The 60,948-nt window shown below is 40.3% G+C and overlaps 1 protein-coding gene across 1 annotated transcript; it reads right to left on the bottom strand.

The window, feature by feature from the left end:
* Positions 1 to 1,038: 1,038 nt before the first annotated feature.
* On the bottom strand, positions 1,039 to 49,228 carry DAPP1 (dual adaptor of phosphotyrosine and 3-phosphoinositides 1). Its single transcript, XM_081131605.1, has 9 exons — positions 49,028 to 49,228; positions 32,247 to 32,369; positions 28,705 to 28,838; positions 17,896 to 18,026; positions 8,971 to 9,018; positions 7,540 to 7,602; positions 6,809 to 6,894; positions 4,493 to 4,580; positions 1,039 to 2,735 (listed from the first exon to the last, which is right to left on the bottom strand). The coding sequence occupies exons 1-9, from the start codon at positions 49,126 to 49,128 to the stop codon at positions 2,667 to 2,669; spliced, it is 843 nt and encodes a 280-aa protein (XP_080987731.1). The 5' UTR covers positions 49,129 to 49,228; the 3' UTR covers positions 1,039 to 2,666.
* Between the last annotated feature and the right edge of the window lie 11,720 nt (positions 49,229 to 60,948).

Genomic DNA, 60,948 nt, shown 5'->3' with positions numbered 1-60,948 from the left:
GGTGAGGATCTAAGAACCCTCTCTCATGCCAGATGGTGGGAACAGAAGGGCTCCAGCCTACTGAGTGTTCTGACGTCCAGTGGCTCTGGAACTGGGGGCAAGGTCCTCTCAGAGGCAGTATTAGCCCCACCATGGGGGTGACTGTCCTGGTCCAGAGGGAACAGTGGGCAAGATGATCCTAGCGGAATTCTGAGAATACAGTAGTCCCCCCCTTATTCAAGGTCTCACTTTCTGCAGTTTCGGTTATCAGTCAACCACGGTCTGAAAATATTAAATGGAAAATTACAGATATTTTGAGAGAGACCACATTCACATGACTTGTTACAGTATATTATTATTATAATTGTTCAATTTTATTACTAGTTATTGTTAATCTGTTACTGTGCCTAATTTATAAATTAAACTTTATCATAGGTTTATATGTATAGGGGGAAAAAAACAATAGTATTTATGAGGTCTGGTACTATGCATTTTTAGGCATGCACTGGGGGTCTTGGATGATATTGCCTGTGGATAAGGGGGGGCTACTGTAAATGCTAATACTCTGGCTGTGTCTTAAGAAGTAATGCCTTTATGATGAGCACATACCTGTTAGCAGACATGGCCTGACACAGCCACACCACCAGCTATCCTCCCAAACAGCCTCACTCAGACCTGCCGTTGGCACAAAACACTCGCCCTCACCTTGGACTCATACAAATAGCAGAGGGCCTCCTCTCAAGAGGTGAAATCATGACCACTTTTTAGGGCTGCTGGCAGCAGCAAGTAAATCATCTAGCATAGTATTAATGACATAGTAGATACATGTTAGCTCACCTTTTTCATGTCAAACCCTCAAAAAAGTGGCTTTATCCCCAGTGCAGCACACTCTCCATCATTTACTTCTATTCGTTACCATCTATTATCTTTTGCATATTGAACTAAGAAATCCTTGAAGACCCAGACTACTTCTTCAGCTCTGAATCCTTCATAGCTCACAGTCTAACTGATATGGATTTTTCATTGCTATTTATGGTATTAAGCAGTTGAATTCCTTTTAAATTACAGATATTAAAAATATTTTTAATGGCAAAATATAAGCACAGAAAATCAGGCTCTTTTAATAAACATAGCCAAAGCATATAAATAAACATGACATATTTTACAAAAAGTAAAAACGATATTGCCTACACAAAGAAACACCCTTGGTTCTAAGAAAACAAAACATAAAACCGTACATCTCAGTAAGGATTCATTTGTAACTCCTTACTTTGCGAACTTAACATAATACGTTTTAACTTGACATTTGCTTTATCTTGTATGGTACAAACATAACAAAATACACCAAACATCTTTTTAAAATATACAAACTTTAATGTAATTTCTGAGACCTAAATGTTTAAATTAACAGAAAAACTAATTTAATAAGCTATTCCTTTGGGCTGCAAGAGCAGTTTTATATCACACCTTTGCACCATAATCTTTGTATTTGGGGGTTCGTCCTCCACTTTCTCTTCCTTCAAACTTCTGTTTATAAAAAGGAGTATTAATAAAGATAATAGAATTTATTTGTGAGCTGTGGATGACAGTGTCTCATCCTGCTATTTCAATCCCCTTATTCTGGTTTGAAAATGCTGGGTAACAAAGACACCATTATACATGGCGTATAGATTTAGTATTGCTCCCTCAACTGGCAACAGAAGTTGCTCTTGAATGAGGTGCTGGGTGCTCAGCGATCTCAGTGCCAGATGATTCTTAATTCTCTTGGGCCAACACCTACAGTTCACTCAGGAAGGGATTGGTGCAACACACCCTCCTTGAGAAGGCTCAGTCTGCTTGGAGAAATGTTGGATGAAGATAACTTAGTGCTTACAAGTGCTCTATTGTTATAATAACAATTATAATAATATTATTAAACTATGTCAACTATTACTTTATTACCCTTACTCAATTTATGTTTTTTCTCTCTTTAAAACATTTTCTCCAAAATGATTAAAATACATATTTTTTAGATTATACCTTCCTTTTTCATCCTGCCTACTCATCCATAAGACAGTTCTCACAGGTTTACTGTTAGAAGGGAAGGAAGAGCCCATCAAATTTCTGAGCCTTTTACAAACAGAAAATAAATACTGCAACCATGTTCCATTATAGTTTTGGAAATCGTTTTGTATAAAGGAGAAAAAAGTAGAATGACCCTGTCCCCTCCCCAACCCAATCTTTGATGTTTGCTGTTCAATTTACTTTCTAAAGAGGCAGCTTGAGCTTCAAAGTAGATGGCTGTTTCCTTCCTGGTTAATAGCATAACCTGGATGTCAGATAAGCTGACCATGACACGGAGTGAGACTCTGGGCAAATGCCCACGAGCTTGGCAACCACCACGAGGGAAAACACAAGCCCTTTCTCTTCTGTTGCATGTTCGGAGGGTGAGCATACTGGGCGTGGCCGCTGCCCCGGTTTCCATCAGAAGGTGAGGACTCGGTATTCTGAAGGAGATGACAGCTTCTTGAAGGGCAGCAGTGTCCCATGAGTCAGCAAATGTGTGTTCAGAAAGATCCAGATCAGCATCTGCTTCTGATTTGTTTTTAAAGAAAATCGGTAGTCAGCTTTAAGCTGAAGCCGGCTGTGGATCACAGCATCGGCCAGCATGCCAGCCACGCGGGCCAGGGCAGCCCTCCGGGAAAGGTCTACTTAAAGATGAACGACCGAGATCGGATTGTGCCTTCCCTTTGGTCCAGCTGTTTTCTTATTTGAGACTGTAATAAAATGCACATACATGTGTGTGTGTTATTGAGCAATTTTAAGATAACAAACTCTGGCTTTGACAAATATTCAATAAGACATGCTGATTAGTAAGGAAATCATGCAACTGTAAGTTAATTATCATGTGCTCCCTCCCCAAGTTTTAATCTGTTTTTATTTTTTGTATTTTTCTCAGAAATATAGTAAAGTGATTGCTCAAATGTGTGCAAATTGGGAATTGGCCTAATACTTCAAGTAATCCATAAATGCAATACTAGTAAATTAATCACAAGAAGACACAGATCTAAATTTATTTACGTGGAAAGATGTTCATAATATATTATTAGGTAGAGTGAGCAGGTAAAGAACACTTAAGAATGATTAAATTTTGTTTAAAAATATTTATTGGCACAGGGAGAAGTCTGAAATAATGTGCATTTGATGCATTTTTAACCTTAATTTTTCTTTTTCTTCCTTTTCGTTTGTCTTTTTTTAAATATATCTTTATTGATTTCAGAGAGAGGAAAGGGGAGGGAGAGAGAGAGATAGAAACATCAATGATGAGAGAGTCATTGATTGAGCCCGCAACCCGGGCATGTGCCCTGACCGGGAATCGAACCCCGATCGCCTGGATCCTAGGCCAATGCTCAACTGCTGAGCCACTCCCGGCCAGGCTTAACCTTAATTTTTCTATAATGATTATATGTTGCTTGCATAATTACAGAATAGGAAGAATAAAAAATTCATATCTCCGCAAAGTTTTCATATGGCAAAAAATTTCCCACTGAATATCAAATACATTGGAACCATCTCAAATGAGTGCTATATTTATGTGGATTTCAAACTGAAAAGATAACCAAAGCCCAAGTCCCAGTATCTAGAAAGGAAGATTCAACAACATTCTATATATTAGCTAATTTCATAAAAACTTAATTAGAAAAGTTCTTTATGTTTAAAAACATAAAGGGTTTCAAGATAATATGTAATTTTAGAAACCTTTAAGGACAATTTCTAGGCTAATAGTCACTAACTTACAAACACATACAAAACTGTATGAGACTGCCTGGCTTGCGTGACTCAGTGGTTGAGCATCCATCTAGGATCCAGGAGATCCCCGTTTGATTCCCAGTCAGGGCACATGCCCAGGTTTCGGGCTCCATCCCCAGTAAGGGGCGTGCAGGAGGCAGCCCATCAATGACTGTCATCATTGATGTTTCTATCTCTCTCTCCCTCTCCTTTCCTCTCTCTGAAATCAAGAAAGAAACATTTTTTTAAAAAATGTATAAGACTGATAAATTTTTATATGCACTCCATATCCTCCCTGGGAAATATATAGGAAGCAGATAAAATAAATTACCTTTTGTCCTTGACCTGTACAAAGTGATGCTTATGTTGGAAATTAAGCTAAGTTCCTGTGGCAAGCTTTGTCTCTGACAATTTAAAAGGATTTTCAACTATAGAAATATGTTCAACTTTCCTCTGCCTTTCTGGTCCCATTTGCCCTCCTCCAGGCAAAAGTGGCCAAGCCTGCGCACTTAACAGAAGACCGACAGACACTCAGGCACAAGGTGTAAACCCCAGTGCGGGTCCATCCTTTCTCTTTTTACCCCTTTCTGCAGCCCTTCCATGTCCCAGAAGAATGAACAGAGTAGTCCACAAGCCTGCAAGTAGACACCCCAGTGATCTTGGGGATAGTCTGACTCTTGTCTCAAATCATCAGGATGTTATTTCTGAGCACTAGGCATCCATCCAGAAAACTTGTATAACTCACCAGTTTCCAGCGTAATATCTTGATCCACTCATCAGCTTCTACTCCTGTCTTTGCACAGAGATAAAACGTCCTGAATGGAAATACTAAGCTGATAAGACAAAAGAAAGAAGGTAAGATACTCCAGGTGGTGAGCTGAATAGATATTCGTTGAACACTAAGAGTATTCCAAGAAAACAAGAATTGAAAAAGGGCCCGGGGAAGCAGTCTGAAGAACTGGTGTAGAGAGAGCTATTCCTGCCAGCACTCTGCAGAAATGTCGAGGACGTTGTAGATTCATGTTATCATTATGGGTCAGATTTATATTTTCTAATGAGAATTTAAAGAAGAGGAAAACATGTCCAGGACACCCTCATATCCTTTTGTCTTAGACTGAATACACTTCCATGTTTATTCAGCTGATCTGTAAAATTACTAATGGTGCTGTGATTCAAACAATACCCAAGACAGAGAGAAAAAGAGTTTGATGAAGGAGCTCACTCGGGTTAGCTTGCTTCGATGAGGATAACACCGCCCCCCTGTGGATGTGGGCAGTGTTAGCTACTCAGGCAGGCAAAAGAGAATGAAACTCCTTAGCTAGTCCTTCTGCCCACCTCTGGCCACGAGTTAGTCTCTGCTGGAGGGAAGGTGAACTTTCCTACTAGGCACAAAAAACTTGTTCTAGGAATATATGGTAGCTCTTCATTTGATTTTCTCCTTGACTATAGAGTCAAAATTATTTGACTAATAAGTTCAGCTGTAGCTTACCTCTTGCCCATACTTCCTGTGCTTACAGTTGCAATGCAAATACCAAAAACCTTTTTTCCCTTTCATGGGGGAAAAAAAAAAAGCCTTGAACTGAAATGCCGAAAGGTTTTTATATCCTAAAGCCCAAACAGCATATTCTGTTTAAATCAGGAATTACTGTTGTATAAGTAAGAGGTCAGTCCCTGTGTACAAAAGGTACACCTTCCTGTGAAGTCCTGCCAAGAGGTGAGTGGGCAGTGGGGGGAAGGAGGGAGTAACACTGTGCACACACTGTACAAAACTGGCTTCTGGCATCGTCAACGTTTGGTAATCCTTGTGGGAGACATTATTACTTGGCTATTAATACAGATAATATTTTCCTTTTTTCCTATTAACGGAACTCCAGATGATAAATTATAATTAGTTGAAGCCAATTATAATCATGCTATTACCTTTTTCCAGCTTCCTCTGCTGCTGGCAATGGCCATGGGACCCAGTCTAGGCCCATGACATGTGAGGGGAAATCTGATAGGACACTTTCTAGGAAAATGGACAGTCATGATTTACATGAACTTTGGAATAGTGAGCATGAGGAAAAGGCCAACAAAACTGTAGAAACACAGGACCTGACCTTGTCAAGACAGCTGCCTGCCTCCCAATATTTTGTTATATGAGAAATATAAACCACTGCTAGCTCATATGGTTCCTTTATGCAAAATTTTCAAAAGATGTCCATTCTTGGTTGATGCTATAGAATTAATTTCAATTTTTGTAGGTGTGATAAAGGTGTAGTTCTATAGGTGATATTTTTATTCTTAGGAGATGCATATTGAAGTAAAGTCCCATGATGTCTGTAACTTACTTTTAATTGGCTCAGGAAAAAAAGTGAATAGATAGAGATAAAGCAAATATGGCAAAATATTAACAACTGATGCATCTAGGGGAGGGATATATGGATATATGTCTTTCAACTTTTGTATGCTTGAAAACTTTAAAATGAAAGTTGGTTGGAAATAAGACACCTCTTTCTCAACATACTTTACTTCTCCCAGTTAGAAAATTGTCATGCTAGCCTGGCCGGGCGTGGCTCAGCAGTTGAGCGTTGACCTAGGATCCAGGCGATCTGGGTTTGATCCCCGGTCAGGGCACATGCCCAGGTTGTGGGCTCAATCAATGACTCTCTCATCATTGATGTTTCTACCTCTCTCCCTCCCTCTCCTTGCCTCTCTCTGAGGTCAATAAAGATATATTTAAAAGAAAATTGTCATGCTAGACTGATTATGTCAGAACAAAACACTTTTGTGTCATCTCCCAGAAATTGCCATAACAATACAAATCACCCATCATTGGAGTCAACGAAGTTGTTTAGGATGTGAGTGGGAGCCTCTTACGTGTCTCACGCTTGGTCAGTGTACAGCACAGTCAGCTGCACCCAGCAGACGTGCACTCCCAACCTAAATGCCCTGGGTGCTGGTTAAATCCACATCACTCAGACCAAAACATCTGTGCACATTAAGACATAGTTTTTTATTCCTTAGGTAAAATAAGTGGCAAGAAGACTTTAAAAAACATTTCTTTTATCAAACAACTTACCAAAAGCAGTTTACCCTTTCCTGTGAGTAATCAAATTGTACAGCTGAACATTCTGTTAAGTCTAGGATCCGAATTGGTTCTGGTGACTTAAAAAAAAAATTAAAACCACTCATGTCATCATAAAAACTCACATATCTGTTCATCACTTATTCCCCTAACAAACCTTCCACTATGTGCAACCGTCAATTTTCCTTTCACCGAGGGCATAAATATTAGAAAACCTACTAAGGGAAGTAACATATTCCTGGTTTGGAAGTAGGCCTACTGGACACTAAGAAGACATTGATTTATCAATTTTAATTTGATGGAGATGGATTTTAACACATGGAAGGGAGTCATTTTTCTCATGTTTTTTAAACTACTTTCTCAGAAATGTTATATAGAGAAAGTGAAAAGAAATGAAATAAATTTAAATCGGCTTAATGAAATGGACTTGGGACATGGACATGCTTTTAATAAAGGGACAAATTGCTGCAAAAGACAGTGAATACACTGTGGCAAGAGAACAATCCCACTGCCCTAGTTAAGCTGGTCCCAGAGAGCAGTTCCTGGAATACACGCCTCATCTTTGCAAAAGAACTTGGCTCATATCAAGAATCAAGAACTCACATCTCCACCAATTTATTAGGTGTTGCAGATGTTCATAAGGAAAATTTGGGGGATTTTAAAGGCAGATATTCTTTTCATCTAGAGAGCTGATTTTTAAAGGGAAAATGTATTATGTTTCTTACCATCTGGTCTTTGAAGTATTTCAGTTCATTCCTGTGCAAAGTGAACCACCTTGTTTTCCAGGTCTGAGGGAAAAAAAATCAGAACACATAAGTTTTGAACACAGAAAATATCCAAAAGATAAGGTACAATAAGATATTCTTGTGGTATCATTTCTGAAAAAAAGGTTTCAAAATATCTACAAAAATTAAAATGATTTTATGCATTCAGCTCATAGTAAAGGCAAGAATATTATTTGCATATTTAAACAAATAAAAAAATAGCCTACCATAAATATTCAAGGTGTTTTATAACAAACACTAAAATTTCCATTTTATTAACTGTAATAAGGATAGATATAATTTTTTGAGCATCTGCTGTGGGCCTATCCTTGGAGGGTATCCCCCCAGAAATGTATACACACTTAATAGCTGATAGCTCAATTGATGTTTCTTTCTTTTCATATTTAACTCATTGGAATGAATAATTATTCAAAGTGTGTATACATTTTTTGGGACACCCCGTATATTATAGCCAATCCTCACACAACGCCAAATATTATTATTATTATTCCTGTTTTACAAATATGCAAATTGAGGTTTGGGAACCACAGACCACACAATATTCTAAACTTCGCCTAAGAATTCCATGGCATTGATGGTAAAAACTGTTGTTCCCCAAACCCTAATCTCATCCTAAGTGCCAATGTGCTTGGTTAAAAAAGTAACAATGAATCTAAAACTAAATCTGCTATGAGTATGAATATGTCCTATCCTTAGGGAACATTCAGTCTAGGAGGGACACAAATAACTAAATGTTTAAATTCAATTCAAGCAGGGAAGTACCCTTGAGAGATAGGAAGTGCCCTGACTCTTGAAATAGGAAGGGTAAAGATATTTCATGAAGGTCTTCTTGGCACAGTAAAATGAGAGAGAGTAACTTTAAAAACATGACCACATAAATAGAGGGGCATTTAAACACCCAGACTAGTAAAGTCCTAAATTGTATTTTCTTTGGGATTTTTTAAAAAACATAGTACATTAATGCCAGTGATTTTTTTTTTTGATTTTTTTTTTTTTTTTTGCCTTCTTACAGGTACCATTTTATATAATTTCAACTTCTTCATTAAAAAATAATATTTTTAAAGCAATATGCTAGAGGTAACTTGCTACTTTCATCCTCCATCATTCCCGTTAAAAAAGGATTGTATTTTTTTCTTGGGTATTAACTGTAAGTTACTCTGATACCTTTGGCTTTGCCAAAGAATAGTCAAGTAATTTCCCAGAATTTTAACTAATATTAGCCATCCAGATGAACTCTGGAAACAGGCAAATATTATAACTGGGTCCAAATGAGCAGGCAGTGAATGCTTTTAAAAAGTGTCAAAGTGAGAACTGAGCCTGCGTGACGCGCTGTCCTCCCTCCGGCCGGCCCCGGGCCGCTCGCCTCCTTACCTTGACCAGGCCGCCCTGCTTGGTGAGGTAGCCCTCCTTGGTGCCCAGCTGGAAGAGAAAGAGGCGCCCAGTGAAGCCCAGAGCTAGCACAACATGATCTTTGTCTTTCTATTTCTGTCCTATCTTTAAATAAAACACTTGTTTGCCTTTGATCTTTAAATAATCACCTTTCATTCTTCACCTAGGCGCTTGAAAACCCTTCCTGTGTTGTTAGAGACTGTCAGACTGGGTTGTCTTGCATAATTCTGTAGCAACAGGCAACAACTGAAGTGCTCTCTTCTAACTGGACTTAGCGATTTGCAAACAATAAACTGCATCTTACCCCTTATAAAAGTTATTTATGGGCAAAGTGTGTCATGTGAAACCCAGCTGCTTGGATGGCTGCAGGGGTGCTAGGAGCATGAACACTCACACACATACACGTTGCCACTGGGTCAACACATGGGGGAAACTGGATTAAGCAAAATAAAAGGAATTTCTTTACTTCCGTGATTCCCAGGGTCTGTATTATGCTGATGTGCTTTGTGGATTTTTAAAAGGGAACATTAGAAATACCATGCCAATATTTATTTTATTGCATAATCCTCCACCAACCCCCTCTTTTGTTTTTCATAGACCATTTCTTGAGACCTATATTCCATGGAACAGACTTTCCAGAATGCAGATTTATTTATACTTGATTCATCCAAAAGGAATTGGAAGTGAGAATGAGTCATTTCTTCTAACACTTACATCATTAATTCAAGGGTAACAACGTCACACACTTCCCTAGGAAATATAAACTGTCACAAACGGTGAGGAACTGTGGTAAGAGAAATTTGCATACAATAAGAGCCCTAAGAAGAAGAAATTTATAATTTTATAGATTTCCGCAGCAATTGAACTCCTGGTAAGATATTTTGTTCTAATATGGTGTTATAATATATCTTATATTAGTAAAAAAAAAAAAAAAGAATAAAAATGGGGAAATAATTTAGTTGACTTCAAGGTTTTTTTTCTGGGAGTTTCCAGAGTATTTTTTCCTGAGGTAAATTCTCCCTCCCAAATAAAGAGGAACAACAACCACCACAGTAAAAAGAGTTAAAGCAAGAAATAATATATGACCACTTTTTAAAAAATTCATATAGCATTAAAGTAAGGATGAACTTCCCAAGTGTTCATTTAACTAATACTAAACAGTATTGGTGAATTTGATTTAGCAGAATCAGTTTGATTTATCTTGACATTAAAAGAAATTGAAGTGACAACTTAGTTTGGTGGTTGCATCATGGAAGTGACAATTGTTGCAGGTTAAAGTTTGCTGAGGCAAAATAATGAAGGGTAAATTGTTACACAGATGACCCTGATAGAATTGTTCATTGAAATCAAGCTAAGGAATTAAGCTACAGACTTCATTGTACCTCCATCCAAGCAATATACTATAAGTCTAGTATTTTTCTAGGGTTTTGGTAGGTAAGTGGAAGGCTGCAGAGGGAAGAGCTGAGAATATTAATGTTATTCATGGTCTCAGGAGATAAGAAAGGAAATAACTATATAGCAGATTTATCATTTAAAATAGTTATGATTTGTAACAGGAAAGATATTTATAAGTAAGTGTCCCAAATTGGAAACCACCGAAATGTTTAAAAATAAAGGATTAGCCTTCCTACCATCCTTTCTATCTGTTTGTGTGCCTGCCTGCCTGCTTGCCTTAAATTTAAGCAAAAGTCATTGGGTGGGGCGGAGCAAGGTAGGTATCAATGTGAGTGCGCCCAGGGTCTCCACCTCAGGGCAGGGTGGGCCCAAGCAGGGTGCAGAGGGCCTCTGTGGATACGGTGGCTGCAGCAGCGTGGAGTGAGGCACCGAATGCCGGCAGGTGAGGAGGGCTTTCTGCCCGAAGGGTCGGACGTGGCGAACAGGGCATCGTTTTAGAGCCACGTCAGGCTAGGCTGGCATCTGAGGTGAGGGTAAGAGGGGCAATGGCCAGGCAGTGGTTCCTGGGCAATAGGAGATAGCTTACATTTGACTGATCACAAATAAGTAAGTGTATTGAAGATCATTGGATCCATACTCCTCACTGTGAGATAAGGGAGTTACAAAAATGAAAAGTGAAAACACTAGAATGAGTCTTGTCATGTTGGATTAGGATTGGAGGTATTGTCATTAACTTATGGATAAATGCTGGATGGATAGCTAGGTATAGATATAGATAGGTACAGGGATAGATGGATAGATGATGATAGAGAGATAGAGAGAAATAGAAGTAGAAATAAATACAGATGTCAATATAGGTATGTGTACATATGTATATACATACATACTTTTGCTAGTGCTGTTCTCAGAATGGGTTGGGAGAGTGACATACCAATAACAATAAGTATGTAGCACCCAGGTTTTGGTTTCTAAAGTACCACTCTCCAGAAGAAAGAACAGAGCTTCTTGGAGAAATAGCTGATTCTAGAGATGGACATGAAGAATGTACAGATAAGCCTGGAACACTTTGCTATACCAGAAAGTAAGAAAATTCTCAAAGAATTATGAGGCTATAATGGCATAGAAGTCACCTTGAATGGGTTCTTGCTGGCCAATCTGGGAAAATTTAAAGGATCAAAATAAATGATAGTCATGATTACAATGATTGATATAAAAATAAATGATTGCAGAAGTTCAGAAAATAAAAAGCTTTTTCTTACAATAGAATAACAACCAATATGTGTAAAAGGAAAAATAGAATCACAGAATCACTATTTGGCAACAATATAATACTAATTAAATAGCCAAGAAATATCAATGGATGCTAAAACTGGTGGATAAAAGTTTAATGGAACAGCATATTAACTGAAATCTCAACCTTCCCCAAAATATTCATTAATAAAAAAGGGAATAAAGTCATTTCAGAGTGAAGAAACCTGGCAGATGCCACCTAATCAAGCAATCAAGCATACCTTAATGAGACAAACTGAAATTACTTTCCACCCCAGAGGATGCACTGAGAAGGGTATTTCTACCAAAAATGCAAAACTTGAATCTAATCTTAAGGTATCATCAGACAAATCAAAGTTGAAGAATAGTTCATAAAATAACTGGCCTTTAATTTTCAGAAGCACCAAAGTCATCAAGTCAAGGAAAAACTGAGGAAGTGTCCCAGAGTGAAGAATACTCAAGAGGGGGGCAAATAAATGCCACTTGTGACTGTGGACTGAGCCTTTTGCACTATAGGACCTTACTGGGAAAACTGGTGAAACCTGAATGAGATCCCTGGATGGGGCGGTGGCACTGTATCTATGTTAATTTTCTAATTTGAATGGCTTTAGGCGGTCATGTAGGCAAATGTTCTTCTGTGTAGGAAATACACACTGAAGTATTGGGGTGATGGGGCATCATGTAGGTAATTTATTCTCAAATGGCTCAGCAACAAATACATTTCTTTGTACTATTATTTTTTCTAATTTTTGTTGAATTTATTGGGGTGACATTGGTTAATAAAATTATGTATATTGTATTGTGTGTTCACCACCCTGAGTCACATCTCCTTCCATCACCATTTATCCCCCCTTTACCATCTCCTACACACCCCACACCCCGCCCTCCTTTCCTTCTGGTAATCACCATACTGTTGTCTGTGAGTTGTGTGTTTTGTTTTGTTTTCTTAATCCCTTCCCTTTTTTCACCCAGCCCTCCAACCCCCCTCCCTTCTGACAGTTGTCAGTCTGTTTTCTGCATCTGAGTCTATTTCTATTTTGTTTGTTAGTTTATTTTGTTCCTTACATTCCACATATAAGTGAGATCATCTGGCCTTTCTCTGACTAGCTTATCTCACTTAGCATAATACTCTCCAGGTCCATCCAAGTTGACACGAAAGGTAAGATTTTCTTCTTTTTTAAAGACAAGTAGTATTCTATTGTGTAAATGTCCCACACCTTTTTATCCACTCATCTACTGATGGACATTTGGGCTGTTTCCAAGTCTTGACCATTGTAAACAACACGGCAATGAACATAGGGGTGCATATATTCTTTTAAATTAGTTTCAGGTTTCCTCAGATATATTCCCAGAAGTGGAATCGCTGGGTCATAAAGTAGTTCTATTTTTAATTTTTTTAGATAACTCCATACTGCTTTCCGCAGTGGCTGTGCCAGTCTGCGTTCCCACCAACAGTGCCCGGGGGCTCCCTTTTCTCCACACCCTGGCCAGCACTTGTTTGTGGACTTATTGATGGAGCCATTCTGACAGGTGCAGGTGATATCTCATTGTGGTTTTAATTTGCATCTCTCTGAAGATTAGTAACATTGAGCATCTTCTCATATGTCTATTGGCCATCTGTATGTCCTATTTGGAGAATTGTCTATTCAGGTCCTTTGCCCATTTTTTATCGAATTTTTTTTTTGGTGTTGAGTTTTATAAGTTCTTTATAAGTTTTGGATATTATCCCCTTATTGGCAACATATTGGCAAATATGTTCTGCCATTCAGTGGGTTGTTTTTTCATTTTGTTGATGGCTTCCTTTGCTGTGCAAAATCTTTTTAGTTTGATGTAGTCCTATTGGTTTATTTTTTCTTTTGTTTCCCTTGCCTGAGGCAATATATCAGGAAAAACACTGCTATGAGAAATGTCTGAGATTTTACTGCCTATATTTTCTCCTGGGATTTTTATGGTTTCGAGTCTAACATTTAAGTCTTTAATCCATTGAATTTATTGTCTTTTTAAAAAATTTATCTTTATTGTGGAAAGTACTGCAGATGTCCCCTTTTATTACCCCATTGACCCCCTCACCCCACATCCACCCCTGGGGTTTATCTTGTGTATGGTATAATCTTTGTACTATTCTTGAAATTTTTTTCTGTAAGTTTGAAATTATTTAAAATAATAAGTAACATGTATATTTTCAACAAATCTCTAATAACCACCAAAAACAGAATGTAAAAACATAATGGAGGATTAACTAAATAAATTATGGTGTATCCAAATATTGGAATATTTAAGAATTTGTTTTAATGATGTTTAGGAAGATTACATAATGACACGGAAGATGCCTATAGATAATTAAACAAGCACATTCTAACCCTACTTACAATGAAGAACCTATCACATATAATATGTATGTTTCATATATATAATATAGAATCTTTATTCAAGAAAAAGGCTGGGATAGGCAGTCAAGTGTTAACTGTGCGAAGAACTTCAAAGACAAAATACTAAAAAAGGCAAACATACAAGGGGAGTGTCCAAGAAAAGGAACTATAAAATGTGTTAAAGAGATAACAGAATAAAGAGAGAAAGTTCTTGCAGAAGCCAAGGGAACGGAAATCTTAGAAGGAAGTTGTTAAAAATGTCAAATACCACAAAAGGAAAGCTAAGGAAGCTAACATTTTAGATAGGACCTATTCTATGTTAGGCACTTGAAATACATTATCTCACTTAATCCCTACCAACATAACTGACTGGTATTTCACATTTCCCAGGTTCAAAACAGAACTCCTCTTTCCCATCCCCCAAACCCACTCCTCCTGCCATCTTAGCCACCTCAGTAAGTGGAGAAGTATTTACCCTGTTGCTCTTTCACCTAGCACATTTGATCCGTGAGTAACCATGCCTCTGCCTTATGACCCAGTGATTCCACTTCTGGGAATATATCTGAAGAAACCCAAAACACTAACTTGGAAGAATACATACATGTTCATTGTATTCACAACAGCCAAGACTCGGAAGCAACCTAGGTGCCCATCAGTAGATGAGTGGATCAAAAAGCTGTGGCACACAATAGAATACTACTTGTCCTTAGAAAAGAAGGAAATCTTACCTTTTGTGCCAGCTCGGATGGACCTGGAGAGTATTACGCTAAGTGAAATAAGCCAGTCAGAGAAAGATCAGGTAATTTCACTTATATGTGGAATGTAATGAACAAAATAAACTAACAAACAAAATAGAAACAGACTCAGAAATGCCGAGAACAGACTCACAGCTGTCAGAGGGGAGGAGGTGGGGGTCTGGGTGAAAAAAGTGAATAGATTAAGCAAAACAAAAAAACCCTCATAGACAGACAACAGTATGGTGATTATCAGAGGGAAAGGAGGGCTGGGGGAGGTAAAAGAGGGTAAAAGGAGGATAAATGGTGATGGAGGGAGATGTCACTCTGGGTGGTGAACACACAATACAATATACAGATGATTTATTACAGAATTGTTCACCTGAAAACTATATAATTTTATTAACCAATGTCACCCCAATAAAGTCAATTTAAAAAGAAAAGGTTTAAATAAGTGAATTAGTTAAATTTCATCCTCAGGAAACCAATCCTATGTTGTTTATAAAATATATAAACAGCAATTTCCCCAAATGCAGTTGCCAAAGGACGTTAAACATTGCTGCACAAGCATTTACATTTCTGGGCAATAGGACATTTGCTTTCATTTTCACTTCAAGCAAGAAGTTCTTTTTTTCTGTAAATAAGACTAAATTTTCTTCCTCTAGTGCAGAGCTTATGCAAGACCTGCATCCCAAAAAGGGAAGAGAGACATCCAGAAGCCCTCAGAGCTCTCAGGTTGGAGATGGAGGTACAGTATCACGTTGGCACTGGTGGTAACAATGAAGGATGAGAACTCATGTTTCATAAGGAACAAGAGCATCTGATCTACCAGAACTATTTCCCCAGGCAGCTGGTCCAGTTATCAATCATTCCTTAGTGAGGGGCAATAAGAAACTCTTCAGTATCCACTAGAAACCTTATAATTTTCTGTCTATTTAGTGCACAGGAAACTTCAGGAATTCTCATTATATAGTGTGAGTGCAGTCATTCTCAACTACTCACTCACCACTGTTTTTAAAACTCTATTATAACCTGGCTGGTGTGACTCAATGGCTGAGCATCAACCTATGATCCAGGAGATTGCGGTTCAGTTCTGGGTCAGGGCACATGCCCAGGTTGCGGGCTTGACCCTCAGTGGGGGACATGCAGGAGGCAGCCGATCAATGACCCTCTCATCATTGATGTTTCTATATCTTTCTCTCCCTCTCCCTTCCTCTCTCTGAAATCAATAATGACATATTTAAAAATAAAAACTAAAAACTCCATTATACAAAACCTCCTATGTTTGACCGTATTTAGACACTTGGGCAGGTAACTCATCTGATATCTGGAATGAGCAAAGAAGATAAGTAATAAGGCTTCCAGGGTTTGGTCTAAAGTGGCCTACTTCTTCCTAAGCATACTGCATCTCATGCTCACACCAACTCTTCAAATTGGGTATTACCTGCATTTTACTGTTGATAAAGGACACACTTAGTAGAGTATGGTACGACTGATCTTGAGTGGAGATCTTTAGAAGAAGGGTGAAAGGGGAGGATGTGAAGTTAAACTGAGAGCACAAATGAATGAGATGTTGAAGCGACTGGTGATGGGGTAAGGATGGGTAAAGAGGGAAGTTAGGAATGACCGAGCCTGCTGGAAAACAAAGAATTAGAAGGTAGGTCTTAATTTGTTTTTTGGTTTGACGGTGATTTGTCCTGTTTTCCTAAATTTCTTTAGTTCTGAGGCCTGATGCTTCCCCCTCCAACTCTAACAAAGCTGAAACATCTTTCTTAACCATTTTCCAGGAATTTAATTTTGAGTAGCTGCAGCTAGTGACAAGAATGTAATGGGTGTTGTGAACCTGGCCAGGCTGTAAAGCTACAAAGACAAGGTCTGATTCTTCTCCTGAGCAGTGTCAGGCTGCTGAGAAGGGCAGGCCCATGTGTAGGTAGTTAGCCTCCAGTATGCCAAGTCCCGAATAAAGCGAACAGAGGGTGCTTGGGAGCACAGAAGAGGGGCATTTTACAGGAACCGAGGAGGGGCTAGGAAGCCTTCCTGGAAGATACTGATCCCTGATGCAAGTCTTGTAAAATGAGGGGACAGTGTGGTGTTGGTAGCATTTCAGATGCAGGCAGGGAAGAGGAGCACAATCAGAAATGCATGTCGTTGAGAGGTAGGCTCACAGCGTGAGTGTGGGCATAGCATGGGGCGAGGCCCGAGGAGTGAGCAGGGTCCAGGCCCGCTGAGAAGACCGTGGGCACCACAGAGGAATGTTAAGCCGGAAGGTCATATGGTGAATCTGTTGTTGGTGCTTTTTATTGATTTCAGAGAGAGGAAGGGAGGTATAGAGAGATAGAAACATCAATGATGAGAGAGAATCATTGATTGGCTGCCTCCTGCATGCCCCTGACTGGGGATCGAGCCTGCAATCCTGGCATGTGCCCTGGCCGGGAGTTGAACCTCAGTTTCCTAGACCATAGGTCCATGCTCAACTGTTGAGCCATGATGGTCGGGTGGCTGTTTTTTAAGAGATGTCTCTGATGGCAGAGTAGAAAAAATACTGCAGACACAGAAAGGTCACACACATTTTAATATAATTGTAGGTGAATATCTCCAAGTGATTATTTTTCAAGAGCAATGATTGCTGTTTAGAATTAGTTCTGTATGTTTCATTTATCATCTGCATACATCCAGATGTCTTACATCAGGAGTATTCAGCAAACAAAGAGAAAAAGAATAGAGGAGCCTCGAGCATAATGTAGGGCAGAGAGTGCTGGAGAGGAATCTTTGCAGGGTCACAGCTCACAGAACAAACAGAAGTGGACTCTTAGAAGAACAATGAGAGCTCTGGGTGCACTCAGACTGTGCAATGGCACGCGTTACAAAGAAGGCAAGTGTTTTCTGTCTGCACCCTTCATTCAGTGAAGGAAAAAAGACTAGGAAAAATAACATCTAATCACATTGCTTTTTTTTTTTTTACAATTTATGTTGAACCAGATGACCTGAGTCATAGATATCAAACCTTATGCTCTTTCCAGGTTTTATGTCCCAAGTTAGAATTTTTATGTGAACGAACATACCTTGAAAAGTATATCATTCTTATTGCACTTTATTGCTATTGGACAGTAAGAGAGCTGCATCAGATAGATGCCACTTACCGAAGGTGCAGTGGGCACCAGGTCATTTTCTGTTCTTCCCGTCTGCATTGCTGTGTGAACCCGGACCGATTCATAAATGGAAGGTTCTTCCACTTTTCTTGGATAGGGATGTTTCAGAACAATCAGAGTGCCTGATGAAGGGAAAAAAACACACACACATATTCAAATAGTTTCCCCAGAAAGAAGGTCCAGATGCTAACAACCGATAACTGTGGCTGGATTGTAGTGTCTTGTTTGTTCATGTAGTCACTTGTTTATTTTCTTAGCATTTTTCGAGTACGTATCACTATGTGCCAGGCACTCAAGCTGAACACTGGAGATATGAAGTGTGATGAGATGACTCTGGCTTCCTAGTGCTCAGAGAGAACTATCAATAGATAACACTTAACAAATAGTCATTCAAATGAGCAGGGTAAGAGACCAATGTCAGCGATATGAACAAAGCAGGCTGGTGACTCCCGGAGGCCCTGAAGAAGCAATCTTTCCATGGAACACTTCAGAAAAGCTTTCCTAGAAGAGGTGATATCAATGTAGCCCATAAGAAATAACTGAAGTTTTCCAGGTAGACTTACAAAAGCCATGAAAACAAACCCCACAAATGCCCTGGGGTGTAGGAGGATTACTCCACTGCCCTATTTCTTACTAGTTTTAGAGCAAACTCATAACAAATCACTGGATCTCAAAAAAGTGGATTCACAGCTTCTCTCTACTGGCACCCACCACCCAATTAATGAAAAACTAACCAAAGCCTTTGTGTATCTTATGTGAGCATACTGTGAATATTCACTCCTGTCTAAAGGAGGGTGGTCCAGGTGGAAAACAGGTCAGCCCATGGGCCAGGCTTTGAGGGCCTGGGCACATCTCTCAGGGGCTGGGAGCAGTTCCGACTCTAAGCTTTGGACCCGAAGTTCAAAGTCAATCAGAAACTAGAAACTCTGACTACAAAAAAGTAAGTGAAGAGTTTTTTCCCCTTTGCTATGGCTTCTTCCTTTTTACTTTACTAGGGTCTCTTGTACAGCAGGCTTGGGATTGTACTAGACCCTGGGGGAGATGAAAGAATGCAGTAATTCATTCAACAAATATTTACTGAGCTCTACTATATGTCAGGCACTTGTCTAGATACAACAGCAAACAAGGGAGATATAGCATCTGCTCTGTGGCAGGGGAGACAGAAAAAAATTGGGAGGAAAAATGTCAGGTAAGAGAAGTGTTTTGAACAAACTAATAGAGCAAGGCAAAGGAACAGAGAGCAAAAAGCATGGAGATGGGCAAGGGTGATATTTATATGGGTGGGCAGAAGGACTCCTTTGAAAAGGTAATTGGAAAAATTATAGAAAGTATGGACCTTGAATTGGAGTGAGAGTAAGGCCATGGGGGAAAAAAAAATACCTCCTCTGTAGTTATAAAACTCTTATTAATAATAATAAACCTACAAACATAACAAAATCTTTCTACGGTGCTTGAGTGCCCACGATGTACTCTCTGCACAAACACAACTGGGGCTTCTGATACCTGGGCCCCGATAACTCACTGCTGTAGAGTGAAAAGGAGCTTTGAGAGTGGCCCAAAGAGGGTTTCTGATCTCGGCCCCAGCAAAGAATGGGAGACTCTGGTCCCCTCCTCTTTCTGCATCTAGCTCACTTCGGTGGCATTGGGATCACAATGAAAACGGCCTTTTGCAGTTATCAGAAAAGCCCCAGTCCCACTCTGACACACTGTCAGTGCTCTCTTTTGTCAATGTGATCCCTTCATGAGAACAGATCTAGTCATATCAGGACAGGGCCAGTTACAGCGTTACAGTCATAATGAAAGCAGCGACACCTAAATCAAGAGCAGCCGCTGTGCAGGCTCGGGGCTGTGTGAACACAGTTGTAACATGGCAGATGCTTGATGAATTTGGGGCTGGCACCTATGTGACCTACCCCCGAGAAACACCTCCAGCGATGTGCCTGGCATCACCCTAGTGCCAGGAAGAGCCAGCACCGCCACTCAGTACCTGTTGACCTTGGACAGTCCCTCTAGCTTTTGTTTCCTCCTCTGACAGGTGAGGGTAACTACCCCTTCTTCATAAGGCTGTTTTAAGCACCAATAAAGAAGTGTTTGCAAAAGGATTATAAAAATGTTAGATGTTATTATTCTTTGCTATAGAGTATTTTTAAATCCTTAAATGAAACTCCAGTGTTCTCATCTTTGGGAGCATAAATTCTAAAATGTTACATTAAAAAGAACAAATGTGTAACATTCTGCTAAGAGTAACAATGGCAATTGTCTAGTGGTCACTGACTACTGTGCTAAGATATATCAGAGCCTCCTGAACACCTCTGTCCGACAGTGGAGGACAGGGGGACTGGAGCCCAGGCATCAAAGCAACTCACAAGTGAGAAAGAATGTGAAATCTCCTGCTTTATCTTCAAAGTTGATGCTAAGTTTTTTATCCTGTTCCTTACAAAAATAGTTTTTTAAATAATGCTCTAGAAAGATGTGCCTACTCAGTGTTCTTTTTGCATATAACCAGGTGTACATACCCCCAGGCATACTCTTATTGGCTCTATTTTCGTATTGCTGCTGTAACAAATCACAAGTGTAGTGATTTAAAATAACTCAGATTTATGATCTTCTAGTTCTGAAGGTCAGAAATCTGACAGTGGTCCCATTAATCTAAAATCAAGGTATTGACAGGGCTGCTTTCCTCCTGGAGGCTCTGGAGGCAAATCCGTTCCTTTGCCTTTTCTCGCTCCTACAGGCTGCCTGCATTCCTCGACTGGTGGCCCCATTCCTCCGTCTTCTAAGCCAGGAACCGCAGGCCGACTCTTCTCACGCTGCTCTCCCTCTTCTGCCTTTGTCTTTCACTTATAAGGACCCTGTGATTACACTGGACCCACCGGATGGTCCAGGATTATCTCCCCCATCTCGCTGCCAGCTGATTGGCAGCCTTAATTAATCTGCAAGTTGAATTCCCTCTCGCCATAGAACACAACCTATTCACAGGTCCAGAGAGTGATGTGGGCATCTTTGAGTGGGCCTGCCCACCACAGTCTCGGTCCCAGGGAGAGAACAGCCACAGGGGCCAGTTTTGCTGCCATGTAAGGATCTCTGGGCTGGTGTTGCTCCCTGAGCCTGCAGTGCTGTAACCACTGATATCATAAAGCCATTGCCTTTACAACAGGCACTTTTCCAAACCCTATGAGCCCCTCAGAGCAGATACGATTCCAGATTTATCTTTGTATTCCTACCTCTTGATAGTTTCTCACATAATGAAGTGGTGAGTGAGTGAATGAACGTTTCAGTAATTCAGGTTTAAGGCAGGAAAGAGCTTGGATGGACTAGCCTCTAAGGTCCACAACCATCCTGGCCTGGGGCAAAGACAAGGCAACAGCTTCAAGCGGGGCTCTCCAAATCTCCACTGGGGAGATCAAAATTCTATTTTGAAAGACTTTTCTTAAGTTTAACCAATAAAAGCTAAACTGAAGGAAATGATATTGAGGCAACCAGGAAAGCAGAATTGACTATAAATTGATTTTAACTAGTAAGACCATGAATGAGGCCAGATTGAATGGTGGAATGAAGAAAATGATAAACTACTTATAAAATGGTAACTTCCTGATAAAAATCTGGCCCAAAAGGCAGGTCTCCTTAGTTGGCCATTCTGCCCAAGGAAGGGCCAATATACAGACTTGTTGGCATGGCTGCTAGGCTTACAATGATTTCCTTATGTGTAGACACAGTTCCATCCCAATACAGAAGTAGAGCCCCATAGACTCGGCAGAGGTAGCTTTTTGAAGTGATCAGAGCAGGACCAAGGCACTTATTTCAATTTGCTGAAAGCGTCAGAGTTGCCATGATCACTGGGCTGATTGCTTATTGCTGTTCAGCTTGTCCTTAAATTCTAGGAGAGAATACTAATACCCTTCCAAAAAATTCCACTTCTCTCCCTGTACCTCTCTTTAAAAAAAAAAAAAAAAAATTCAACTTGTTAGGGTTGGTTTCTGTGATTTTCAATAAAAATAAACTTACATAGTTACGCCACTACAGACTCATAATAATTTCCACCCAAGGTTCAAGATAGTGCCTTGGCTCTATAGGAGAGAAACTCTGAATTAATAATGTTCAAAACAAATTAACTCCAGGACTTGGTTGGAAGAGTCAGATAAAATGCAACTGGAGGCAGGGCTGGTAGAAGGAGAAGAGAGAGGAAGATCAGCAACCACAGGTTTTGGAAACCTGGCAGCAAGTTTCACTTCAATTTCTGAGCTACATGAAGGAGACTGTTGTTTCCTGCCTTTGACTGAACTGGTTTCAGAAATGCTTGGTGGAGGTACATTTTTGAGGTGATGAGAGGAGGACCCAGGCAGGCATTTCGATTTGCTTTGACTGAACTGTAACTTACAGGACACCTACTCTGTGTGTAATACTGGGAGACTGCGTTGAAGAGCTCATCTTGTATTCCAGCAGGAAGAGTAAGGACAGTTTCAAGCCCCAGGCATTGGCTTAATATCTGAAATAGAGTGTAGTGCAGGAGCACACATCTCTCCTGAAAGGGAAACTTCTGTTTTTAAGTTTCTTTTATGCACTAAGTCTAGTGCTTTACCATCAGGCTCCCCAGCTGGACTGTAAGATATTTGAGGGTGACGTTGATATCTGATTCATCACTAAATTGTCATTGGCTAACAAGTGCCCAGTTCATAGTCAGCACTCAACCTCTATTTGATGAATTATATTAAAATAAGATCACATCCATCCATGTTTCATTTTTGACCTCAGGCTTAGAAAACAAGCTCTGCAACTGGTTTATACCTGATGGGTTGCTCTGTCTCTTCCTGCCAATGGAAGTGGCTTTCTAGGAGGAATTTATAGGAATATTAAAGATTTGTCTTTCTTCTTTGCAACTTGTTCTGCAAATGAACTATAACCCATCACAAAATGGTGTAGTTCAACTGTGTTCATTTACATATGAAGGGACTTAAAATTGGAAGACTACATCATAAACATTTGATAAATACAAATTCAGCTGTCTCTAAACTAACTCTTCATGATATACCAAAGAATGTACAGCTCTTGTGTATAATATTGTGGAATGAATTACCACAAAAGGACTTCATTAAATAACAATAATAATGATTGCGTATTTATGCCATGCTATGAATCATTCTAAATGACTTCTGTGCCTAATCTCATTCAATCTTCAGAGCAAGTCATGACCTTTTAAGATATAAACTATTACACCATCAGCTCAACTTTATAACATGGTGAAACTGAAGCTCAGAGAGGTTACATAACTTGCATGAGGACACACAGCTGGTGAATGGCAGAGACTGGAGTTGAACTGGGAATTCATGTGTTTACTCATTACACCATGTACTGTTCTCAGCCCTGGTTTGGTCACCATCGTGGAAACTCTCTATGGCATGTGAAATGTTGTACTCTTGCCTATTGTGGGGAAGAGAGCATATGTATAAATCAAAATTCAAAGAACTGGGTTCTTTGGGAGGCAGCTTCAGGAAAAAAGATGTTGAGTTTTTGCCTCAACATTTCTCACCAGGGCTGTTTCTTCATTTCCAAAGAAGAAATTAAATGGTCTCTGAAATCCCTTCCCATTCTCACATCTGTAAATCTAGTTCAAATAGAGGGCCAAGAAATATAAGAATGCTTTGTAACTAAATGTGTGTCCTGTTTGCCACAGACGTACAATAGTCAATTGAAGTACTTTTTTCCAGGTGTCATTTTTTCTTTGTTTCCAATTTTTCTTTCCCTCCATCAAACTTTAAATTTTATTTTCCCTTCTTGTATTTACATAAGCTGTTTTATATCCTTTCTGGAGAGACATGAATGAGAGAGTCCAAAGCATTTGGGGGATGTTTTCTAGTCAGTTTTTTCTGTTTCAAGATTTCTTCTAGTATAATTTCTCAAATGGCAATACATACAAAGACAGATGTTCAAATTGATTTACATTCTTTAGAACAATGGCTTTATATTACAAACCAAAAATATTATTATAAACTTCAGAGACAGAGGGATAGGACTGAAATACATATTGTAGGCCAGCCATGTCCTATAAACATCTTATTATACACTGTAGCAGAGGTTCTTCCCATCCAAATACATTTAAGGCTATTCTGCTCTGCGGCAATACTCTATTACAGTGTCCCCATGACAACAGTTTCAGGAGAGAGAAAGGTGAATGGAAAGCACCTACACTTTAGAACTAGGTTAGTCTGGGTTCCAACCTCAGCTCTGATGCTTACTAGCTGCGCAACCTCAGGCAAGTAACTTAAACCTCTGAGTTTTTATGTCCTTATTTGAAAATGGGACCACTTTATACATTATTGTGGGTGGTTCAGACGATTAAAGAATTTTATATTTGTCACAACATCTAATATAATGCCTAGAACTTAGTAAACACTCCACAAATGTTGGTTTCATTCTCTTTTTTGCTTGTTTTTCCCTTTTTCAAACATACCTCATTACAAACTAAGAAAATATATATTTTTGGCAAAAATAAAGAAGCGATTCCTGCTCGTGGTTTGGCAAAATTCCAAGTTGTCACCAATTATTTTCAGAAATGTCACACCATTTTCAAATTAAAAATAGTCTTAACTTAATTATTTTAACATGCTACCTGAGTAAAACGGCTGGTGTCACAAAATAAAATAATAACAACTGTGGCAGTTATCAAGACGTTGGGAATCCCCACATCAAAACAAAAAGAGAAGTGGAAATTTGACATTTAAGAAAGAACTAGATAGGATCTTCAAAACTGAGAACCAATTACTATAAAAGGTAAGCACAAATAAAGCACTTGACTAATATTATAATTTTTCATGCTATTAGGTGATTAAAATCACAACATAGTAATTCCTATAATAAATCATATATGACAATTTTGTATACTTAAGTATTGCAATAGAAACAAAAAGGAATGGGAAAGGTAATTTTTGTTCTAATAATATTTAGAATTTAACATAAAGAGAATGTCTATATTTTCAAGACTATATAAGAAACTTAGCCAATTATAAGAGGATAGAGTAAAAATTTATAATGGACCAAACATATGAAAAATTCTCAAATTTCCAAACCTATTTGAGTTGAATTTAGAAGCCATGAACAAATATGAAGGGACATTTTATATAACATCTTAACATTACAAATGAAAGGCAAATTCTGAACTTAATCATTACTGAGCATACATACAACACATAACATCATTTCCAATCATGCTTTATATAAGCGTTGGAAATAAACGTTAATCGTGAGGAGTCTGCCGGCTGTGGTGTTGCCATGCAAGCTGCAGTGCAGGCGTTGGTAACGGGACACCCAACAGGAAACGTTGTGGATAATTATCAGCATTATTCTTTTATGTGTTGGGACATACCAGGGAACAAAACGGACAAAAATCCCTCTTCTCAAAGAGTTTACATACTAATGCAAAGATTTTTTTAAAGTGACTTATGCAATATGTTAGAAGATAAAAGAGCCGCTGAGGGAAGTAAAGCAAGAGGGACATTGTATACCTCTATGATGTACATGGGAAATGATTGGGTTTTTGAGAATTGGAAATAGCTTAAGAGTATTTATGGGTATTAATAAGGAGAAATTAGAGTGAACAGAAAAGTTACTGGAGATTAGAGAGTCATTGATGGTCTGCCTAGCCCGAAATCCGGGCATGTGCCCCTACCTGGAATCAAACCCCGATCGCCTGGATCCCAGGTTGATGTTCAACCACTGAGCCACACCCGGCCGGGCGAGAAGGTCTCTCTTAAATAAACTCACTCGCCAGGCCTTGCAGGGTGAGTCTGGCCTGAATGAGGCCTGGGCTGAGAGGAGTGGCCTGAAATACCCATCTGGTCCTTCCCATTCTGAGGATCTGGAGGTGAGAACCCTGGCAGGGTTACATCCATGGTGCAAGCAAATGTTCCCCTGGTCATGTTTTATCTAACAAAAATTTTAAGAATTTGCACTTCATCTAATGGTGCACAAGGAATCATCAGTCTGGAGGTCTCCTGATGTCCTGATCACAGGGAGCCAACATCAGAAGTAAAAAAAAAATTTTAACACTGTACAAACCCCTTCAGTGCTCACAGCCCATAGGTAAGAAGGCTGGGCAATGGTTCGAGGTTGCAATTTTCTCTGGCATGGGTACACTATGAGAGGCCCACAGAGAAGGGCCTGCCATAAATCCATTACCATGCTCCAGAAGCCAGTTTTTTTAATTGATTTTTAGAGAGAGGAAGGGAGAGAGAGAGAGAGATCAATGTGACAGAGAAGCATCAGTCCATGGCCTCCTGTAAGACACCTGACCGGGGATCAAACCTGCAGTCTGGGTATGTGCCCTGACTGGGAATTGAACTTGCCACCTTTTGGTGTACAGGGCGATGCTCCAACCAATGGAGCCACACCAGCCAGGGCCAGAAGCCAATTCTTAAATGAACAAGAAGACACCTATTTTTAGAAGGTGGCATCCAGTTTCCATTCACAGTGCTCACTCTAGCTTCTGAGGACCTTCTAGGCTTGAGTCATCATGACTTCAGCACATTATCTAGTTTCCTGAAGCTTATTACTCTCAAAGGGGCAAAAATGGAACACTTATTTGTCATGGGTTTTGCCCCTTGTTCCCAGCCTCAGTGGCTTTGCCTTCATCTGGCTGAGACAGATAAGAGGGATATTTCGTAGAGTTAGTAGAATCTAACTCAAGGGCAAGAAGCCAATCAATCAAGTGCATGTCCATCAGCACCCAGGCTCTGTAGCAGGGGTTCAAATAGCAACAAATTCCCCATTGGATAATGAATAGAACAGAGGAGATGCAGTGGAGAGCATTAAAACTTAGTTTCCTGAATTTTATTGCAGTAAATAAAATAATTATAATAATATAAAATAATGATAATAATATAGCAAGTTCTAGCTTTGGAGAAAACTACTGTAGGAGTCAGGATTACAAATCCTTACAACCCCTAATGCATAAATCATAAACCTTCTTTAGCTAAATTAGTGTGCTTATGGGGAAGTTTAGCATTGTCCAGAATTCAATGTCAGGGAACCTTTACTTTGGAGCAGTCTTAGGTGATCCTCTTGCCTAGTGACTGGATCAGTGCCAGAAAGGTTCAGCTGAAAAGCTCTGCATTCACTTTCATCTTAAATTGTTTTGAAATTGTTGGTAGAATGGGTACCTTTTCCTAACTTTAAGAAAGTGCAGGAAAGAGTACAGAGCATGATCAAAGGAGCTGAAAAATAGAGTCTAGGAGGAGAATTTAAAAGAAGGGACCTGACTTTGCTTGAAGAAAGACGAGAAGGTTGGAAGATAACAATTATAATGGCTTTGAAAGCTACAAAGAGTTCCCATTCATAGCCATCCATCTGTTCATTCATTCATGCGAAGTGCCATGTACTGTACCAGGGCCAGGGGCACAAGGAAGACAAAAATAGAAGCAGACAAAGCAAAGTCTTTGGCTTCAGAAATCTCTCCATTGCCAGTGAGCAAGAATTGAGCAAAACTGAGTGTAGGGTTGGATACAAGTAGGAAAAAAGGAAGAAGTGAAGGGATTTGAGAAACTGCAATGCTTGCCGAAGCCAAAGTAGTAATGGAAATAAGCACATCTCCACCTGCCATTTGTTCGTGAGAACTACTTCTGGCTAAATGGTAAAGTAATTTTTGGGTCTGGTGGGGAGAATTTCCACCAGAAAAAAAAAAAAATTATGGCTTCAATTTTGTAGTTTGGAATATTCTATTATAAGCCTGTGTGGTCAGTATAAAGTAGGCAAATATTTTGTGGTTTCCATTGTGCTTTTCATCTATACCCCACACTGTATGATTCATATTAGGGTCTATCCAGACCACAGAAATAGCAGAAAAGGAAAAGCCAATGGTGGCATCTCTTCCCACCACACTGAAGTTAACAAAAAGTCCCCTGGCCATGTTTACCAAGAAAACAGTATGTACAAATTCATGGCAACAAGTTGTGTTAAGTCTTGAGTTCCTCGGTGCCACAGGTTCTTGGAATTGTCCAATTTTTGATCAACTGAGAATTATCATTTAAGACATATAAAATTGTGACTCAATATCACAAATATAGGGATGATCTTTTACTTTATTTAAATGGGACAAAAAACTTTGATGATTCAAATACCAAGATAGTGTGTTTGCTTGATTTTCAACTTGAATATTTTGGTTTGACTCTAACAACTCAAATAGGTAAATTTAAATTTTTTTAGCCATATGTAAGTTCAATTAAAAAACTTATAAGGAACTAAGACATGACAAATAGAAATTTATGATGAAATGAAGGAATTCCTCGGGACAGCAATTGCTAGTCAATATTTTCAATATTTAGTGATCTTTCTGGAAATTTAAATAGAAATTTTATTCTTAAGAATGCTCAAAATGATCTGTTATGGGCCCCCCCAATATGTAAATTACCCATATCTATAAATTAATAGGAATCCAAAAGTTGTTCTTATCTTTGTTCTTTCTTTGTTTATTGTATATATTATTAGAAAGTGAATAGATCATTTTAAAGAGATTGTTTGTGTGCTTTTAATCAATCCTTAAAATAACATTCTAACAAAAATTGTTTACTTTGCACAAAGCACATTATTTTCTCCTAAAGATAATACTGAAATACATATAAATTTATGTATATAATTTATTAATATAACATATGGCACAGTAATTGGGAAAAAGTTTCTAAATATATTCAATTGCATGTCATATGCACATAATTCAATAGAAGTGACAAGTATTTAATTGAAATCCACCTGTTCCTCCTCCGCCCTGAAACAGTGGCTCATAGGTCAAGTGCCTAAGTGCTCAGAGCTTACCTGTCTCGCTTCCAATCAAAGGCTGATTTGCAAAATGCTTGACAAAATCCTTCAAAGATGAGAATTCATTAAAGCCAAATTTAAATGAAAATCCGGTATATTCAACATGAAAGTGTTTGACAGAGTCTTTGGCTCTGAAAGAGAAAAAGAAATGTTTAACGTTATTTTAACAAATGAATATCATTTCTAAAGGGAAATAGTAACCTTAAGTATTGACTATCACCATTAAATCCCCTTAAAAACAAAGAATTAAGACACAATCATTGAAACCATTGGTATTTTTAAAGCACAGTTTCTTTTGGCAGAGTGTACTCTTGTCAATTTTTCACTCCCTGTGCATTCTATGACTTGAGGAAAGAGTCCTTGAACTTTAACCTTAAGGAGTGGGAGTTTAAGAAAGTCCAGGGCGAGAGGTGATGGAAATGGCAGGTCACATCTTACCCGCATTCTCCTCTGTCCTCAGCCCTCCTCCCTTACTTGTTTGGGAGTCGGTCTGAATTCAGCTTCTGCTATTTAATTATTTATGTAAGCCCAGCCCTTTTCCTCCCATTCCTGTTCCACTGCCTACTGACTAAAATATCAAATTTCCTCCATTGTCATTTTCCACCTCATTTTTGGAATGAGACAATGCATTAAATAAATTATATATATATGTTATTCGAACCCCACATTTCCTCTCCTCTCTGTACAATGCATGCTGTAACTTTCACATGACTCAGAAATCAGAATTACCAAGAGGCCTCTTTACAGCCCCGATTTCTGGGTCCTACCTCCTGAATTCCTGATGCAGTAGGTCCAGGGTGGGGCCTGAGAATTTGCATTCCTACCACATTCTCAGGTGATGTTACTGGTCTGGAGACACCACACCTTGAGAACAGCTGCTCTAGTCCAGCCAGATCTGCAATTCTCCTAGGAGTTTCCAGTTTGTGCCTTAGCTCAGACAGTTCCCTTCACCTGCAACTTCTTTCCCTTTGTTTCTGATCAAGTGTCCATTCAAATACCACTGACTCTTCCCAGTATTGCAAGACTCGTCCAGCTTGAGTTACTTGCTTTATCTCTTCTCAACAATGCAAGCTCTTATTTTGCCTTCTTTTCTGTCATTTACTGCACTCTACTTTGTAGTGAGGTATTTGAAAATGTCTTACTGTTCATGTGAAGCTACATTTCCTAAGGGCAAGTTCTTTGAATATTCTCTAACACGTGTCAAAGTGGTTGGCACCTAGTGGATGATCTTAAATATTTATTTAATATACTGAGATAGACCTATATAAGATAGGTCTATGGTTCCTATCACCTCTGCTGGTGTTTTTGTTTTTTGTTTTAAAGCATTTCCAAGTGCTAGTAATGGAAATTAATTATTTATATTTAAAATTTTATATAGATGTAATATATATGGCATCTATTTGTAAAGAGCTTATGATCCATTTGTTCAGATGAGACATATATACATCTACATTCTCTGATCCCATCATTCCACAGGTTTGTTTGAAATTTTTGGAAGGTCCATGCAATAAAGGATCTGCAGCATAACCACTTGTTGAATTTTTAACATTTGCTATTGATCAGAAAAAGTACAATTCCTGCTTCCAGCTAAACAGAATTCCATTTTTTATTAATAAATTTCCCAGAAAATATTATTTAGAAAAATTGTAAAGAAAATACAGCAGAATAACGTGAAAAATGTTAATTAATGCGTGTGTGTTTTCTGTGATCATCTTATTTACCCCACCACATTCCCACTTATTTTTCCCACTCCCCTTAAAGTAGCCTGTAGACTTCCAATGATGCTGGGAATGGAAGGTGGGCAAGCAGCATTCCAAAACGACCCCAAGGTTCTCAGCCCCTGGAGTACATACCCTTTTCCCCAATTACTCAATACAACACTAATGTAAATGCTGCTATAAAGGCATTTTGCAGATAATTAAGGCCCCAAATCAGCTGACCTTGAAATAAGGAGATCATCTGGGCAGAGAGTTTGGGTAAAAACAGAAGAGGAGGCCAGAGAGGCATGCTCTAGCTGGCTTAGAAAAAGCAAACATCCTCGTGAACTGCCTTTGGGGGCCACTTGGCAAGGAACTGTGGGTGGCCTCTAGGAGCTGAGAATGGTCCTTGGCTAATAAATATATGGCAAATGGGACCTCAGTCCTACAGTAGCAAGGAAATGAATGGAGAAGAAAGGAGGGAATGAAGGAAGAAGACATTGAGCCCTAGGTAAGCTGCAGCCTTTGCCAGCACCTTTATTTCACCCTGGTAGGAGCAGGAGCAGAGACTCCAGCTGTATCATGCTTGGACTCCTGACATACAGAAACTGTGAGATAATCAATTTATGTTGTATTAAGCCACTAAGTTTTGGGGTAATTTGTTATGCAGCATAGAAAATATGGAGGGCTCCAAATCCAAAGAGAAAAATAAGAAAACCCGTTAATTCTTGGCTTTTAAGCTCATAGAAGCCTGCCATCAATTATTTAGGGAAATATATTTATAGCCAGTTTCTTTTTCCCTATCAGAAGGAGAGGAGATTTTAAAAAAAAAAAAAAAAGTTATTGAGCTGGATGGAAAAGAAGATTCAGAGAGAAAGGAGTGTAGCTATTGCTACTGAGTTAGTGACAAGGAACCTGGACCATGTGGAGCAGAAAAGAAAAGAGAAAACCTTATTACGAGGGATCAGCATGAGGGGCTGCAACATGAAGGGAATCTGTTACCTTTTTTCAAGGGTATACGGAGACACCATTAGAACAGTGATAAAATAGCAACAGCTTGAGGTTAATGGGTAGGTGGTGGCCAAAGGCAATTTCATGGAGTCCTCAAATGCCCAGTCTAAGCTAGGGGCAACTGCCCATAAACCCACAAAGACTTGCTACATGCCAAGAGAAGGCAAGGTGACAGGTGCTGACTGAGAACCAGTGACTCCCCCTGCTTATCTTTTGGCAGGGTCAACTTCTCTGAAAAGGAGGCCATCCAGGAGGAAGGGGTGAGGAGAGAGACCCTGGGAGGACTGGGCAATCACTGTTTTTGGTATTCCTGGTAGGGACTAGATTAATTTTGTTAATATCCAGGGGAAATGGAACCTTGAGAAAGATCAGTCCATTCACAGAAGAAAATTTAAAGTTGCTTATGTTTGTGATTATGAAAGTTGCACAACCACAAAGCACTCTGACTTTCTAGAGGACATAAGGAATATTAAAAGGGCACTGGGCCAGCATTCAGGGATTTGGATTCCGGTGCTATTTGTATCACTGGTTTATAGGGTACAAGACAGTTTAGCACTTCGGGTTTTGGTTTCTTCATCAGTCAAGCAAGAGGTTTGGATTAAACAATTCATAAAGTTTCCTTCAGCTCTAACATTTTTAAACTGCCAATGGAAGAAACAAGAATGTTTTTTAACAGTCTCACAGCTCAGAGCTTGGAATCCTTGGATCTGCTGGTCTACCAGGAATCAAGAGAATTTTGTTATCTGGCTATTTGAGTGTGATGATAAGTCAATGGCTATGCAAGGAAGAGATGGGACCATGTTGAATTCATGGAGTTATTAAGCATCCTACCTCACGGAGAGAGAGTACAGCCCGGTCCTTTCATTGCTGTCCCTCAGAAGGTAGCTACCATCACATCCGTTTGAGAGGAGAAGAGCTTCTGCTGCGTGGCGACTGAGGTTGCTGTGATACCACCTAGGAAGGAGAGAACCATGCTTTCACTCAGGGCAAACCACAGGGTGACTCTTCTTTCACTGGCTTTGCCTCTCAAAGACCACCTCAGCAATATTCCCCACATGGGTAGCCAAGAGACCAAGCTCTCAGCTAAAACACCAGGACAAGGAAATCCCTGGGCGTAACTAAATGGGAAGGAGGGGGCAGAGAAAGTTGGTTACTAGCCAAGTGTTATGGGTTGAATTGTGTTCTGAAAATTCGTATGTTGAAGACCTAACCCCCAAAATCTCAGAATTTGAGCTTATTTGGAGATAGGATCTTTAGCAAGTTACAAGGTCATTAGCATGGGCCCTAATCAGTATGACTGGTGTTCTCTTGTAAAAACGGGACATTTGGAGACAGACTTGCAAATAGGGAGGGTGCGATACGAATGTGAAGATGGCCATCTACAAGTCAAGGAGGAAGGCCTGGGACAGATCCCTTTCTCACAACTCTCAGAAGGAACCAACCCCATTGACACCTTGATTTCGGGCTTCTACCTTCCGGAACTGTGAGACAAAAAAATTTCTTCTGTTTAAGCCACCCATTTTGTGGTACTTTGGCATGGTAGCCCTAGCAGGCACACAAAATTACTTTGTAAACAGGAAATTTTTTAAAAGCCCAAGTCAAAGCTAACTGTAAGAATAGGCTTTGGTTAATTTTCTTTCTTTCGTTTGTTTTCTCTCTCACAGTCTTTCTTGCAAGTGTGGTAGTGCCTTTTGCAGTGCAGAAAACCACTGAGCCATTATACCAGAGTAAAATGAAGTTGAGTACAAGGAATTCAGATGTTTTATACAAGATGCAAGCCCCATCAAACACTGTTTCAAACTGACAAATATCTGAAGAGCTGGGAAAGTCCCAAGGAGATTCAAATTGATCTAAGGGTTAAATAAAAAAATAAAATAAATAAAAAAATAAAAAAATAAAGGTTGTTTTAGAAAAGTTAACATATATCCATGGTTGAAGAAAAAATTCCAAATACTTTTCACAAGAAGACAGTAAAAATAAAGCTCTTTTCCTCACCCTTAATCCTCAGTTCCCCTATTCCTTTCCCTAGAGGACACCAGTGCTAACCACTGTCCTGTGTTTTCTCCTAAGAGATTATCCTCTGCATCTAGAGCAGCGATCTTCAACCAGCATGCACGAGAATTTTTAAAACATGCAGTGCACTGACATCTTTTCCCTTAGATTGTCAAATAAAAAAATGACAACAGCCAACACAACAATAGCCATCTGGTGTGAATGCCCAGTCTTAAACCATAAATATATAGGTCATATAATAGAGTTATATTTTATTGGTCACATTGCATAATAAGGTTGCATCTAATTGGTTAACTTTTAGTAGCAGAAATCCTTATATACAAGTATCGGCACCTGATCTTTTAAAAAGTCACTTGGAACAAAAAAAGCAGGCAATTACTGATTTTTTGTTTGTTTGTTTTTTGCATATCAATCAAAATTATATCTATTTTTTGGATCTGATCTGCAAAAAACATATTTTTTGATGTGCCACAGAATTTCAGTTATTAGTTCATGTATGCCATGAGATGAAAAAAGTTGAAAATTGTTGATCTAGAGGCATTCAAATATGCCCCCCCTCCTAATCCTATGGAAACAGAGCATTCTAGGTGGACTCTTCTGTACCTTGCTCTTATTCCCTTACTGACTTGGTGGAGGCAGCCCAGGGTTGTGCACAGCACTGTGGCTTCTGGAGTTGGTTTGCCTGAGTCCCTACCCAGGAGATAACGCTTACTAGCTGTACAAGTTACATAACCAATCTGAGCCTCAGTTTTCTCACCTCTAAAATAGGACTAATAATAGTCATATCTCATGGGTCATTTGTGAGTACTGTTCACATTAACACACATGAAATGGTCAAAACAGCCCTGGCAGAGAGCAGAACTTAGTACACATCAGTTGTTAGCATGAAGCCATTGAGACCCACAAAGGCATAACTTGTGATGTATCTGTGGTGTGATTTTCTTGTTGCTCAAATATAATCTTTTATTACTTTCAATTTATTTCAGATAACAGAAAACTAGGTACCAGGGACAGTTGCTACTGCAAGGGACTCGCAGTCCAGGACAGTGGAGAGGAAGTGGAAAGGCAATGACGCAAATAATGTCAACAATGTCAGTAAATGAAGTACTGTCAAGGAGATGTGTATAGTGTACAAGAATTTCAAGGAAGAGACCGACTCTGGGTGTGAGCGATCTTGCTGTCTTGAGCTACACTGGCATCCACTGTGACATCCCCATGGCCTGAAATGTTAGCCTGATAAAAAAAAACTAAAAGTAAGACTGTGGAAGGAAGTTTCTACATAGGTATCCAAGCTATTTTCTAAATATGCATTTCCTAATGTGTGTTTCTTTAGCATATTTCCTCTTTGGGGCAGAGATGCCTCTATCCTGTAGTAGAAATGTATTTGCTAGCTGAAAGCAATTACAAGGAAAACATTTTATAAGAAAACCCATCGAGTTATTTACCCACAAAACAGCCTCATTCATTGAACTGATTCACAGACAAGTTGAAATCTTCTCACTACAAAATACTTTCAAAGGACAATTGGAACCTAAAACTAATATAATGTTATATTTCAATTAAAAAAAAGACAGCGGGAAATGAATTAAAAGTGAAGCTATAAAAATACTTTAGGTTTGGCTACAGCCCAAACTTGAATCTCCATAAGGTTACAAATTCTTAAATACCTTTAGCCAATAATTAATTTTTGGATGAATATTTCAGGCTAAGATTTAGCTTGAGCCAGTATATCACATATTTGAAGCAACAAAATTTGATCAACAAAATTCTAAAATGTAAAGGATTTGGATGTTCTTTTGGATGTTTTTCAATGAGATCTGAAGTCTGTGTTCAAAGCATTTACACAATTCTTCTGATGATTACAACTTGAGGACAGTTTTTGCTAAGAAATTTTTATGGTAATCTTTTAAACAATAATTATATATCATAAATACTTGACTATAAAGCAAGAAGAATCATACTATACTCTAATTCAGAACAACTTGGTGAACATGAATTTCTGGGTGGCAGCTTGCTGAGTCCATCTTGACGTTTCTTGGATTTTATGGAGTCCTGGACCTGGGCAAACTTAAGACAGAGCCTGACAGATAGACACCTACTTCCACTTCATGACATCTATGGGGCAATGAGGATCCTCTTTCCCAAAATAGCTCTTCCATGAATACCTAAGTTTCCTCTTTTAATTGAGTTAAGCATTTCTTTCCCAGAAACTTAGGATGAGCATATCTTCCAAGGAAGTAACTACAGGTCCAAATAGCATCACATATCTTTTGTAGGAATATGTCTACTTGTGTCCATGAAGAACTAAAGGTTGAAAATATAGTAAAGTGAAGTTGGTGGTTTCCTCATAATCAACCTTCTCTACCTTCTCTCCATCAGCTTTATAAATATTTATTAAGCTTCAAATCTGTACAAAGCACTGTGTAAGGCAGAGTATTGGGCAGGTCAAAAGGACAAAAATGGAAAAGCCTTAGGCTGGGTTTCAAGAAACCATTAATCAAGACAGGAGGGCCAGACAAATACTTGTTGGGTGTATATTAGAGAGTGAAGCACCCAACAAAGGTTTCAGGAAGAAAAATCAAGACCATTCTCTAAATGAGCCAATGTCAAATAGGCTTGAAGGACACTTAAGTTATTTTCTAAAGTGTGTATAATTTGCCCGGCCGGCTTGGCTCAGCCTTTGAGCATCGACCTATGATCCTAGAGATGGTGGTTCATTTCTGGTCAGGACACATGCCAGGGTTGTGGACTCAATCCTCAGCAGGGCCGTGCAGGAGGCAGCTGATTAATGACTCATCATTGATGTTTCTATCTCTCCCTCTCCTTCTCCCTCTCCCTTCCTATCTCTGAAATCAATAAAGACATATTAAAAATAAATAAAATAAAGTGTGTATAATTTTTTTCTGATTATAAGGTCTATATACTAAAAATTAAAATGTAAACATGCAGAAGAGAAAGTGAAAGTCTTTCACACAGGAGGAATGATGTGTTTTAAATAGTCTCCGTACTGATCAGAGAAATGCAAATTAAAACAACAATATATCATATTCTTTATCCATTAGATTGACTAAAACAGAAGTTAGACAATATTAACTACTAGAGAATTTGGGGACGACAGATATTATTGTATGGCTGGGAGGGGTATAAGTTGAGGGGAACTCAGCACATCTAGTGTAAGTGAGCACGCACAGTGATTCCACTGCTCAGGTGTGCCTAGTGGAACCCTCACACAGAAGCAGAAGGAAAGATGAACACAGACATGTTTGTGAGAGTACAAATTTGGAGCTGTTGTAAATATCCAGTAACAGTGGGATGACAAAGTTGAGTGGTCATAGGATGAGGTTATGTAAAAAGTTAACCGAAAGTGTTTGAAAAGGCACGAGAGCATTTTTGGTTGTCAAATGATGAGGGCAGGGGATTGGGTGCCACTAGCACTTGGTGATAGAGGGTGCCAGGAATGCTTAACATCTTACAAAGAATGGTGCAGCTCTGAACAATCAAGAATTGTCCAGCTCAGAATGCCAATTGCACCCCCACTGAGAAATACTGAGGGTGTTGTATACACACACAAATCCAAAGTTGACAGATCCTAAAACATACTGTTAAGTTAGAGGAATTAGTAGCAGGTACAGAATGATATCACTTAGCTGTATAAAATCACCCCTTCTCTCCCAAAACTATACAACACATATATGTGTACATATAAAGATATGCAAACACATAAAATAAAAGTACATACCCAACTCATAAGTATGGTTTCCTTAATGGAAGGAACCGGGATTGAGGGTGCTATTAAAGTAGACTTTAGCTTGATCAAAGTTTCCTAATTTAGCTTGTTCTAATAAAATAATAAAATAATAAAATGGCCCTGGCCAGGTAGTTCAGTTGGTTGGAGTGCTGTCCCCACGTGTCTAGGTTGTGGGTTCGATCTCCGGTCAGGGCACATATAAGAATCAACCAATGAATGCATAAAATAAGTGCAACAATAAATCAGTGTGGATTTCATCCCCTCTCCCTTCCTCTCTCTCTCAAACCAATAAATTAAAAAATTAAAATAATTAATATATTTATTGGGTAACTAAAATTTGAAAATAAAAGAGTTAATTTCTTTCTTAATTCAGGCTCCAGAGATAACCTTGTTAATATGTTTTGTTTTTTAATTTATTCTACTACTGTTTATGAAATGTGGGAATCGACCCAGCACTTGGGTGGAGGGTAGGGTGGGAGTGGAAGGGAATAGCGAGAGTAAACGCCTAGAAGCAAGAGAAGGCCAGGCGTGCACGGTGGCCTGAGTGAGGCGGGGAGAGTGCCGCGTGGAAGGACAGTCGCCAGGAGTGGGCGATGAAGCCGAGAGGAGACTGATGCGGCCTTGTACTGGGCTCTAGATACCTACAGGTCCTTGACTGCTGTTATACAGGCTTTATTTATGGGGCTTTTTATAGCTTACTATGCACATCCAGCAGCTCATTACATAGAGTCCTAATTGCGCGCACTTACATTGGAGCTGTGTTTAAAAGTTTTAGCATTTCGTTATTCTGACTTCTGGATTTTTTTTAAATTTATTTTATTTTGTTGATTTTTAGAGCAAAGAAGAGAGAGAGAGAAACGTCAATGGGTTGCCTCCCACACGCACCCCGACCGAGAACAAACCCACAACCTGGGTATGTGCCCTGACTAGGAATCGAACCTGCCACCCTTCTGTGTAAGAGGCTCTAGTCAACTGAGCCACAGGGGCCAGGGCAAGAGCCAGATTTTAAGGGACTCGAAGCTTGTAAAATTTGAAAGTCTCATTAAGATATTTAATATAAAATTACAAAAAATAAGAAAGTAATTATTTAGAATGAGAAATCACAAAAAAATTACAAATTAAAAAAAACAATGAATGCCACAAACATCACAAATCTGAGAAAAATAACATTATTATTTATCGTTTAACACACCCCATACTTTTTCCCTCTCTGTATTTTTGGCTGTATTGTCTTTGATTATTTCTTTGTATAATAATAATTTTATAATATAATTTTCTAGAGAGAGAATAGAACATTAATTCTCTCCCACCTAGAATACTTTTTAAAAATTATTCATAGTGTGGAAAGTTGTTTTCAGCTTTATTGGTAATGAAATTTTTAATATTGTTGGCAAATTTGGGGACCTTCATCGAATTTCTCTCAAATACAAGCTGTAAGATTCCAGGGCAGTTACAATGTTCTTGTACAGGGACTAATATTAAATACTCTTAAGTGCATCGCCAGGGTCTGCACCAGGGAGGGGCCTTGAGACTGAACTTCACTGTCTTCACAGTAAGCTCATGTCTGGTGATTATAAAAGTCATATAGGATTTTTTTTAATTTAAACAATTAAAAATGTTTACCATAATAAATAAAAGTCATATATAATGTCCCATTGCAACCATCAGCTGAGTTTATAATTCTTTTAATTTTTGTACAGTGTGAATAAAACCTAAACCCCAACATGACTCTCATCCAACCTTTGCCTACATGTTGCTAAAGAAGGGGGATGTGCTATTTCATAGGTAAGCTCATTCCACACTTCTATGACTGATGCCAGGAAACTCTTGCTACATTGAATTGCTAGTTTCCTGCTTTCAACAGATGGTTCAAGAGCTTTTTAGTGCTATACTTAAACTTAAAAAAACCCACAAATACAACTTAAAGAAATAGTAAAAGCATTTAGGTTGTATTCTCTTCTCTTTAAATCATCTTCAACTTCTTGTTTTATGACAGTCTTTCAGGCCCTTTAGCACCCAGAGAACTTATCACCTAGAAACCTTATCTCCTTTGACTACTTTACAAATTCTTGTAATCAACTTAAAGCTAAGGTCTGATGTGCAAAACAAAGCTTCACGGGTCTCCCTTATTCTAGCTGCTGGAGCATGAAGGAAGCCTAAGATTGCATTCGTTTCTTGGCAGTTGCCTCATGCTGCTGATTCACCCTAAACCTGATGATTAAATCTCCCAAGTAAGTCATTTTCCTCTGCTGCTCCGTCAGGCCTCCCCTAGCTGCATTTGAAGGGTGCACATCTTTAGAATTAAGTGCAAGGAAACCCTTTTTGCTACAGGGAAATGCTAAGCGAAAAGAAATGCTAATAAGTAGCTAACTTAGATCCTGAATATCTGTGGTAGGCAGTCAGACAGGAGCAGAACAAGGATGATGGGCCAGGTACAGGTCATCAGGGTGTAAAGCCCCAGGTACCTAGCAAAGGACAATTGTAGGGAGGGACCTCGCCCCCAGGGTGGCCTTTCCTCCCCTAGCGTATTTCTGGTCAGTCGGTTTGGGGCCCCTGACCTTTCCTTCCTAGAGATAACATCTAGGCCTTGGTTGTATTTCAGCTCCAGGCCCAAAGAGCAACAAAACCAGCCACAGTGGATCTCAGGACCAGCTGCATTGGATAATGGCCCCCGGCCCTGGTGAGGGCCAATCTATCAGTGGAGACCCGGCCCCTGAAAGTGTTATACCCAGGTTACACGAGACTAATTCACACAGAGACCAAACTGAGCTTTTGGAGATTTATTTAGCCGGCGGCTACGAGCGGGCTCATGCCGTAAACAAACTCGCAGCCCCGAAAAGTCTTTGCAGGGAGAATATAAAGGCAAAAACCACATTCGTGGTTGGCTGGGGGGTATGCAGGTGCGAGCTAGCAAAGCAGTATACAGAAGCTAAGATAAGCGTTAATCAACCTTCTTCAGTTAGCTATTCCCTGGAATTTTGTGGGCTGCAATCTTTTACACAGCCCCAGGAAAGAAGAGGTCATGGTTTCTACAAAATAAATTTTGTTGCTCTTGTTTATCTTAAAGTAGCGATTGTCAAGGCTAAAATAGGAGTGCTATACTTCAAAAGGACACACCTGGAAAGCTGCTGAATATTCTATTAAGATCATCCCCAGAGACCTCCCCTAAGCTCTCTATCCTTAAAGAAGAAGAATCTCGTACCCTTTGGGACAGTATGGATGGACCTGGAGAAAATTATGCTAAGTGAAATAAGCCAGGCAGAGAAAGACAAGCATCACATGATCTCGCTTATACGTGGACTCTAAAGAACTTAATAAACTGATGAACAGAATAGATTCAATGACATGGAAGCCTGGATGAGACTGACAAAGGTCAGAGGGATGGAGGAGGGCGGGTGGGTGGAGGGGGAGAGAGTAACCAAAGAAGTTATATGCATATATGCACAATCCAAGGACACGGACAATGGTGAGGAGAGGGACTGGGGAGGGGGATGGGACAGGGAGGAACAGGTCATTGGGGAGAAAAAGGGACATCTGTAATATTTTAAACAAAAATAAAATTTTTAAAAAAATCTTTAGGGCGGAGGACCCAGTGCCCTCTCCCGCCCATGAGCACCTTCCCCCTCTCCATCGCTGCTAGCATTACCTTCCTCACTCCCAAGCTCCAAAGGCCCTTCCTGTACCTCTATAACTTGTTTCCTAAGCCTATTTCTCCTACAAATTACTTTTTCCACCTCTGTGATTTTATAAATAAATGCTCTCTTATAGTTAGAGTCTTGGCTCTGAAGACTTTCCTAGCCAGAACTCAAGTACCAAGGTTGCTGAACCCAGGTCCAGTGTGACCCCACCGGTCTAACACCTGGTGCCATTCCTACTGCCTACAACTATCCATACAGTGTCAGTGAGAATTTGGGGGGAAAGAGAGGACTCTTTTGTCTCCAGTTATTTCCTCAGCTAGTCTATCCACTCCAATGATTTCTACTTATTAGCAATGTGACCCCACTCACGTAGCAATCTTAGTGTTCTCTCATCTGTCAAGGTGACAAATAACAATGACTTATAAAAAACCCCTCTTATTTTCATATGTTGGAACACAATCTTCTTTTATAAATGTTTTATATGATTCTTTAACTTTTGCAGAAGAGAATGTGATACAAGATTTGCTGATTTTACAACATATTATAAATATGCCAATGTGCTAGGTGCTGGCAATAGTTTGGAATAAGGTTCATTTTTCCTGACACTTAAAAAGATTCTTTTTGTTTCATTTACCCTGAAGGGGGAAGAAAAAAAAGAGCAAGGAACTACCATTAATAACAATAAATTCAAAGCAATGTTATTTTCTACTTTTACCCCATGGCCCACACGTTGCCATTATTGTGACTCAAGGCTAATAGAGGCAACAGAGCAGAGACTCAGCAAGCTTCAAAAGAATATTTGTACTGGGTTTTTGACATTATCAAAACCAGCAGTTGACCTTGAAGGAAACAGTGGTATTATCCCTTCCATGATACAGTAACAAATTAGGAAACACCCACCCACTAAAGAATTTTCATAGCTGCCTCTCACCAAGGTACAGGAAATAAGTTCAACCACAGAGAAAAAAAGACAAGCTAGATCCAGAAAACTGGTTCCCAGATTCAGCCTCTTCTCTCTTTCCAGTGCCCCCTCATGCTAGAACCTTTTGGAAATTGCCCCAGCATATTTGAAGCTTCATAGATTCTTATCCCGTTGGGTCTTACTGTCTTAATTTGCTGATAGAAGTTTATATCTCATTTTGCACTGTCCTTTAAAGCAGAAGCTTTTAAACTTTTTGAAGTGGCCTATGGTTTAAAATTTACTTTGTATTTCTCTCTCTCTCCACATATATAAACACACACACAGAGATATACATTACAAACATACACAAAGAGCCAAAAATTTTATAGGAAACAACCTTGTTCTTTATACTATTTAGTATTTTTTCTCTTGTATTTCTTTTGAACAAATATTGGTTGTAACTCACTAAACTGACTTTAAGAACACTAATGGGTTGCACCTGGTGTTTGAAAACAAGGCGAAGCCTTGCTACCTTGCCCCAAGGTCTTGTTCAGGCCCCCCACACCTGCTGAGTTATAATCTGTATTTATCAATACCTCATGTGATTGATATGCACACTAGACTTTGAGAATCACAGAGGTGAAGAATTCTTGGTCCCAAACGCTTTAATCTATTTCAATAACCTTGATGGTTTGACTTCACAGTGTGAAGAGGACAATGAGAGCAAAGTAGAGTCCTAAGTGGCTTTACAGTGCCAACACGGAGGAAAAGAGAAGGATTTGCAAGGCAGTGTTGTCTGAAAATGTCCAAATAGCTGCCATCTTAGTGAAATGGACAGTACATGGTACAGAAGGGGACTTCACAGGAGGCTGGGATGATCAGGGCCAGCTGCATGGAGGAGGAAGATCATGAGTTGGAGCTGGCTGGAACAGAGGGTCTCTGTGGAGCAGTGATGCAAAACGAAGTTGTGAGAACAGTGGGCACAGAAAATGATCTGTTAAAACATGAGCCACGCATCCACTTCGGTCATATATTTATTCATGAGAAAATTTCTTAGTAACCCACAGGAAAAAGAAATAATGTAGAACCTAGATTCTGTCCCATTCGAACTGTAATAAGACATACATTTTGAAATGTAAGGACATACATTTCAACCCAAAGCAATGGGTTCAACCTGATTGTGTGAAAGCAGCTAAAGGGCCCTGGAGTTGAACAGCCAACAAAAGCACTCTTTTCTAGAGGATTTTCTCCATTTTCAAAATTATTCTCACTCTTCAATGACACCAACACACTTTTTCAACTTTCTAGACCAAAGATAGCAAAAGCAGAGTATACGATGCCACTCCCCTTTTCTAAGGCCATAGGCAAAGCTCATTGATCTGTCTCTTTTCTTACTAAGCTTATACTCGGCCTCAGAATCCTTCTGAACAGAGTAGAGATTGACCATGAAATGAATCTGTTAGGCAATCCTACTCTAAGCAATCTTAACTTGGGTTAATCTGTCCTTAGCACTTGAGTTTCCATGGGATTGCTTAGTTTTTTATTTCTTTCATGTTTTTTTATAGGTTGGTGCTAGATTCTTTGGTATTGTGAAAAATAAAGTATTTGGCCCTCTATACCATCAGAAATCATGGTTTAGGATAAGGAAATGTCTTATTTGATTCAAGAGCTACCCGTCCTGCAATTTGCATTATAGTCATGCTATGACATATCTAAGACAAGATAGTGTTGTCCAGATATGAACATTAACTCCCATACTCATAAATGTGGGCTTGTCTTTCCATTGATCATAGCTATAGGTCTTGTCCAAGTACAGAGACCCAAGTAAAGGCTTTGCATGATTTTGAAAGTTCTAATGTAGCTTCAAACAGGCATAGTGTGATCATAGAAGAGGCTAAAAGAAAGACTCAGCACAGTCTTTCCAATAATGAAACCATCTTATCTGTGGCTTTCCATGTTGCCATTGTAAATCTGCATGTGCTAATAGCAGAGCTAAATGGTGAGGCCATCTGCCCCAGGTTTTAAGAAGCATACCTGAGTGATGACAGAAGCAGAATATGTGAGTATCTCCTCAAACAATGAACTAAAGGCGGGGCCCCAAGTTTTTTTTTGGTGGGAGTTGTAAGCTCAGCTAAAGGGAAACAGGACTCAAAGGAAGAAGAGAATTCTGTGGGAGTTGGAGACCCGGATAAACCTGTTCTTGAAGGAGTCTGAGGAATGAGGCAAGAAGTTCTGAAAGATGGAAACACAGAGATAGAGAGAAAGACAAAGACTGAGATTCAGAGACATAGAGTGGCACAAAGGGTCACAGACAGAAAAGTTAGAGAGCTGTAGGCAGAGATAGAAAGATAGAAACCAAAACTTGAGAGAGAGAAAGGCACACCAGCTCACACACATAGTCAGAACCATATAGGACAGTGATCTAGGAACACAAATACGACCCAGAGTGGTCCAAAAGACAGAGGCAGAAGCCAAAGAGAGAAAGACATAGACACATAAAGAGCCTGACTCAGGGGTGGATCAACACAGCCAGGGTTCTCAGAGATTTGGAGAGTCTGAAGGGAGGGGGGGTGAAATACACACATTCCAGCAAAGGTGCATCTACCCAGTCCCCAGGATGGCCTGCATGGTGCAGGAATGGCTGCAAGACCTAATGAACATCACTGCTCTCCCAGTGGTTGGGGCCAGGGAATGTTAGGTTTGGACTGGAACCCAAAGCTCAAGGACTGACTAGAAAAAATGTCTTCCCTCTGTTTTATTGTTTTCTGACTTCAAATGACAAAAATCCTATCAGTCTCAAGGCAATCTTCTCCAAGTCCAGTGATCTCCTTCCTCCTGCCATATGAGGTATGCTTTATCTAGACACCATTATGGCCCTCAGCCCACTCTACCCTGCATTCTCTAACCATAGGTGCCTGTGCATTCCCTGTCCTCTGTGCTGTAAACTCCTGGAGGGGACAGCCATTTTTTCCCTTAATTTCAGTATGCCCCACCTGCATTGCATATAATGTGATCAACAACAGATGAATCTATGAATGACTGGAAAAGTGAATGAATGAAACAAAGTGACCCCAAGCAGTATGGAGAACCTTTGTGGACACATTTCCACATGTAAGTAGAAAGAAGTCACCATCAGCCATAGAGGAACAGAAAACACAACAACCGAAGAGGAAATTCACTTGACTCAAAGAGAGAGCAAACTGTACACTGGTTACATATTCTCCTACCGCTTCAAGAGACTCACCTTCCGTTTTTAGACTCCAAGATTACAGAATTGTTTACAGAAGAGGAACAAGCGTTATTGCTCTACTTGGTATCACAGATCTGTAAACAGGTTCTTTTAAAGCTTTGATTTTTCTTAGCCTTGTCAATTTGCCTAGCCCCCTAAAATGAAAGTTTTTATTAATTAAGATATTAACTTGATTTTGTCACGTGCATGTATGTGTATTAAGTGAGTAACGTGAAAGAATAATTAATGTCTTAGTAATAAAATTTGTTGGTTGTAGTAATCACAGAATTTTTATATTTCTCTCAGGTCACGCTAGTGCTAATCTATAGTGTTAGTATAAGAAGAAAGAAGACTGATGGAAGTTAGGAAGTTGCAATAGTGGACAAGCACGTGGACTCTGAAGCAAAACTGGATTTGAAGGTTTTTGAACATGTAAACTTGGGCATGTGATCAAAGCTCTGTCCTTTACTTTTGTCATTTGTAAATGGGAATGACGTTAGTAACAGTATCTCTCTACAGTGATGTGTGAATTTAATAAGTCATCTATGCAGAGGGCTTAAAATACTGCCTGGCACATAGTGAGCATCCGATAATCACTAACTGCCATGATAGAACATATACCTTCTTGGACCAGTGGAAAAAATATCAGCTTTGGGGTAATATCATAGGCATGTCACTCAGCTGCACCACTATGAGGTCAGTGACCTGGACAGTTTATTGAACTTATTTAAAGTCAACTTCTGCATGTATGAAATGAGTATAATCATACATATTAAAAATGTTATTGTGAAGGCTAAATGACATCATGGATGTGAAAGGCATGGTGCAGGCTCAGAGCAGGGGTCAGTAAAGAATGACTATCCCAACAAGAGAGCATCCTGGTTTGGTGGAACACACACGGGCTCTGAACCGAGATTCGCTGGACATCAGGCAGCTGAATTCTCTGCTAATGAGTCTCTTCCCAGGTAAATTTGGAATACCAGTACCTATCAAAGATCAGAGTTAGTGTGTGCTAAATGTCTGCTTCACAATAACCCATTTAGGTTATTATCAGTTATTCTTTGGGTTAGCAAAGCATCCCCTAAAGGCCAGTTCCTGCCAGAGCACATGTTTTTATGTGGACTGAAAGCCATTATCTTTACATTTTGAAGTGGTTGGGAAGGGGAAAAAAAGAAAAATGATATTTTTCTTCTACTTATTTAAAGTCAACTTAGTAGAAGGAATACTAAAACCTTGGTCTGAGCAAGTCATGTGTGCCCTAGACAGGGAGGTGATGGATTGGCTGCAAATCAGGGTTTAATTTGCAGAGCTTACATATTCCAGAGCCTGAAGAAAAATAGGGACCAAAGAACAAAGATGTATGCTATCTCTTTAATGTAATCATCATGTTATCTGTTTATATCTATCAAAAATACAAATGTAAAAATCTACCTACCTAATCAAACAACTTATTAAAATAATTTTAAAATTAAGGCATTAAAAACCAGCTATTTTTATCTATCAAGTACATGAAATCATTTTTGTTTTTATGGAACTTTAAAAAATCTAAATTAACTAGAAGTTTTGGTGTAGATCGTATCTAACCAGTGACTGAATGGGGGGGTGGGGGGATCATTTATACGCAGAATTCTACTAGAGCCAACAATTCATTTTCAAGTTTTCTCAGATTATTACCTATAAAAGGCATATCAGTAATGTCCCAGTGGGGCAAGTACTGGTTCAAGTCAATTAGTAAATTTTCAGCAATTTTGCAAGCTGGTTGTTAAATCCTTGGCAGCTTGACATTGTCTGAGGTAAGAGTATTTATACCAGGGAAATAGGTAGACTCTGGAAATCAGGGCTACCTCTTGTCTATGTGGTTTGTCAGCATACCATTGAGTATATTTAAATTAACCATGCTCCTCAGCGTTCTTACCAGGTGAATGAAAATGTTCTAAAATGGATTTGTGATGAATGAAGGTTGTACCACTCTTTAAAGTTGCTAAAAATTATTGAGTTGTATACACTTGAAACGAGTTTTATAATCTCTAAAATGTACCTCAATATAATTGTTCAACAAAATGCTTGCAAATCAACAAACAAAATAACATGTATTAATGGCTTTAAGATTCAGGTACATACTCAATAAATGAAAAATAAAGCTATATTTACTCAGCACTTCTGATGGATTTATATTCTATGTAGTGATTCTCAACCTTGATCTCACTTTGGAATCACTTAGAAAGGTTAATAAGAAAATGCTCACTCCCAATATGCTAATGTCATTTGTTTGTTCTGTGGCCTGAGCAGAAATTTTTAAAAACTTCTTGGGTGATTCCAGTGCATGGCCAAGGTTGAGAACCACAACTATGGAGCAATTTCCCCAGATAACCGTAGCTCGCCTATTGTTACAGAAAATCATCCTCAAGTGCTTAATAAATTTCCAGGCTTTCTGAAATAGAGAAGTTTAGACATAAATGCACATTTTTGGGGTGTTTTGGGGTTGTACTGAATGTCTACTCTTTGCATACAGAGGAAAGACACATCTGTTTTCTTGTGGGTTTCACCTGTAGTTGTTTCCTGCCATGGGCATCACGGTGGGGAGAAGGGACATCATCTAGCTCATTTCGTCATCCAAGTGCCAACTTACTCAAACAGAGAGTCTAGGATCAAGGATTATTGTGTTAAAGGACTAGAGTTGAATACCTCCTTTGGATCTCTTATCTTTGGGGGCTTCCTACTGATGGTGGACTGGGAATATAGATAAGAAAGCATGTACTAGAAAGTTATGGTTTAATAATTTAATAAGGCTCTAAGAGAGAGCCCAAGTGTCCAGCTTTAGTGCCTGGACTTGTGACACCCATTCTGGATGCTCAGGGGCATTTTACCTTTTCTCTTTGGGGAAATCTAGAAGAATAGCGATGTCCTGGAACTCCGAATTCCCAAGAAGGGGAGTTTACTTTATAGAAGATTCTAGATGTTATATCTGATTTACATTCTGAAGGTAGAGTTCAATTCTGAGACCTCAAATTTGAAATCTAAAGATGGACTTACTGAGAACTTTTACAATAGTACAACACAAAAGACAATCTCTGCCGCCTTAATGCAGAGAGATTCCATTCCTGCTTCAGTGTTTCTCGGGTTAAGAACATTGGCTTTGGCAGGTTGGAATCCCAGCTTTGCCATTTAATTGATGTGTGAAAAAGGCCAAGTTACTCAACTCTTTTGGTGCACACTTTCTGCCTTTGTAAGATGGAAGTGACAACAGTTCCTATGAAGATTTGAACTGTTTATTAAGGCAGGAGCTGCAGGTCTCGCCTCTCATGAAGCACAGGTGTCGAAACCAACCTCACCAGGCTCTTCCTGGTACTTTTGGGTAAAGGTTCAGTGTCCCTAGGAAATCCCCTATTCCTCTCTTGTGTAATATTTGTTTCTCTGATTAAATATCCTGATGAATTGTCTCATCTGGTCCTTTCTTAAAGACGAGACCATGATGACTTCACCTATTCAACCTCACTACCTGCTTGAGTCAGAGATTGTATCCTCTGAGTTGCTAAGTGTTTAAAAGGCTCAAAGCTGCCCCTGCAGACACACAGACATGCCAGAGCTCACAAATGCAGTGTCAGGAGAAAGAAAGGCATGTGGACACTGCTGCAGACACTTCCTCCTTCTTTCTCTTGAAAAAGTCCCTCTCCTGTACAGCAGGGTAGGCTTTCTGTTTATCTTACCAGCAACAGCTTAGAGCTCAAACATTTTAACAGCACATTTATTCATAAATCAGATCAATATCAGGGAAACGAAGCAACAGCAACTCGCCCATCCCAATTCTGTCCCTACTCTCGAGGAATGTCCAGCATTTGAATTTTGTCCCATTTTCTGCATCTACCTGCTTTCACATCTGGAAAAAATAATATGTGTTTTTACAATGCTGTTGGCCCCAAGCAGGAACACATCCAACAGATACAATGAGTAAAGTGGAAGGGATAGGAGACTGGGGTGGCAGAGAGCTAAAGACAAGTCATTCATCAAAGTGAGCGTTAGGGTGGGAGCGGGGAGTCAGTGTTCACCCAGGAAGAGCTTTGAAAAGCGGATCTGCTCTCTTACCCCAAGTCCTGCAGCATCTCAGCTTCTCCATCGGATGTGCTCCACAGATCTGAAGGATCCTGGGCGCTCATCTTCCCTCCTAGAGACTCTGCTCTGCCCATTCGCGCTCCTCACGTCTGCGAAGCCCCTGCCAGGTGCAATGAGGGAAGAGGCAGAGAAATGAGCTCTGCTGCTCCTCACACTCTCCTCCTCTTTGAGAGAAGCCAGCTGTGGGTCTCCAACCAGCAAGGAAGTGAAACTTGGTTACTCCTCCCACCGACACTCACCGCCCTGGCCCGAGGCACTGGCAGGAGTGTTGTGTCAGTCAGGAAGCACGCACACTTAGCTGCTCCCTCCGAGGACACCCACACTGCACATGCAACCTGCAGTTTCTGTCCAAGGAAATAAACAGGACAGCACTCCAACTGGACTGCACGATTCATTCAAGCTCCTCTCGTGAGGCCAGACCACAATTTCTCCTTAGTGCTCTCAGCCTCCGGTTTGCAGAGGAGGCTGCGTGCACTCATTCACCCCACCTTCTGCCTCACACATGAACACAGAGAACACCGAGGAAGCTTCTATTTCAGGAACATCATTAGCGTAGGTAAACAAATCAGAGTCAAATCACTAACTTTGATTCGGAAGTCTGGTTGTTAGCACTTTCTTAATGTTTCTACTTCAATTATCCAAGTTTCCAACATACCCTGGGCGTTCAGGTTGGCATGGTTCAGAGACAATTGTTGTTTCCTCCGTGAAAGAAAGATAAGGTGGGAAGAAGGTAGGTAGGAAACCTGGGATGAGGCCTACCTGCTGCCAACTAGTGGGGCGTGTTAGAACACCCCCGCCCTTCCTGCGCTGGGCTCACCGCTGGTGTTGCTTTGTGTCTAGATCCATGGGCAGAGAATGCCATCTGCCTGAAAGTCCTAAAGGGAAACTGCAGTAAGCCTGAATCCTGGGGAGCTGAACAAAGTACAGTGATACATGGGTAGAGAACATGTGTTGCCTCCTGCCTTCTCTGTGTATGTGCCTGCAGGAGAGAATGTGCTTCTGGTCTCATTCATTCTCTCTGTTTCTCTCTCTCTCTGTCTCTCTCTGTCTCTCTCTGTCTCTCTCTGTCTCTCTGTCTCTCTGTCTCTCTCTCTTTCTCTCTCTCTCTCTCAGTAGTCATGCCCTGACTCACTCAGGGTTCAGCAGAGTGCTCTACAACTTGCTCCTCCCAGCACCGCCTGAGGACCAGCACCACTGGCATCCCTTGGAGCTAGCTTATCAGAACGCAGAATTTCAGGTTTGTCTCAGCCCTTCTGAAGCAGCATTGGAACCAGATCCCCAAAGGGACTCCCTGAATATTAAAGTTTGAGGAGACTACTCTGTAGGGTTCCCAGCCTTTCCTGAAGGAGAGGCTGATCTGCACCTGGTCTCATTCATTCCACCTTTCCTTAAGGTCCTTCCCTCTCACTTCTGCGTCTGCGATCTGAGAGAACCTGGCTTCCTCTGATTGCCGGAGAGAAATTCCTGAGCCTAGAGACAGCCTCGGGGAGAGGAGGCTCTGACAACACCCGCTGATTGCATAGGCACATTTAAAATTCTTTTGGCTACAATTTGCTCGGAGAGAAGTGTAGGATCCACTTGCAACAGAGGCCAGGCCAGGGAGGTGCTGAATGTGCCTGCGGCAGAGGTAAAGGGAGCCGCAGGCAGCAGATTTCCTGTTTCTTTTCTATAGCTCTCTGTTGTAGTATCTATTTCGTTCCTGTTTTAGCAAATTTTGGGTTTTCTTTTTTTAGGTTTTTTGTTCAGAAAAGTTGCAGTTTGCTAAGATGAGCCTCTTCCCTTTTTCAGTCCTCCGGCCACTCTCCTTTCCTGCTTTTGCTCTCCCACCTGTTGTCCTGTCCTGTGAGGGCAGTTTCCCTGCGCGCCTGTTCTATTCCCCCAGGATCCCTCCCTTCCCCTGCGCCCCGCTCCTCTAAGTAAGCCTTCAGCCCCGTAGTGGAACCAGTTCTGCGGCATTACTAGATGGTTTCGACAAAATTACTGGACATTCATAAAACTATCTGGTAATATATTTGACATTAGACTATGTGGATGTTATAAAATTTTTTATCAAAGAAATCACAACTGTTGCTTCCAAACAAGTGCAAGGTATATTTTTAAAAACCACATAATTCACTTATTTATTTCAATAATCTCTTCAGTGGTGCTGGTTCATAGCGCCTAATTCTTTCCCTACTGATATTGGACACAGAAATAGACACAAACAATCCACCTTGTTTTAACAATTTTGGAAGATCTCATTTTTTGATGGAAAATATCCTGTTTATCAAAAATGTTAGGCCTTTTTTGGAATGGCAATCACATTCAAAACACCAACTTTCTCACAAAGAGAATTTGAGGAGAGCTATTTTGTCCAGATTTGAATTTCTTTATTGGAAGAATGAGATTCTAACACTTGGGACTCCTTCAAGAAGAACTTTTTAATAGAAACAACTCCATGTCATTGGAAATCCTTTTTAATCTTTTTCTTTTTTAAAAAAAAAAAAAATATTTCTATTGATTTTTTTTTTTTTTTAAGAGAGAGAGGAATGGAGAAGGAGAGAGAAAGAGAAATATTAATTGGCTGTCTCCTGCATGCCCCCTACTGGGGATAGAGCTCTCAACTGGGCATGTGCCCTGACCTGAATGGGACCCGTGACCTCTCAGTACTTGGACGATGCTTAACCACTGAGCCACACTGGCCAGGGTGATCTTTTTCTAATTTATTTATCTGTACAGAAAACTCACATATCACAATGTCTGCATTTCACCTGGTCACCCAGCAATGGCAATTCTACACAGTGGGAATGGTACTATGGACTCCCTTTGTTACTTATTTACTATTAATCAAGCACTTCCTTTTCTTCTCTATCATTTATGGTGGTGGAAAATAAAGGATACATTCCTGAAAGGGAAACCATGGCTCAGAATTACCATGGACTGAGGTTACCATAGCTTGGGGTTAGGGGATCTTTACTCTGTTTCTCACTGTCTGTTCTTCCCATCCGTGAAAAAGAAGGAACTATCATTTTGTGTTAAATTAGAACAGAGGAACAACAGACAAAGAAAGAACTGACCATTGTTTTTTAGCTACAGGTCAGCTCTCCAAAAGGAGGATTTCCATCTCGCCTCCTAATTCTGTGGCAAGCTCAGAGCTGCCATATTGCTCTTAAAAATATTGGAGTTTTATTTCAAGTTACCACCTCTTTGTTCTCTGACCCAGTTATGTGATCAAAGGCTAAGGTGACTGGTTTTCTTTAATTAATTTGGACCCTATTTTATTTTCCTCTCTTGCCCATATAAGTAGTCCTAGCTTCTTTGTTGAATAAGGTTGTCTGGATATGGCTATAACTCATCAAATTCAAGGCGTAAAATTCACTCTGCTTCCTCTTTTGGGAGCGTGTGAAACTGGAAACAGAAACAGAAATTTCCACAGGAGAAAGGAAAGATATAAATATTTTGGATTTTACTTTTGCAATATGTTCTTATAAAGACATAGTTTCCTGGGTGATTTAAAATTCTGAAAAATTAAGCCCAGTAGAGCCATGGTGTGAGCTCCCAGGTGCTCAGGAAATATTTTGGTCATTGAGAAATGACAATGATGGCTGAGTGGATATCTCAGCTAGGCAGATGGATACCCAAGTGGTGGTGAGAAGACAGCCCTGTTCTCCCTTTTGGAGCCCTATGGGTAGAGACTGGTCACACAGTTCATCCTATGCTGGACCTCACCACCCCATTGTTCTGGCTTCTCTTCTCACCATTCCTCCTGGGAGTCATTCTACTTGTCTTCAGTCAATTTTTCTTCCATTGCCCCATTTAGGCCATGTGGTGTATGGACCTAACCTTGAACTCTGACTTGTGTTTTGGTTTCTACTCTCTTCTTGGCTGCTGCATGTGGAATCCCATCACCACCTGCTTCCAGATCCCTCACTATTTAATGGACCTTCACCAGGCCACCATGGTCTATGTTCTCTTTATGTGGGTGTCATTGCTCCTTCCTGATCTCGATCTGCTGCTATGTATAGTTCCTTATCTCTGTCTCTACAGAGCTATCTCCAGATCTTTGTTCCTACATGGCTCACTCTTTTCTGAGAATGTGTGGTGGGGGCAGAAAAGTTGTTCCATCGATGCACTGGAGGTGATCCATTTCTTCAAGTTGGTGAGTTATGGCCATATCCAGACAACCTTAGTGGTATAGCTTCCTTCAAGGAAACTGGATTAAGCTAGGCTTGAGAATTCTCTCATATCCTATCCAGAAAGAGTTTTCAGGCCCCACTGTTAAATAATGTCAATCATATTAGATTTTTTCTTTACTTAGAAATTTTTCTCTCATTGGTAAACTTAGGCAAACAGATTTCTGCTGGATTCCTCAAACCATCAGTCATATCTGGTTCTGTTTAAATCCCAACTCCAGACAGGGTCTCCGAAATCCCATACCAAACAAGAAATGAGTCTGACTAGGTAAGGAGTGAGCAGGGACAGGTTTAGGAAAGCTCCATACTGTATCCTCAGCACCAGCACAATGAAAAGCCCACTTCTGTGAAACTATTTGGCCACGTTTTCTCCTTTCTTTTTCCCCAAGGTGGAAGAGACTCAAGCACCACTTACAGTTAGTCTCATAAAGAATACATTTGCTTTGCGCACACTCTCCTGTTTGGTGTGCTCTCCTCTGTGCTTCCTTTGCGTCTTCAAGCCTCAGCATATGTTTATACCTCTTCTTGTGATGGTTTTCTGGCTCTCCCTTCTGCAGACTGGGTTAGATGGCCTTCATGCTGCTCAGCACCTGTACTGCCATAATATACTTTGCATATCTTAATGGTAACACTTTTGTCACTGTGTTGAGATTGAAGTTTTCTTCCTTGATGTGTTCCTCAAGACAAAACTCTATGCATTAGTGTGAGAGAACACTTAGAGGAGAGCTTATGTCTTGCTCATTTTTATACCCCTTCCGCTCAACACAGTCCCTGGGGAGTAGTAGCAGCTTGACAATTCTTGTTCAATTAATAGTAAAGGCCTCTGTCTAAAGATTTTGGTAGAAAGATGAAAACTGGGCTAACTTTTTATATTGGTCATTGTGTCAGCTTGAGTGTCTGGGAAGTAGATGCCATGATGGAACTAAACATGCAGGAAATGTCTTAGGTGGTATTGCCTGTAAAGAAGGGAGGGGAAGAGGAGAGGGGAAGCCCGGGAGAGTCTCAGGCCACAATGCGGCGCTGTATGTTACTCTAGAGCTGCCATGGCAAAGTGCTGTACACTGGGTAGCTACAAACATTGGAAATCTATTTTCCCTCAGTTTGGGAGGCCAGAAGTCTGACGTCAAAGTGTCGAGAATTGGTTTCCTCTGGAGGCTCTTCAGGAGAATCTGTTCCATGCCCCTCTTCTAGCTCCTGGCGGTCGCCGGCGATCCTCAGCGCTCCTTGGCTGGCAGATGCCACACTTCAGTCTTTGCACTGTCTTCACACCACTGTCTTCTCTCTGTGCCCTCTAATGGCCTTCTTGTGAGGACACCAGCCATTGGAATTAAGAACCACTCTATTCCAGTATGTCCTCATCGTATCAAACTATATCTGTAAAGAATCTATTTCCAAGTAAAATCACATTCTGAGGTTCTAGGTGGAGATGAATTTGGGGGGGACACTATTTAGCTCAATACACACTGACACTCATGAAGGGAAAGAAAGAGGAAGAAGGGGGGAATGGGGTACAAAGAGCCTCATTTCTAAGCAAGTCTCCATCAGGCCAATGGGCAGCCCCAGAACCAAGACTGCGAATTAGAGAAGTTGACACTGGGTGAGAATAGTTCAGCTTTAGTACTCTCATTGACACACCCTCACAGCACGTTCTTTCCAAAAATGTTTGTGTGGCTGGCTCCCACAGAGGGACTTGAACATAAAAGTTATTTTCCTTTTGTTGACATAAGAAACATCCAAACCTGTAGAGCATTTCTGTAAGCATTTATTTGATCCAAACCGACAACATATGCCAGGAAGCAAGATCTCAGATGCTCTGAAAATGAACAGTTTTGCAGCTTTTTAAAATCTTATTTATGCATTTGAAATTAAGGGGGAGATGTAAGGAAGACTGGAGAAAACAAGGTGGGGATTGGATTACAGAATAGTCCACGTGCTCTCTAGAGGGTGGTTATGGCTTATTTCAAAGATGCATTAAACTATATGCATAGAAACAATGGGCAGAGCTTGCTTAAGGCAAAGACAAACCTTTTACTAAAAAGTTATATGTCTGGGGTGTAACTACCCACCATGACCTCCCCAATTAGGAATTTTTGGTCAGATCAGCCTGTGATATTACTTTCCATAGAACCCCTTTTTTCGTTCACAACTCTCTTTCTTTTTATCAAATAATTATGAAAAAAGAGCTAGCTCTGGAGCAGCCAAAAGACTGCAGCGAGCATCTCCTGATGTCTTAGGCCACTGATCTCCTCTAGAAGAAAATCTAGATAACAGTCAACCATGGCTTTCTGGAGTCTGGGCTCCTAGGGTCCAGCTGATCAGTTCCAACTTCAGACAAACCTGACATCTGCCAGAAGCATACACCCAGCAGGAATCTTCCCAATCTTCCCCCTTTCCTCTTTCTTATTTCTTCTCTACTCTGTTGTTTTTCCCACCTTCCATTTTCAGTATTCAGTCTTGAACTCTGTTCTCAGACTTCTTTAATTAATGTGAAATTTTTATTCCACTCACTAAACCAGTGACTTGGTTTAATTCTTTCATATAATTTTCAAGTATTTGAAGGTTATACAGAAGTGCAGCTGTGTGGTTCACAAAGTCCATTCCAGGAAAGGTGGAAAATCAAGAGGCCTCTGCAGCAGTGAGGAAATCCTTGTTTTGCATTAAGGTTCCCTAGGAATCTCACTGTGGTGTGCCACCCAGGGAAAGCTCCATTCTTGAGCATTTGCTGAGGGCCATATGTGCCCTCACCCACTGTGCATTCATAGAACGAATCTCACATGCCCCATCAGGGCTGTGGGGATGGAATGTCAAGGATGAAGTTCATGGCTTCTGAGAATTTTATCTGGGTTCTTACCAGTATGTTCAGTTGCTTTGTTATTGAAGTAGCGACATGGTATCTCCCTAGATTATATAAAACAAATACATGTTTAGCATTCTGTCCCCTCTCTTCAAACTAGCTCTCCCCTCTTCCTTGCTCTTCCTTGAACTTGGCTCATTTTTGCCTCAGGGCTTTGTAATTTCCTTTCCCTTTTTCTGGCTCTCTACAGATCTCACCTGGTTCCCTCTTTCACGTCATTTCATTGGGTGTTTTGTTCAAAGGTGACCTTCTCAGAAAGAGCCTCACTAACCACCACACATATAAAATGCTTCTCCAAACATCATGCTAAGTGAAATAAGACAAAGACAAGTACCTATGATTTCATTCATATGTGGAATTTAATAAAGAAACTGAACTACCAAGCAAAATAGAGAGCAGCAGACAGCTCTGGGGAGGTGGTGGGGGTGAAAGGATTGAACAAAAAAAGTGAAAAAAAGAGAGAACTCGTGGACATAGATAAGAGTGTGGTGATGGTGGGGGTGAAGGGGGGTGGAGGTGGAGAAGGGCATAGAGAGGATAAATGGTGTTGGGGAAAAATTTTAAAAATATAAATAAAATACTTCTCCAGCCCTGGCTGAGTGGCTCAGTTGGTTGGAGAGTCGTCCAATACTCCAAAATGTTGTGGGTTCGATTCCGAGTCAGAGCACCTACCTAGGTGTTGGGTTTGATCCCAGGTTGGGGTGTATACAAGAAGCAACAGATCAATGTTTCTCTCTCTTTCTCTTTTTCTCTCTTTTCCTCTTTCTCTAAAATCAATAAAAACATATCCTCACATGAGGGTAAAAAAATTCAAATAAAATGCTTCTCTTCCTGCCCATGCCTCTCATTCCTATTCCTTTACTCTGCCTTACTGCTTCAAAAAGTTCAATGTTGGTTGTTAAAATACTAAAATACTTCCACACAAGTTTGGAAATAGGCACTGTTCTGAACCCCTAAGTTTCTCCCTGTCATCTTGGCCACCCATGTCCCCCAGACACCAGAGACCTTTCCACACCCCACTAAATAAAGGAGCCTCTAGGATCCAGTTCCAGCACTAGGGCCAGCATCCGTATCTATTCTGATTCTTCAGTGCCTGTGACCTGCTAATTGTGTATTTAACAGGTGTATTGAGGTGTAATTTACATACCATAAAGTTCATTTCCTTTAAGTGTACAATTCAATTATTTTTAGTAAATTTACAGAATTGTGCAACCATTATTGAAATCTAATTTTAGGATGTTTTCATCATCCTAAAAAGGTCCTTTGCACTCATTTACAGTTTAAATATTTTGAATACCACTTCTGCTTAGCTATGCCTGAATTAATTATACCGAATATTTGCTTACTTGTGATGGCAAATAAATTATATTATATATAATTATACATTACCTATCATCTATTTATCATCTATCTATTATGTATCTATCTATCATCTATCTATCTACCTATCTATCTGCCTATCTATATCTCCCATCTGACATAATGTGACTGTGACCTTGTCACACCTTCATCAAGAGGTGGCACCCACACAGTGTGCTGTTGTATGAGGGAATAAAAGCTATTACCATTTGCAAATACTTATCTTGTGAGTCAGAATATTCTCATTAATGTGCAACCAAAACAAATTACAGAAGTGGACTGATATAACTGCATCATAACTCCTGACTTCAAATGTTTGTATTTATTAAAACAGTTGTATATGTATTAAATTTTCCTCATAATAAGTAAATGTGTGGTTGGGTTAACAAATAAATTTATATATTTTTTAAAAAAGAGGTGGGACCTAATTTCTCCCCTTGAATCTAGCCTCACCTTGGTGACTCATTTCTGGCCAATAGAATGTGGTGGAGGTGACACTGTATGACTTTTGAGACTGGGTTATAAGAAGCCACTCACTCTCCAGACATTCCCTCCAAGCTGTTCTCTTTTACAATCCAGTTGTCAAGGCAAGGGAAGACCATGCCCACAGAGTGTTTCATGTATGTGCTCTGGTTGACAGTCCCGAATGAGCCTGGCTCGAATCATTTCAGTCCAGGTTCTAGACACATGACTGAAGGAGCCTCCAGATGATTCCAGTCTCATTATTTAAGTCACTCCCAGTGATCTGAGTTTTGCCAGCTGAGGTCCCAGATGTTGAAGAGCAGAAACAAGACATCTCCTCTATGTCCTGTAGAATTTTGGACCTAAAGAATACAGTCACATAACTTTGTGTTATGCCACAAATTTTGGAGTGGTTTGTTAGCCTGTGTCAGATAACTGAAATACTCATTTGTCATCTGGGACACTGCTTAGAATGTGAGCTCCGGGAGACAGTGACTTTAAGTGTCTTGACGCTACATATCTGTGATGGTTAATTTTATTTTATTTTATTTATTTTTTTTACTTTTTAAATTTATCTTTATTGTTGAGAGTATTATAGGTATACCATTTCCCCCGCCCCAATTGATCCCCTCCACTTCCCTCCCACCCCCTTCCCAGGCCTTCACCCTGTTATTAACTGTGTCCATGGGTTATACATATATGCATATAACTTCTTTGGTTAATCTCTTCCCACCCTCCACCCCCCTTCCCTCTTTCCTCTGAAATATGATCTTCTGGTACATGTGTCAATGTCTCTGGATCTATTTAGTTCGTCAGATTCTTTTGTTCATTAGCTTCTTAAAGAAGACCCTTCAACATTTCCTGTAGTGCTGGTCTGGTGGTGATGAACTCCTTTAGCTTTTCCTTGTCTGAGAAGCTCTTTATTTGACCTTCAATCCTAAATGATAGCTTTGCTGGGTAGAGCAATCTTGGTTGTAGTTCCATGTTTTTCATCACTTTGAATATTTCTTGCCCCTCCCTTCTGGCCTGCAAGGTTTCTGTTGAGAAATCAGCTGACAGTCGTATGGGTGCTCCCTTGTAGATAACTAACTGCTTCTCTCTTGCTGCTTTTAAGATTCTCTCTTTGTCTTTAACCTTTGTCATTTTAATGATGATGTGTCTTGCTGTGGGCCTCTTTGGATTCTTCTTGTTTGGGACCCTCTGTGCTTCCTGGACTTGTAAGTCTATTTCTTTCCCCAGGTAGGGGAAGTTTCCTGTAATTATTTTTTCAAATAGGTTTTCAATTCCTTGGTCTCTTTTTTCCCTTTATGGCACCCCAATAATACGAATGTTGGGCCTCTTGAAGTTGTACCAGAGGCTCCTTATACTATTTTCATATTTCTGGATTCTTTTTTCTTTTTGCTTTTCTGGTTGGGTGTGTTTTGTTTCCTCATGTTCCAAATTGCTCAGTTGATTCTCAGCATCCTCTACTCTGCTGTTGATTCCCTGTAAATTATTCTTCATTTCAGTTCCTGTAGCCTTCATTCAAATTGGTACTTTATTATGTTATCGATTTTCTCAGTTATTTCCCTAACTGTCTGCTTAAACATCCTTATAACCAAAATTCTGAACTCTCTATCCGTTAGCTTGCTTGGATCTATTTCATTTAGTTCCTCTTCTAGAGATTTCTTCTGTTCTTTCCTTTGTGACATGTTTCTTTGCCTCTGCATTTTGGCTGCTTTCAGATGTTTGTTTCTATGTAGTAGGTAGAGCTGCTATGTCTCCTGGAATTTGTTGAGTGGCTTTGTCTGGTAGGTGTCCTGTAGGGACCAATAGCTCAGCCTCCCCAGTCACCTGAGCTGGGCCTTCTAGGTGCTCCCCTGTGTGGGCTGTGTGCACTGTCCTGTTGTAGTTGAGCCTTGTTTGCTGTTGGCGTCCCTGGGAGGAACTGACCCCCAGGCCAATCAGCTGTGAGGACCAGCTGCAACTACAGCCAGAGAGCTGCTGTGCTGGAGACACCCCTATGGAGCAGGATTCACTTCAGTGGAGCTTTGGTTCACCAAGTGCGCCCCTTGAGTGTCACTCATGGATGTGGTAGGGTTGTAGTCCAGTGTGGTAGAGTCTGACCACCAGGTGCACTGTCTCTGGGGCCTCCCGGGAGGTGCAAAGTCAGCCTCTGCCAGTTCCTTGCCCAGGGCCACCCAGCATGAGCTACACAGCAAACCGTAGTTGGCTGCTACTTGTGCTGGGCTTGGAGGTGTCCAGGAGAGGCCAAGCTATGAGCCAATGCAGCTGCCGCTAGTGCAGGCCTGGGGCCACTTATCAAGCTGTATGGGGAACACTGCTGCTTGTTTGAGAGATTTTAGGAAAGTCCTAAGCATGAGGCTCGAGAGTCCCCTTGCACAGAAAAGCCCCTGGAAATGGCCTGGATGAGCTGCAGGTGGGGCGGGGCGGGGCCTCCAGGATCACTGGGCGGGGCCAAAGGTGGGAGTCAGGTGCTGGCGATTCAAATATGGCGCCTGCCTGCCGGCTGTGTGCGGGGAAGACTCGCCAAAGGAGCCCTGGCCTCTGCCAGCCCTTCTGCCTGGGAGGAAGCCGCCCCTCCAGCTCTCGCCCGGATCTCAGGCAGGTTAGTTCCTCCCCGAGTGTCCCAGGTCCCTTCAGGCTGCTGCCCGGCGCTGGGCTCAGAGGGAGCGTCCGAGTGAGTCCGTGCGGGGGCCCTTTAGGAGGAGCTGCTGGGGCTCCCGCAGCCTCCGCGACCCTCAGGGACAGTCCCCCTGGTTTCACAGCCGGAAGTTATGGGGACGTCTCTTCCCGGCCCCAGAGCCCTGGGCTGGGGGCCTGCTGTGGGCCTGGGACCCCTCGTTCCTCCGGGAAACCTCCGCCACCAAGATTCCCTCTGGGTTTCAACCGTGGCACCGGGTGTGGGCCCGCGGCTGCGTCTCCGTGATTCAGCCCCGATCCGCCCGCGTGTGCGCCCCTCCTACCGGTCTCAGTGCTTCTTCAGCTCCCTGGTTGTGGGGCTTCTGTTCAGCCAGATCTCAGGAGGCTCTGAGTGATGATGGTTC

Source organism: Miniopterus schreibersii (genome assembly GCF_964146895.1).
Source record: "Miniopterus schreibersii genome assembly, chromosome: 1".
In the NCBI taxonomy this organism is placed as follows: domain Eukaryota; kingdom Metazoa; phylum Chordata; class Mammalia; order Chiroptera; family Miniopteridae; genus Miniopterus; species Miniopterus schreibersii.
Note: the sequence above shows the minus strand (reverse complement) of the source record. Positions and strands in the feature narration are given on the sequence as shown.

Excerpts from the sequence above, each read along its gene's own strand:
- DAPP1 (XM_081131605.1), bottom strand. The coding sequence starts at position 49,128 with ATGGGCAGAGCAGAGTCTCTAGGAGGGAAGATGAGCGCCCAGGATCCT. Across the intron at positions 18,027-28,704 it reads TTTGATTGGAAGCGAGACAG|GCACTCTGATTGTTCTGAAA; the intron begins GTAAGCTCTGAG and ends TCCCTTCATCAG. Across the intron at positions 7,603-8,970 it reads AGCAGGGCGGCCTGGTCAAG|ACCTGGAAAACAAGGTGGTT; the intron begins GTAAGGAGGCGA and ends TTTTTCCCTCAG.